Source organism: Magnolia sinica, chromosome 7 (genome assembly GCF_029962835.1).
Source record: "Magnolia sinica isolate HGM2019 chromosome 7, MsV1, whole genome shotgun sequence".
In the NCBI taxonomy this organism is placed as follows: Eukaryota; Viridiplantae; Streptophyta; class Magnoliopsida; order Magnoliales; family Magnoliaceae; genus Magnolia; species Magnolia sinica.
This window is the reverse complement of record NC_080579.1, coordinates 5,370,428-5,442,516: the sequence shown is the minus strand read 5'-3', so window position 1 is coordinate 5,442,516 and position 72,089 is coordinate 5,370,428. Positions and strand designations below refer to the sequence as shown.

The following is a 72,089-nucleotide window of genomic DNA, read 5'->3' as shown; positions in this document are numbered from 1 at the left end:
CTCGTTGTATGGTCGACTTGACTTTTGGTTTGGGCTGATTTTTTATCTGCATAGTAAACATGAGAAAGGCCCACCTGACCGACAGAGCCTAAGACACAAAAACTACCATGGGGCCATAGAGCTCAGGTGATTTACCCACAAGGTGCAATCAGGTGTTGTAGAGGATCTCGGTCCATATTTGCTTTTGTACCTTAGGCTATGTTTGGACGCTCAAGTTAATTTCAATAGTTGAATTGATGCGAAAGTCGCACTTGGGTACCACTGGTAATGGGTTTTAACACATTTTCCCTGGACACATATGAGGTTAAGATTGTGGACCGCACGGGTTTTCAATAGATTGAAATTTGAGAAGAATGAGTTTTGGTGATGTTGAGTTTGATGAGTAGTTTGGATTAGGAAACATATGGCACATGGCACACATCAACACCTTTATGAGAGACAGTGAATTCGCGCTTAGGCTAACCTTGTTTTCAAAACATGAGGTTAGCCAAGCAATCAATTTCCACAAATTTAATGAGAAATGAAAAAAAAAAAAAAAGTGATATGTAAACACAACTTATGGAAATTGCAATTAGGATCGTTGGGTATTTTGTATTTGGTATAAATTGGGATCCAAATCGCTATTACCATAGAATCAATGTGAATTAAATACTGTATTGTATTCAACAACCTATGATTGGAAAGCGCTAGGATACAAAGATTGTTTTAGATCCCTATAATTGGCATGCATTAGAATTCTATACTATATTAATGAGAACCTCATTTTGATTAAATAAATCAACTTTAAAATCCCAAATTTCCTAAGGTGACAGAGCATAATACTGGCATGTTCTCCTAAAATTCAAAATCCTTTTTATTTAAGATCCTCTTACAGAAATGGGGAGAGCGTTTGTATAGATATCTTGAATGTTCCTCCCTTGCGTCACCCTATGGAGAAAAAAGAGAGAAAATGTGTGCCTTTTTTTTCCATCTTCTCTGGTTCTCCTTCACATGTATAGAATGGAGGAAACTGCTGGCTTTCACATGCTTATTGATCAGACTGGTTTCAAATTAATTACTATTCAAAGCAGGGTACATTCCATACCATTCAAAGCAAGGTCCGTTCCAAACCAAATGCTATATGTAACGTGAATAGATCATTATTGAATATTATGGAGACCGACTTAGCGGCCATCGTTAGGCTTGTGTTATATCCACTCCATCTATCTGTTTTGTCACTCATTTTTAGACAGCCCAAGCATGAAAGAAATCCAAAACTCAAGTGGGCCACATCACAAGAAATAATGGGGATATAATGCCCACCCTCGAAACCATCTAGAGGTCACGGAGGTTTTTTAACCAGGTTGATATTTGTGTTTTCCTTTCATCCCGATGGGATTGGATGGCAATGGCATATAACTTGACCCTGAATCAGGAATGCTGGTATATTCCATCCCCAAATGTTTCATATGGAGTGTCCCCCTTTGCTTTTGGATCTTCATCATCAGCCTCATGTCCTAAAATAGATGATGGCTGGGTAGAGTGTATGTAACATAAAATTCACAATGGGACCCACTTGTACGCTAGGTGGACCCGAGATGATGGCTGGATAGAATGGATATATCATAAAATTCACAATGGGACCCACAGCTTTTGGGATCCACTTGCACACTAGGTGGACACCTAAGATGATGGCTTCTTCTTCTTTTTTTTACAACCATTCGGACGGGCCATGCCTATCATTCAGCATATGGACAGGCTGTACAAAGGAGGCAACAGACCTGAGATGATGGCTGGGTAGAGTGGATATAACATAAAATTCACTTGAAACTTTTCATGTATGCTAGGTGGACGATCCCTAGCGTACATGAAAGGCTCCGTTATATTGGCGCCCATCAAAAATGCCGGTAAAATAGCACGGCTGCCAGTAAAAGATGCAGTGATGCCTCTCTTTAGTGGCACGTGTACGACCGCTGGTAAAAGAAAAAGCGACGCCACTCTTTAGCTGCACGTGTACAACCACTGGCAAAAGCATTGCCAGCAGTTTTTTAGACTTTTAGGGGCATTTTTGGCCGCCAGTAAAGCTCCATTTTCTTATAGCGACTATGTACAATTGAAGGCTACATTCATGAGTGAAAGCAGAAAGGGGACATGCCTAAGTGGTTGGTGTACGAGATATTTAGGCCATTCATTAGGTCGGGCCTACCATGAGCATCCCTATACTGGAAACTATATTTATGCCCATACATCTAGAGTATTCTCACGGTCGACCCTCTAGGCCATGGTATGAATTTTAGACCCGTATTTATGTATGCAATGAGACCATCACCTCCGCAGGAGGGGTTGCATACAATGTCAGCTACTTCTAAAGATGATGAGTTTATGTTTCAAATATTTAAAAATGCAGGTTTTGATTGAATTATGTATATATATAAAAAATTTACTGGTATGCTAGCCTTTGAAATCCATACAAAGGGTTTTGCGGCGCTCGTATTAAATTTTAGCGGCGCTTATTGATGAATTTCCGGCGCTCAAAAAGCGCCGGTAAAATATACCTACCGCCGGAAGTAACTTTCCCTACAGACTAAGTTGCAGCGTTTATCTAGCGCCGCTAATAGAATCGCCGGCGCTTTTATGGGCTTTTACGCCTCACGGTTGTTGTAGTGATCCATCTCATTCATCATTACTTGATCCTCAATCGGCATTGATTTAACTATATTCTAAAATAGAAGATCAAACCTTTTCCACAATTTAGAACCTAAGGTTAGTATTTCACACCACTATCTTTCAAGATAGAAGAAGTGGGCCACCTTATATTCCCTGATCAAAGGGGTGTATCCGAGCCTATAGTAGTGGAAACTGTTCAAATCATGATATTGCCATTATTCATGTGGATACGACAGAGGAAGTGTTAACACTCGCTTGGTAACGGAATTGGATACATGAAAACATTTGGTTCGTTTTGTATCAAAACAAGCCCATGACAATCAAACCCAAAATGTAGGGGTCCACATTGCATGAAGTTGTGAGGGATTTTTTTTTTACTACCACTCAAAGCAGATTTCATGGACACGGATTTGCTACTGAAGCAATCTGGCTAGTGAAGTGATGTCACAGGTTTTTTGGGCCACAAAAGTTTTTGATCAAGCCAATATTTGTGTTTTCCCTTTGTCCATGTCTGTGTTGACTTCCTCTTCTTTTTTTTTTTAGCATTTTTTTTAACATGCGCACACACACCTACACACTCATGCAGTTGTGGGATTTCACCACCTATGGGTACTGGAACCCTTGACCAAGTGTTAAAACTCCGAAGAGTTACCACTGGAGCAAGAGTAAGGACCTTCTGTGTTGACTTATGGACAGGTTGAACCTCATATAAACATCATGGTGGGCCCAAGGAAAGAATCCGCAGTGGTCACTGTCTCCACCGTTTTCTGTGGTGGGTTTATGGTTTGGAAAAAGCTATCCACTAATAATAAGTCATTGCAGCCATACATATTTATAGTTTATCACCCCCATTTTTCATCCAATGAATGCATAGGATTGGGTATTTCTGTTGGAGATTTAGAAATAATTGTAATGACACTTAATGATTTCAGTGTGTATATGAAAATTGCACTTATTACACATTCCGATATACTACATCTGCGATCAATGAAGTATAAATATCCTACATGTGTATATGTATATGCATATGTTACCATTAATCTTTAAGAACTAAAAAATATGAGATACTCGTCAAATGTGTATGTGCACATGTTAAGTTCTCCAAACGATTCTAGCAAGGTTGAGCTGGTAGGAGTACATCTTAAGTACATATTTCATAATAATGATATGCATGACAGTCGCACCATTTTGTTAGGCATGGCGTGCTGAGGGACGTACACCTCGGCGTTGCGAGTCTCTCACATCATTGCTTTTATATAAATTTATATATATATATATATATATAGAGAGAGAGAGAGAGAGAGAGAGAGAGAGAGAGAGAGAGAGAGTGTCATGCTCCCCTGCGCACCTACGCACTTACGCACCTTTGCACACGTGTCATGGGTGTCTAATTTGAATGATCCATGTGATGCGGAATCCCATGAAACCTCATGTGAGAAATTTTTACCCTGATTTAAAATTCTGGTGGGCCATAGCAAAAAGAAATGCAAATCCAGGGAGGAAACTATTTTCATTTTTCATGGCCCATAAAAGTTTTATATCAAAGTAAAACTTAGTCCCGGGGGGTTTCACGAGGTGCTGCTTCACATGAACGGTTCAGATTTTGGATCCACATCACGTATGATGGGTTCTCAAAAAAGTTGTATGTAGTACGTACGAACTGGTTCGCAGGTGAGCGTTTCCATATTATATATATATATATATATATATAGCCGAATGCTCACCTGCTAACTAGTTCTCACGGACTACATACGAACTTTTTTGAGAACTCATCATATCTCATGAGTCTCGAAAATTTGAACGGTCCACATGAAGCAGAACCTCTTGAAACCCCTTCGTACCAATTTTTACTTTAAACCAAAACTTTGGTGGGCCACGAAAAATGGAAATAGTTTCTTCCCTTGATTTGAATTTCTCTTTGCTATGGTCCACAAGAATCTTAGATCAGGGTGAAAATTCACCCCTTAAGGTTTCATGGGATTCTGCATCTTATGGACCGTTCGGATTTGACACCCATGACACGTGTGCAAAGGTGTGCACATGCATAGGTGCTTAGGTGAGCATGCCTCTATATATATATATATAGAGAGAGAGAGAGAGAGAGAGAGAGAGATGCTCACACACAACTAGTTCGACAATGCGTTTTGGTCCAACTAGTTGGGCATTTAATGGAAAAATTTTTCTCTTAAATATAATATACACCCTTAGTTTTGATTAATTAATGCTAATTAATGTTGCAAGATTGGGCTTTTGCTTCACCTTAGCTTTTCAAGAAGTCTTTTGAGAATGATCCTTGGCTTGGGTGGACCCTGCTATGGTGTTAATGTAAAATCCACCTTGACCATCATGTGTGTCGACCCATGTTAGACCTAGGAATCGAAAATCAACTTCATCCACGGTTCAAATGGACCGTAAAATTAAAAATAGTGTAAAAAAAGACTTACCTTCCAAAATAATTCCTTTGATAAGGCACACTTAAATAAAGTATGGCCATGATTTTTTAGTTCTACATCTAACATTTTGTGTGCCATCTAATGGTTGGAGTTGATTTTATTTACTCATTATTGTGGGTTTTGTAAAAATCAAAGGTTGACATCTCTCCCTCTACTGTTCTATTGGTGTGGCCTACCTGAATCAAAAGTTAGTTTGATATTTTGTATCAAGACATAGAATGAGATGACACATATGATGGTCGGACTGGATCACACATGCACACCACGGCATTAAGATGGGCCCAATAAAAATAAAGTCTTGCGCTCTTCTTCCGCAGTTGAGCTTCTTTGGCTCCGTTGCAAGAAAAAAGTGCCTAATAGATTTATTTATTTTTTAATTTTTTAATTTTATTTTATTTTTTTAATAGGGTATTAAGTGCGGCCCCTTCCTAATGCAACCCAGTTTGTACCTAATCATGCCCCCCATGTTGATGTAGGTAGTGTATATCCACGCTGTCCATTGGTTTTTTCAGCTCATTTTAGAACATTAATCCAAAAATAAAGCACTTATAAATCTCAAGTGGTCCACACCATAGGAAACTGTGGATATTGAACTCTTACCATTGCAAATTTCCTAGGGCCGACCGTAATTTTTTACTTGCACCCAACTTATTGATAAGTTTACAAAGACCTTGATGAAGTAAATTAAAAATAAAAAACAAATTTCAGCTTGATTCAAAACTGATGGCCCACAAAAAGTTTTTAATGGCTAACCACCACAGTTTCTCTGGTGTGGTTCACCTTAGAATTTTATCTACTTCATTTTTCGAATCATGTCCTAGCATAAGCTGAAAATATGGATGTAGGGCATGGATATACAATAAGTATATCAAGGTAGGCTCAAGTGCTAGGGATGCACAGTACTGAGTGAGGCCAGGCTGCACCTAATCCACTCTCCCATTTTTTCGGAACACGCACCTTTTCTCTCGGCATCTGAAGAAGTTTAACAACAGTAGAAAATGTCGACCTTGATTTTTTATATGGCCCACCCCGTCATATATATAAGATCTACTCCGACCATCAGATGTGCAATATCATCATAGATCCAGAGGCGAAATATAAGGCAGACTTGTAATTCAAGTGAGCCACACCAATAGAACATTTGAGGTATAGACGTCCACTTTTGATTTTTGTAGGACCCAATCATGAATACGTGAAATCCACTCCAACCATTAGATGCGACAGAAAAGTCTAGTTGTGGGACTCAAAAATAAGATCCAAATGTGATTCAAGTGAGCCTCATCAAATGAATCATTTTGGAGGGTGAGAGTTTTCAGCACACTGTTTCCTATTGTGCGGTGCATCTGAACCACCAATGAGGTTGATTTTCGGTCCATAAATCTAACATCGGGTGACACATGTGATGGTCGGGTAGATTTTACATTAATAACACAATAGAGCCCACTGAAGCCAATAACTATTTTGAATGACCTGTTTGAAAGGTAACGCGAAACAAGGATGAGGATTAGCTACCGACAGGTTGAGTAGTGAGACTAGCTACTAAAGTTACATCACTAGGTTCTGTGGGACCTACCATGATGTATGTCTTGTATCCACATGGTCCATCCATTTGGAGATATCAATTTAGGGTATGGGCTAAAGAATGAGTCAGATCCAAAGCTCAAGTGGTCCCCACCATAGAAAACAGTTGAGAGAGTGACGCCCATCGTAAAATATTTTTAAGGGCCACAAAAGTTTTCGATCAAGCTGAAATTTGTGTTCTCCCTTCTTTCATGTCTGTATAAACTTATGAACACGTTGGATCATAGATAAACATTGTAGTGGACTTTAGAAAGGTTTCAACGGTGGGCGTCACTCTTTCCACTGTTTTCTATAGTGGGGTCCACTCAAGATTTGGATTTGACTCATTCTTTGTCTCATGCCCTAAAATGATCTCTCCGAATGGATGGACCCACTCTTCCCACTGTTTTTTGTAGTGGCGTCCACTCAAGATTTGGATCTGAGTCATTCTTTGTCTCATGCCCTAAAATGATCTCTCCGAATGGATGAACGGTGTGGATACAGCTCATACATCATAGTGGGTCCTGCAGATGACATCACTTTGGTAGCGAGTCTTGCTACTCGACCTATCACTATCTAATCTGCGTCCAACAAAGTCCTGTCCCTCTCTCTACATTAATTAGCATTGGTTAACCGAGCTACTTAGACGGTGCAACTAGTTGTGTGTGAGCATTGCTGATATATATGTATATAGAGAGAGAGAGAGAGGGGAATGCAAAAGCGAGTTTGAATGAAGGTGTGAATATATATAGTTGGACTACACACCGGTCCGCACATTATTTACTGTGAATCTTCCTATCAACGGTCGGATAAGGCTTACGTGTGACTTTTCACACGCTCGCAAGAAGTTTTTAACAGTGAACGTTCAATCCCCACCTTGTGGTCCACTTAAGTCTTGGACCTGCCTTCATTTTTTGGTTTATATATTAAAATGATCTAGAAAATTGTTGAACGGAGTGGATAAAACACTTACATCACGTGGGCCCCACATAGCCGTGCCCGGACGAATTACCTAGGACGCAATCCACCTTATGCGGTCGGGGATTCACTGCCAAAGCCTTTTGCAGGAAGTTCCTGCCCTGGGAACTTAGGTGGGGCCGAGGTGATGTTTTTGAGAAATCCAGTCCATTCATCTGTTTTTTGAGCTCCTTTTAGGAGACAAGGATAAAAATTATCCGCATCCAATACTCAAGTGAGCCAAAAATGTGAGTATTGAACGTCAATAGTTTAAATATTCGTGTGGCCAGGGAAGCCTTGAATCAGGATAATATTTGTGTTTTCATTTCATCCCAATATGAATGACGCTAAAAACGGTATAGATGGCATATAAACATCAATGTGACTCCAAGAACATTTCAATGGCAGGAATTTTCCTACACACATCTTTCTTTAGTGTTGCCCACTTGAGTCTTGGATCCTTCTCCATTTTAGTCACAAGTCCTAAAATTAGCTCACAAAACAGATGAACGGGGTGGATTTTTCACAAACATCACGGTAGGGCCAGCTAAGTTTCCATGGCAGGAACTTACTGCGAAAGCCTTTCGAGGAAATCCGCTTCGATGTACGCCAATTAGATAGGAAACGGATTGGCTACTCCCCTGCCACCAGCCAATGGCCGGTGGTCGGTGCTATGTGGGCCTAAACACGAAGTATGCGTTTCATCCATGCCATCCATCTATTTTTATAGATCATTTTATGTTATAAGAGAAAAAAATGAGGTATATCTAAATCTAGAGTGGACCACATTACAGGAAACAGTGTTGAATGAACGCTTACCATTAAAAACGTTTTGGGGAAGCTTTGGATCAAGCTGATATTTATTTTTTCCCTTCATCTGGTTCTTTATGACCCAATCAATAGATTGGATGTCAAATAAACAGTATAGTGGGCCTTAGGAAGATTTTAATGGTGGATATCCAATCATTATTGTTTTCCTGTGGTGTGGTCCACTGGAGATTTACATCCCTATTATTTTTGGTATTAATCCCTAAAATGATCCGTAAAAATAGATGAACGGAATGGATGAAACAAATACATCATGGTGGGCCCACATAGCACTGACCAGCAGCCATGGGGATGGTGTTGGGGGAGTAGCCAATCCGTCTCCGATTGGATACAGGTTGAGTGCAAGTCAGCTACCGAAGCTACGTCACCAAGTTCGGTGGGCTCCACTATGTTGATGTATTTGTTGTATCCACACCGTTCATCCATTTTGAGACATAATGTTAGGTCATGAGTGAAAGAATGAGGAAGATAAAAATCTGTAGTGGACCCCACTACAGAAAACAATGGGGAGAGTGATTCCCATCGTTGAAACTATCCCAAGGCTCACCATAATGTTTATTTGAAATCCAACTGGTTCAAAAGTTAAAAAAGACATGAAATGAACTAAGAGAAAACACAGATATCAGCTTGATCTAAAACTTTCGTGGGCCTGTATAAGTTTTTAATGGTGGGTGTCACTGTCCCCACTGTTTTCTGTGCTGGGGTCCACAGGAGCATTGGATTTAACTCATTCTTTGGATATTGCCCTAAAATGATCTCTCCAAATGGATGGAAGGTGTTGGATTTAACTCATTATTTGGATATTGCCCTAAAATGATCTCTTCAAATGAATGGAAGGTGTGGATACAAAATATACATCATGGTGGGGCCTACGGAACTTGGTAACATAACTTCAGTAGCGAGTCTCGCTACTCAACCTGTCATATCTAATTTGCAATTGGGTTCGAAGAGGATAGAAACAATATGTATTGAACTTCTATCTTTGATAAATTCTTTGGTTTTCAAGGTTGCACTATTTTTCATCACGGGCAACTGTAGTGTTTGTGAGAAATCCACTCCGTCCATCATCAATTTATGGAGATCATTTTAGGACACGAACAAAAATGAGCCGGATCCAAGACTCAAGTGGGCCGCACTAAACGAAAAGGTGAGTAGGGAAATTCTTACCGTTGAAACCTCCCTGGGTTGAAAGTGATATTTCAATTGCATCCATATCGCTTATAACAATATTCCCACTGAGATGAACTGAAAACAAAAATATTATCCTAATTTAAAACTTTTGTGGCCCCACAAATATTTCAACTGTGGACGTTCAATTCTCATGTTTTCGGCCCACTTGAGTCTTGGATCCGGTACATTTTTGGCCTCTTGTCTTAAAATGATATAAAAAATGGATGGACAAGGTGGATTTCTATAATTTATTTTTTTTAAAAGAAAAAAGAAAAAAAGAAGACTACGATATACTCCATGTAAGTTTCTAGCACAAGATTTTTGGCATAAAATAAGCGTGAGAGATATATAGGTGGAGGGGTATTTTAATAACCGGTTGCACCAGTTTTGTTTATCTAGTTTCCTTATAAAATTTTCTAGTTTATTTAAAATTTGCACCATACCATTCGACAAATAACGTGCTGCCAGCACTTGACCTTATGGAAAGTATAATACGGTCGAGCGTATAGTACCTTTTCTATATATATATATATATATATATATATATATATATATATATATATATATATATATATATATATATTAAAGTAAGATATCTCAAATTTGATTTTAAATATGGAGAGATAGGATTATCAATTTAGGTGCGATGATTGGAACGCTACTAGGAAGATGGACAGTTCAAATCATCAGTACAACTTGGCAAGTTGCAACATAGTCAAAATTAATTCACTTATATGAAGTATCTTATGTAGAATAGTACATTCATATAAATTTTTAAGTCAATCAGACCTATAAGGAGTGAGATATAGTCTAATCAAATTATAATATAAAGCCATTATCGAATTATGCATTTGTTGGCTAAACAAGCAATTAAATGTCCATGTCAAATAATGTCTAGTGTTAGACCATCATCTTATATGGCTAAGCATGTGACCGTACAATTAAAGAAAAATTCAACCACACTAGTCAAGATAAGATGAGGTTTGGGCATACTCATCGAAATAAGGACCCCAGATGATCACATGTGTTAGCTAGACATGTGGCACCGCCATTCACCGAGTGTGGGTTAGCCCCACATAACTTATGCATGGACGTCCAACTGGAATGGGGATTAAAGGAGCACAAAACATGTCAAAATCAAACAAAAGCACAAAATGTGAGACTCAAATCTCACCATGCAATGTATATGGAAGTTTCTTATCGGATCTCCATGATTGAGCCATCTTTTGAGCAAGCTGAGTTGATAGATATGTACGCGGATTGCGTCCCTCGCCTGTCTCTCTACAGACAGTTTTGTGGGCGGGCCCACCATGATTTATCTGTCTATTTATGTAACTCATCCATTTTCTCGGATAATTTTTAAGTATGAGCGCAAAAATGATACAATCAAAGATTGAAGTGGACCACAACTATGATGACTCTTGCATTTAATGCAACTTGCATATAATGCTTTGTGCATTTAATGCAACCCAAGTTGATATTTTGGTGTTGGACACTTGAGTGCTCATGGTTTAAAATGAAAATGGTATGAGAAAAGGAATGGCCGTGGTGTAAAAAAAGAAACATCACGGTGGGCCTGCCCACAGAACTACCCGTTGGTGCTAGAGACGGGCGGGGTAGGACGCAATCCATGTCCGGCAGGTATTCTCAATAGAGGTGTACACAAGTTGAACCGAGTCGAGCTTGGGCCACTAGTTGACCGTAGCTCGAACTCGGCTCAGCTCAATTCTCGAGCTTGACTGGCCAACTTGGCTCAATTCGGTCAATAGGTTGGGCTAATTTGAGCCGAGTCCGAGCCAAGATTGAGCCTCTATGACATTTTCTCAAACACATGTAGTGCACCTTCAATTTCTCACATAATGTAAAGCAACAACATCGATTTACAAGTATTTCATCAAACACTAAGTAAGCAACATAAAAATCAAGATACAATGGTATTTATTTCATATCCATACATTCCACGCCACCGGCCAACACTTCGCTTTTCTTTTTCTTTTTTGAAGAAAGGTGGGAGCACACCACCTAGGATTCATTGATCAAAAAGAGATTTACAAAGAAATGAGGGGGCACCACGAAATGATTGGGCCTCACCACAATATAAACCTCATTCAGGCAACAACCAATTACAAAAGCTGGCCCACCTATCATAACTATACCAAAAAAAAAAAAAAACTCCTAAACTTTCCTAAGAGAGTTTAAACCTGATTTATCCAAAAGGTAAGTACACTTAACTAACTTGGGGAGTTCAGAAACTTCCTTGTAGACCTGATTGGCTTGAGACAGACTTTCTTTCTTAGCCAAACCGTCAGTCGGACTGTTGACTTCTCTAGCAATAGGGGAGATTTGAAAAGTGCCCCTGAGATTGAGTCTCTGAAATCTGGATAGCCAGTATTTTTATGTCCATGAGCTAGAGAAATTAGCGATGATACAGCCCACCACCCATTTAAAATCAAATTCTATGATAACATTGTTTAAACACTTTGAAAAGTGCCCCTAAGATTGAGTCATTTCATCAAAAATTTGGCTGAGCATCATCAATACCAAAATAACCGAGTCACCGAACTGGTTCAATCCAAAAATTTTCGAGCTCAAAAAATCAGCTCAACTTGGCTCCAACTCAGTTTCGAACCGGGTCAAATCGAACTTTTTCGAGTCGAGCGAGCTAACCGAGCTAACTCGGTTCGCGTACAGCTCTAAATTTCTCATAGCATCGTTACAGGAATAGCCAATAGGGTACCGCGTCCGTACCCTGCACATTTCTCTCTCTCGATTCTTCCCTCCCACGGTGAGAGGCAAGTGACTCTAACGTGCGCACTCGGCTATTTTTCATACACAATCCGAAACTTATCCTTTCTTCAAATTCTAATTCCCCTGCCATCACTTCATCAATACCATAAATATGAGCAATTTTTTGGACTTTATCCTTTCTCTAACCTACCCAACTTGAACACGTTAGCAACGGTCCCGCCTTTATCCTTTCTCTAACCTACCCCACTTGAGCACGTTAGCAACGGTCCCTTATGGCGCCGCCAAGGAGGTTGCTGAAGCTCTTGTTTTCCCACCGCAGCTATAAAGCCGTTCCAGACAGAGATTTGATAAATGCATTGCAATCCGAACTCAAATATCAGGTAAAAAAGAAAAAAGAAAAAAGAAAATCAAACCCCAATTTCCGAAGGAAACAGTGCAAATTTTCCATTTATGGAAACCCTAGTATCAATACGATGAGCAATTTTTTCCATTTATGGAAAATCCAATATGCATTTTTACGAAGTTTGAAGCCCTAGTCTCAAGAAACCCTAGTTATTGATTATTTATTTATTTTAAGGCATGGTCCGATGCTTCTGACGGAAAATGCCAACCATGCATTGTGTACATGACATATTTTCACTGCACTCCAGACTGTCCAAATCACTGACCCTGTCATGGATGGCGCATTTCTCAAAAATCTCATCAATGAGCAGATGATGGCTACCATCTGAATTTCGCTTAGTCGTTTGGATGCCTGTAAACTTTTAAGTTGTAAAGACTTTATACTTAGAAAAGAGTTTCTGGGGTAAATTGTTTCCATGCTATTTTGTTTGGTTTTTAAGTGATTATCTGTTTACAGGTAAACAGATTATGTGTTTGGCTTTGTTAAGTATTAACAATGTATAAAGTATTCACACAAATAGACCTATCACCTATGTATAGAGAGAGGAATGCTCAGCTGCTCACCTGTTCTCGTGAGAACTTTTTGAGAACTCATTTTGGGTGATATGAGCCCAAAATCTGAACTGTCCACCTGATGCAGCACCCCATGAAACCCTCATGGCCAACTTTTACCCTGATCCAAAACTCCGGTGGGCCATGGCAAAAGGAAATAATTTCCTCCCTTGATTTGCCTCTCTTTCATCATGGCCCACCAAAGTTTTGGATCAGGTAAAGTTGGGCCCTAGGGGTTTCATGGGGTGCTGCATTAGGTGGATGGTTTAGATTTTGGGCTCATATCACCGGAAATGAGTTTATGAAATGGTACTAAGCAATCAAACTCGGCTTCCCATGAGATTGAGCTGTGTGGGCCCCACCGTGATGTGTATCGGACATCCACACCGTGCATTTGATGGTTCCCCTCTAGGTTAAGGGATATCCAAAAATCAGCCACATCTGGAACTCAAGTGGGTCATACCATCTGAAACAGTGTAAAATTATGCCTATAACATCTAAAAGCACTTGTTGGGGAACTTGTGACCCCTCATTCAAGTGGGACACACACAATGGATGGGCTGGGTTTTTAAACCATATCTCAGTGAGTCATATAAATGATCATGAGGATTTCAATGGGTGGATATCCACTATCAACTGTTGTCTATGGTGTGGCCACCTAAGTCATGGATTGACCTGATTTTTAGACTCTTGGGGTGCATCTGACCAATGGGGAAGATGTCAGTCACACATCATGGTGAGGCCTACAAAGCTCGACCTCATAGTACCTTTTCCTGTGTGTGTTCTTTTTCAGATTTTTTCTGATGCCCTTGTGGATTCTCTTAAAACCCAATGAATTTGAACCAACCATGAATTTGTTAACAGAAACATCAAGGTGGCTCTTTGGGGGATTCTGTGTTGGATTCAGATGTCCCACAGTCACAAGATGTGGTTTTAAGGAGGAAATATGGCACAGGAGAAGAGATAGTGGTTTCTGCTTTGTTGGGTCCTAAAGCTTTTGAGGAAGTGGAGGGAGTCTTACCAAGAAAGGTTTTCATGAAAGTATTCATGAGGAAGCCCGGTTTAAGCTCCGTTCTGCAGTTCGATTGTGATCTCGTCAGTCAAGGTTCTGATGGATCTGATTTCTATATCAAAAATGCTTATTATCTCCAGCCAGTGGGTTTAGGAGCTTCGGACTATAAAGGTCCCTTGTTCAGGTCAGATTTGTCAGTTGCATTTACAACTACCTCCTTTCTGCTTTTAGAATTACATGTAGTGTGGCTTTTTGTTATGTTTATGTAATTCGATATGTGCTACATAGCATTGTGACAAATACCACTGTGATTTTGAAAATATTATGATATTATTGCGGAATTCTAATTAAACTGTATTATCGTGATAATATTGCAAGATTTTCAAAGTCCTGGTAGTTTTTAAATTTTGTGTTTTTTTCATGAAATTATTGTTGGGGTTGATAGATGGCCTGCAACCAACCCGATAGTCTAGGAAATTCTTCTTCTAATGCTTTATCCCCACACCAAATATCCTTCGAAAATCTTTCCTCTAATGCTTTATCCCCACACCAAATATCCTTTGAAAATCTAATGAGAGAGAGAGAGAGAGAGCTCTTTCCTCTAATGCTTTATCCCCACACCAAATATCCTTCGAAAATCTAACCAGAGAGAGAGAGAGAGAGAGAGAGAGATGACTCATCTCCCGTCCTAAAGACCATACTTGCCGCAATTCCCTTAAGCCCGCCCTGCCCTGATGAACCAGCTTGCAAACCTCGTCCCAGTACATGAGATGGAATTTGTGATTATCTACGGACCCCATCCATAGAAAATCCCTCATCAACTTCTCTAACCTATCCAACACTTATTGTTGGCACTTGAACATAGACATGAAATATAGCGGCATATTGGAGAAAGTAGTTTTGATTAGAGTTGGACGGCCTCCCAAAGAAAGGTAACGGCTTTTCCATTTTTATAGTTTCCTCTCTATTCTCTTAATCACTTTGTTCTAAAGGTGCTTAAGAGGCTTTCCAATGTACAACTGAAGCCCTAAATATGTGGAGGAAGAAACCTAGCCTTGCAACCAAACACCAAGGCAAAACTTGCAACCTCTTCTTTTTTCAGATGAATACCCAACAACTTGCTGATGCTAACCTTCAACCCCAAGATCGCCTCGAAACACCTAACAACTTTGCACGAGCTGTCCACCTTAATTGGATCGGTGTCACAAAAATTGATAGTATCATTTGCAAACTAGAGAAGGGAGAACCGATCTCCCGCTTTCGCCCCCTTGAAATTATTAATGAGATTTACCTCTTGGCCCTTGGCTAATATATGGCTGAAGGCTTCCACAATGATCAAGAAAAGACAAGGGGATAGTGGGTCCCCCTGCCTGAGTCTCCTTGACATCTTGAAATAGCCTTTTGGAGAAAGCTACCGAACTTATGCACTCCTGCATCTATTTCCTCCATTTATTCCCACAGCCCATCTTGTCCAGCAGGTAATCAAGGAAGTCCCAATCGACGTGGTTGTGGGCCTTCCCTATATCCAGCTTGCAAACAACTTCTGCCTTTTCTTCCCTGAATTTGGAATCAATGCACTCGTAGGGACGAGAGTGTTATCCGTAATGTGTTTTCCTGCCACGAAGGCCCCTTGGCTTTCTGATCTTCTGCTTCCTATAACTGATCAGAACCTTGAAGCAAGGATCTTTGCTAGAATCTTGTAAGGGCTTCCGATGAGGTTTATGGGTCTGAAATATTTTAAGCACTCTATCCCTTCTGTTTTAAGAACAATTGAAAAGAAAGATGTCCCAAACTCAACAGATATTAACCCCTCTCAAAGAACTCCTTGACAAAGTCCATCATGTCATCTTTTAACATGATCCATAACTATTGCAAAAAGGCAAATGGGAAACCATCCGGCCGGGGGCTTTGCCTCTACCCAAGCTTTCCACAGCCTCTTTGATCTCTGTTTCTGAAATCTGCTTTTCCGGAAGGCCTGCTTTTTCATTCAACAACCGGTTGAAGCGAAGAATGTCTTGTCGGGGACGATTCTAATGCTCCTTAGCAAGCAGCTCCTTGTAGAATTGCACAACTGCCTCACTGACCTAGGGAGCTAATTTTGTTGCTTCTAGCTCTTGTAGAAGCTATACTGTTATATAAATAAATAAATAAATAAAAGCGTGTTCTTATCTCATTTTGTCAGCCATGTTGCCCTTGAACACTGCCTCCATTTGAGTTCTTCCTCCTTGAGATGTTGTGAGTATACCACGACAAGCTTTGCGCGCCTCCTTTTTTCTTCTTCTGACAACTTGCCCCCCTTGTTGACATCCAGGGCATGAAGATCGTCAAGGATTGAAGACAACTCTACCTCCCTGGTCCTGTAAACCCCATTCTTCCAAGCTTATGCAGCCTAAAACCTGCCAAATCTTCAATCTGGAACGATTTCCACCAGTCTTTCACTAGCCCCACAAACCCTTCAATATCCATCCACAAAAGCTCAAATCTGAATAGTTTGGGACCGTAACTCTCCTTTTTTATCTCTAGCACAATTGGATAATGATTTGAGATTGGCCTTGGGAGACCCTTTAACTGAACCAATGGAAATCTCTCCAGCTACTCTGGCGAAGCTAAAAACTTACCTAGGCGCAACATTACCGCCTCGCTCAGCCTATTTGACCATGTGAACTTGGCCCCAATCATAGGGATGTCTACCAGGTCATACCTTTGGATCCGGTTGGCGAAGTCTTTCATACGTTTAGTTAATTGTGAGCAGTTTGACTCCTCCTAGCTGATTCTGATGACGTTGAAGTTCCCACCAATACAGAAAGGGAGTGACCATTTTTCTGGAATGACACAACTCCAAGAAACTTGCCCTCTAATTAGACTTACATGGACCATAAATCTCAGATGACAACCACCTGAAACTTGTTAATTTTTCTGTTAAGACCACTGATACCTAAAAGGCCCCACACCAACGATCCTCTCTTCCCCCAAACATCAGAGTTCCCGGCCACCACGATGCCACTGGATGATCCCACCGCATCCAAAGAAACCCATTCTTTGGAGTTCACTTCATCGTTGTCTTGATCCCCGAGTTTTGGCAATGGTTACTCCTTTGTTCAATAATGAAATAAATCTATTGCATCCTTGTCAAGAGCTAAAAAAGAAAGGCCTAGCAACCTCCCAACTCGATCGATGACATCCTTTGTCCATTCCAGCTCTTCTTTCGCCAGGGTGGTATCATTTAGTAATTACCTTTCAAAAAAATTTATTTAGTAATTTACAATAAATATTTTTAAATATTTTATTCTGAGAGAGATTTTCCTGATAATATCACGTGAAAAACGTCAAAATCTGAAAAATCTCCCGAGAAATTCCTGGGCATGGAAATCGCTTAGAACAAGATTTGTTACATGCTACATAGATGCCTTGCACACATGCATAAATATTGCTGCAAACAGTGAGTTTTTTTTTTTTTTGGCTTATCTTTGGGTTTATTCTTCTAGCGAGAGGCAGAGTGTGTTCACACAATAGCACTTTGAAAGTCTGCTAGCTTTCTAAGTGCACTTGCTGCCGCATGTGCTGATATGTGAAATCCAAGCTGCTCATAGAGTGCGTTCTGTGTAGATTTCCCCCGGCACAAAAATAAGGCTGGTCTTATCAATTGGAGTGACTAACCAGACAAGCACATTGAATGTTGACCATTTGTCATTCTTTTTTAGCTGTCCATTTCTTTACACATGTGAGTCATTGGATTGAGTGGATCAACCTTCAGAATGTGTAGGAAAAATTCCTTGATTCTGCAACTTCGATAAAATAGTAAGAATTGGTATACACTCAATTTGAAAGAAACCCAACCGGCTTCAAATATTTCCTATCTATGCCTGTCCAAAGGTATTTGTCTCTCAAGGCATCTACACGCGAATGCAGCCTGGGTCCCACACATTGGAGCATGTGGCAATGATACAACCCATGGTCATGGGTTCAAGCCCATGTTACCTTTCAAAAAGAAAAATAAATGATACAGCCCATCTTTCCTTGTTATTGTTATTTTCCATGTCTACTGACTGAATTTTATTAGAGGAAACAGAGACAATAAAACAGTAGGCCCTGAGCCCCCCAAGAGACACTATGGAGCTGCGCTTCCGTCATTCTAGATTATGATCAACAATCATGATGGAGTTCCTGTTGACCCCTTCTTGGATAGGGTGTTGGCTTTCTCATTTGCTTCCCAATGCACATGGGAGAGAGAGATTGAGATTGGCCCAAATATCTTTTACTTCATTGATGAGGTTGATCCTTAATGGACATATCAATCAGTACCATTTACCACATATTTCATGGGCTTACCAAGAAAAAGACACGCGGTTAGATTACATGATCCATATGTAAGTTGACCCTATCTTTAATAGACATTCATTTTTCAAGCCATGGACATGATGTTTAGGATGGTCTGGTAGAAATGATCCTTTGGAAACGTAAGCAATCCATAATAAGCCCCAACAAGTAGAGAGTTCAGGTGATTGATTGGACCTATTTTATTTTATTTTTATAAGTGATCTTGACTGTCCATTTTATAGGTGATTGATCGAATTCTTAGACTAGTCTGAGTGCTATGATTTTTACGTAGTAGCCTATGAAATGTATGCTGCGCCTCATGGATTCAGATCGAGAGTTTGGTTTGTTCGACTGACCCGATACAACTAGGAGCACTATAGCTTGATAGTGGTACAAGAGGACTGGATCATTTCTCTGTTACATAACGCCATTATTTAAATATTTGTGACCACCATCTGACATTGACAAACATCTGCTTGGCGAGGGCCATTATTGTACAAACAACTCATTGTGGTTTCAGGTTTTCACTGGAGATTTGCTGCAGTTGCATCCATTGGACGAAAGGCTTGAGTATCATTGGCTACTTATTTTATAGAACTGCAGTTGTTTGAGAACTTCTTTGTGACATAATTCGCATGTCAGTACTTGAAGAATTAAGCACTGAAATCTGGAGCAGCAATGTTACTTCAACTCTTCAATTAGGCTTCAATGTTCAAAGTATCTGCGTGCAAAAGCTGCATGCATGTTATACATGAGTAATGTGGTTTGGCAGCATGGGTCTTATTACACCATGAAAATTCTCATGCTCCATTGCGATTTCTGTTCCTTTATATCCACTAATTGAAGGGTGGGATTTTCTTATTTGGGATTTTCTTATCTCATGCATGGGTCATCTAAAACGAGGCCCATCATGTCTAGGGGCTAGATTCCTGAACTCGAGGCCCCCACTTGTACAAACTGAAAACACAAGCAAACTGTACATAATGTTTAGTCGAGCACTGCATACAACCTCATACCTCTACTATGTATTTTCTACTGCCTTTTGATTCCTTTTCTCTTCTTAAACCACCTCTTCTTCATCTGTGCAGGTCTTTGGATCCCAAGTTGCAGAAAGCATTCAAAGAGTATCTGGTAGTGAGGGGAATTACCGAAGAACTCACGGACTTCCTCCTACTGCACTTGCATAAGAATCAGCAGTTGCAATACTTAAACTGGCTGCATAGAGTAGAGACCATGTTTGCGAAGGATACATGACGTGATCTCAGCTGATGGCAGTTTTACTCACAGGTGCGCACATCTCTTTCTTTCTTTCTTTCTTTCTTTCTTCTTCTTCTTCTTCTTCTTCTTCTTCTTCTTCTTCTTTTTATTTTTATTTTTATTTTTATATAATGAAAATGAATGAAGGTTATCCTCTTCTTTCCATCTCACATTGTAGCAAAAAAAAAAAAATGCAGGCTATTGGGTCTGATTTGAGATCCATTTTTGAGTTACTTGATTTATCATCACTGATGCAAAAGATGTTTTGGTCCATGTTTTATGTCACAAGGAATGCTGATATGCAGCTGTTATCATGGAAGTTCTATAAGCTCCCTTGTCACGGTACATGCGGCAAACGGTTGTGATCAGGGCTGTTGATTTGGTGGCCACCGTATAAATGGGCCATTAGCACTAATATAAGTCATAATTTTCTTGTTGAATGTGGATTGTTTCTTTTGCAGCCCAATATAGGATAGCTACCATAGATCAATCCCCTTTCTTGTTGGGATATGGGCTTACCCATGTCATGCCCATCAGATCAATATTCCCAATCACAACATGCAGCTACATAGAACTTCTATGGCAAGAGCTGCATGTTATCATTCCTAGATATGCTATATGGTTGGGCAGGTTTGCTAGAACATTGCACGAGCAATCTAAACTCGGTGTGAGTCATTTCTTCTCAATAAGACATCATGTCTTTTGGGGTGAAGCTCAGTCACTCAGCCAAACCAGCTCAGTTTCACCCAAGGATTCAATAATGGTAACGGCTAGTGCAATGGCTGACTGTTCAACCGTTATTAGTAATGACCATTACAGACCCAAAATGGTCTCTCTCTTTCTTGTTTCCTTGGAGAAGAAATATGAAAAAACATTGAAATTTTTGTTTTTTATTTTTATTTTTATTTTTTAAAAGTGGATTCCAAATATGTATTCCTTTTGGATTACATTATTGTAAAAACTCAATTACCTAAAATATGTTGATTGTAAATTAGAAATTGAATCGATTACCATGAAATATTTAAGCCTGTAGAGGACATCTAACGAATATGGATGAATCACCTCCTCCACAGATTACCCAATGTAGATGGTTGTGATATTGTGATTTCCAAAGCAGTAGAGTAGGAAGATACAAGGGTTTCTTCGAACTTGGGTTACTTCATAGAAGGACAGGTCTCTGACAACATCCAAGGATTGGTCCCCCTCCAACTCACTTTGCTCCCTCCACTGCACTGACAATCCATTTTGGATTTTCCTCAATTTTGAACTCAAATCCTAGCATGAGCTGGTGAAACTAATCAACAGAGGGGATGTCATATGAACATCATGGTGAGGCCCACAGAGCTTTAGCTTCCCTTTGACACTTCGAATCTTTTCACTTTCATACAATCCATTTTGGATTTTCCTCAATTTTGAACTCAAATCCTAGCGTGAGCTGGTGAAACTAATCAACAGAGGGGATGTCATATGAACATCATGGTGAGGCCCAGAGAGCTTTAGCTTCCCTTTGACACTTCGAATCTTTTCACTTTCATGGTATCAACACTGCTGAATATGACCCTATTAGATCCAAGACATAGGAAGGTTTGGTATTGAGCCAGTGAAGATTTGGTGCATGCTAAGGCCATATAAATGAACACCAACAGTAGAACAGTAGACATGTAGGGGTAGAAATGGGCCAGGTTTGGGCTGGGCTAGACATGGCCTGGCCCGACACTTCAAGCCAAGGCCCAAGCCTAAAATTTTTAGTTGACCCACACCCCCAACACATTCTGACCCGTCCGGCCCAAAAGTTGATAAAATCCTTATATCCCACTTGAATCTTTCTAACCTATACATTGATCAAGTGGACCACACATGCACAGGCATTTTGTAGGAATGAAACCAAACAGTCTACATACAAAAGATGTGAATGTAGGATGTGGACATAAATTCAGGTTGGTCAGGCTGGCTTGGGCTAAAGTGAACTGAGCCCAAGCTTGACCAGAAAATTGACCGCCCTACCCAAAGCCGGGTCAGGTGGGCTAGGGCAATTTTGCCACCCTCTTATGACCCTTGCTGCACAAGGCAGAATTGAAGAGTACATCCATGAGTGAATATGAAAAGGCAACATCGGGCCATTCATTAGGTGCGGTGTACCATGAGCATCCCAAGTCAAAGTCAAACACCGTCTAATAAACTAATGCACAGACCACCACATGCAGACAGGTAAAATATCCAAGCCATCCAATATGTTATTAGATATTAGAAATAAATTAACATGTTAGAAATTTTGAATAATTTTTTCATAATTATATGTTTTCATATAATTGTAGCCCAATAGGAAATATAGATAGTGGTGCCTTTCTGATGGATGTCTTCGATATAAATAATGGCAGCTTTCTGATGGATGGCTTGGGTATTACACCTGTGCAAAGCTAACATTTGTGGCAGCATGTGCATTACCTGACTTGTATAAGCATCAGGGCACATATTGATAGCTAAACTTTTAAATTTAAAATTTTAAAAAATAATAATAATAAATAAATAAATAAATAAAAATAAAAACAAAAAAGAAGAAGAAGAAGAAGAAGAGGATCACCAGGTCTTTTAATCATGCTCATGCAACTCATTATTATTATAGCAAACTATTTCAATGGTATGGATTGAAAAGATCATGTTAATGGAGAACTATAATATTTTGATACTAACGTAAACCAATGTTTTAAATATCGTTATCCCGTAATGTATTGCACCCTTGGGATATGGATACATATCGGTTATCGCATGGGATATATCGGTTGTATCACGTAATGTATCGCTGTTGTTGGGAAACATAGGAACATTGGGAAATTAGTCGAATTTTTCAAGGAAACTTCCAAGTATTTTTGAAAAAACATCAATACACACTTAGAAATCAAAACATTACAAAAATAAAAAATAAAAAAGTGCACATAATATGAGTTTCCTTTGTATGGGGTCCTAACTCCTAATACATGCACTGTCCGACTGAACTGATGCAAGTATATTTAAAGTCTATTCATATAATTTATAAATGTAAGAAAACATGTATGGAGACACAAGCAATATATTCAAAAGCAAAAGAAGAATTACTAGATCAGGTTACATGTTTGATTTTGTGTTTAGATACAAAGATTGCAACTGATTTGCGAGAAATTAAAAAATTTCGATTTTTCCCATTTTTCCGCAACTTGCCCCATCTCCCCCAAATCTCGAAATCAAAGCTCTAAATCTATGATTTTTCATGGAAAACATGAATAATCATAGATTTGTAACCATTTGACACTGATTTAAAGTGAGTTATAAGGGAAAAAAAAAAAAGATCGAAAATAAAAAATGCTCACCGGCTCGAATAGTTGGGATATAACGGCACTACCTATGCATTTCATATCGCACGGATGGCAATATATCGGCCAATATCGCCGATATTTAAAACATTGATGTAAACTATCAAAATGAAATTCATACTTGCAATTGTAAATACCTAATACTTTTTTCATGAACGAAACTGCCCCTTTTGGAGTATAAACTCATCCTACAAAGCTTTGTAGTGGATCTAGACTCATTCATGATTATATGTATGTCCATACAATATATAGAGTATCACTATAATTACCAACTCTACTCTTCCTCCTTGCTCTAGAGTTTGATCTGCTACCAATATTACCATCAGAATCATAATCTTCACTTTTGATTTTCCAAGAAGCAAGGCTGTCCAAGTTAGCCATTGTAGACCAATATCGACTGTATATTGGAGATATTTTGACCTCACTCATCTTTTGGAGTTTCAAGTTGTAAGTGCATAATGCCGGCTCCATGTAGGTAAGCTCCTTGGAGGGGACCTCCATGGTGGGCAGCTCCATGGTGTGGCTTTCTAAAACTTTTAGTTAAGCCTTCTGAGTATCACCTCCTCATTTCTTAAAGAAGCAAGAAGAGTGAAACCTTCAACTTTCACCTCAATTTTCAAACAAGCAGGAAGAGTACGATCACACATTTCTGCACATCTCCCTTTAATACTCTGCAATTTTGTCCACTCGACCGTATAAGCATTGATGGAACGAGGTTGGGCTCGATCAAGATGGGAATGAATGAAACAATAATCAGAGATAATGTATTCCACAGAGGCCTTAGTTCATGAAGAGATGTTGAAGATGATTTTTTTTTTTGAAAGTTCTTCCATTTTTTATATTCTTAAGAGTTTCAAGAATGTTAATTGTTTTTTATGGCTATATATGGTTTCCCATTAACTCCGTTGACCAGTGGATCTACTTCATATGAAATCTACTCTGTTCATCCTGTGACCGACTTGATGTTAGGCCATGGGGTGAGAAATCAGTTAGATTTCGCGACTCATGTTAGCAACAATACAGGGAACAATTGAGATGGAACACTAACCATAGGTTTGTTGTGGGCTACTATGGGGGTGTATCTTTCATCAAACCCGTTCATCAGTTTTGGGTCACCAGGATGAAGAGAAGATACGAAAATCAGTATGACCCAAAACTCAGGTGGGCCACAGTGCGTGAATGTGAAATCAAGGGCTGTAGGCGCAATTTTTCATTGTTCCCAATGAGATGGCCCATTTAAGTTCTTTCCATCGGATAGTTTTTTATATTTATAGTGAACACAAGGATCATCAACTGATGAACGGACTGGATTTCACATAATCACATGAAAAACATGGTGTGCCTAAAAAGCTTCGGAGTCCCCGTGTTGTCATCGCAGCGTGTAAAACACCCACACTTTTAGGTGACCACCGTATTTTACATGATAAATCCACTCCGTCCATCAGGTGCACTCCTCAATTCTGAAGCTTGGGGGCTAAAAATCATCCAGATTCATGACTCAGGTGGGCCACGACAGAGGAAATGGTTGTCCTTCTCAGTAGAAAAGGAGGATTACTAAATACGTTCCTAATTATTGCTGTAGGAATAATTTAAAGCTGGGCATCGAGTCGACTGAGTTAGGGCTGACCCGGTTTTGAAATAGATGTGACTGGAACTCACCCGACTTGGTACCGAGTCCAGCATGCCTGACCTGATCCGAGTCCGGCTCTAGCCTGGACTAACTCAGACTGAGTCCAACCTGGTCATAGATACCAAGTCGGGTTGAATCAGCCCCAAGTCAGGTCGGGTGCTGCAGGTATCTGCAGGCTGAAATCACAGGGACGCGGATTGCGTCCTACCCCCACCCGGACGGCAATCCATCTAGGCAGGGCTCTGTGGGCCCCACCGTGATGTAAGTGCTTTATCCACGCCGTTCAACGCTTTTTTTCAGATAATTTTATTATGTGAACCAAAAAATGAGCCAGGTCCAAGGCTTAAGTGGACAAACCGAGCTAGCTTGGTTAGCTCGCTAGACTCGACTCGAAAAAGCTCGATTCGACTCGGTTCGAGGCGGCCCCACCTCGACTCGACTCGGATGGAACCCAACTTGAATCAAACTCGGATCGAACCAACGTTCGGTGACTCGGTTACTTCAATATCTATGGATGCTCACGTGTTTGATGAAATGCTCAACATTTTCTTGATTTTCATGTTGCTTAGAAGGTGTTTGATAAAATACTTGTAAAACCATTGCTCCTGTCTCAAATTTGAAGGTGCAGTCTAGGTGTTTGCGAAAATGCTGCAATGGCGAACTTGGCTCGTGGTCCACTTCGGCCTTCAATATACCGCATTTTTGTGCTCAAGGCCTAAAATTACCTAAAATTATCTGAAAAAGTCGTTGAACGGCCAGCTCGACTCGGTTCGACTTGATGTGCACCCTTGGTTGTGGGTCACCAAGATGAGGAGAAGGTTGACCCAATGGTCACACTGGGATGCGGATTGCGTCCTACCTCTCCTGGGCAATAATCTGTCCGGGCAGGGCTCTGTGGTGCCCACAGTGATGTAAGTGTTTTATCCATGCCGATCATCATTTTTCTCAGATCATTTTAAGGCATGAGCCAAAAATGAGGGAGGCACAGGAAGCAGTGTGGGATTGAACGTCCACCATTAAAAACTTCTTTGGAAAAGTTTTGGATAAGTTGTGTTTTCACTTCATCCACGCCTACATGACCTTATTAATAGGTTGGATGGTTAATAAGGGCCCTAGAAAGGTTTCAAGGGTGAGTGTCATTATCACTGCAGCTTCCTTTGAGTGGTCCACTGGAGGTGTGGACCTGCTTCATGTTTGGATCGACTAACCCATTCAGTTCGGGCCGAGAGTCGAGTATGAACAAATCATCCTGTGCACTGTTTCCCGATGGGCCCTACTAATGAAACTCTCCTGTTGCAATACTATAGATAGACCTTGAATGTATTCTCGTGGACCATTGATTTAAAAGTACAGGAATCTCCGTCCTTGAGGATTTCTGAGGCAGCCCCTTCGTCCTTGTAATTTCTGTAATTTCGTCAGATCAACAGCTTGTACCGGATCCAACGGCTATAGTATCTCTCTGTGTAACACTGATTGGGTGAGGCCGGCTTCTTGGACCGATCATCTGTTTTTTCAAAAATAAAAATTGGATTGTCTAACTTGTCTAAAATTAAAGATGAATGGGGTAATTGGTTCGATATTGAAGAAAACGGTCCACTAGGCAGATATTGGATATCAACGGTATGATAGTATGATGTCAAAGAAGAATGGTTTGATTTGAACAAAATCAGAGATAAATGGTGTGATTGGAGCCAGGCGATGGATGCTTTCATGGTCAATACTCTATGAAGATCGGCACTTTTATCTCTTCTTAGCAACAACAAAATGAAGTAGATTCAAATCTTAGGTGGACCCCACAGGAGGGAACATAAGTTATTGAATGCTTTTAAGCCACGAAAGTTTTGGATCAAGGTGATTTTTTTACCATTTTTCATTGTTTAGCGCTATTTTAATATAACAAAACTTATAAACTATTAAGATTGAAAGAAAACTTTGTCATTTAAGAAATCATGACTGTCTATTTATAGCAAGTTTACTATTTTGAAAAAGTGAACTATGACTTTAAGGCATATCTCATTCAATGATATCAATCTTATTCTTGTTTTTAGAGAATTTCCGCATGGACCCAAAGATTTCAACTAGAAGAAGGAGGTGATATTCTTCCTTTTACCATTGCAGCTGGTATGTAATTTGATACTAGAGGTTACACGAACCGAGCTAGAAGCTCACTCGATCGACGCGAAAAAGCTCAACTCGGCTTGACTTTAAGTTGAGTTCAAGCCGAGTTGAGTTGATTTTTTGATCGAAGATGAGTTTGATCAGATGCACTATGCTCCAGTGTTTGGTGAGCCATGTGGTTGCCTAAAATCAGATTTTGACAATCCGAACTCGGCTCGATCTTGGCTTAGGTGGGCCGCATGTACACCCCATCGAGCAAGGTCTTTCCTCATCTCAATAGCTTTCAAGCCAACAACAGCTGAGGAGAGTGGCCAAGCTGAGGACTAAGGCCAACTCGGTTCAACTCTACACCCATATGCAAGGTATTTCCTCATCTCAATAGCTTTCAATAGCCAATAGGGCAACAACAATTCTATTGATGAAGATCTAAGGAATCAAGTATTGCCGCAGTGCTGCCTTTAAGCAAGAATTCTAACATTCCATGCCGACAAGCAAGACGTAGTCAGTTTCTAGTCGGTAACCATAAAAACCCTATAGGTGAGGCGAACGCATGGAAAAATTGAAAATCAGATATTAAAGAAGTGGGAGATAAAAATCTAATGAATATTGCCTCTCCACCATCAATTGCTCAAATTTTCGGATGAACTAACATGAGGCATCACCGGGATCCACCATTGGATTGCTTGATGACATTAAAGAAGTTATAGAAAAAATCTCTACAATGAAATCTCTAAGATCTAGGAGTGCCTCTTGAAGAATTCACAGTCAGATTGCTTGATAGATCCATAGCTGGATTAACTGCCCAAACGTGAATAAACATGTGGGCATCACGCAAACAAGAGTCCACCATCGAATTGTTTGATGGATCAACTGATAGACTGATTGGACTAGAAAAAGTTCCAATTGAATGTTACGACTGTTTAATTGAATTAGGACGTCAGTTGACAAATGACTAGATGGAAGACATTGATCGATCAGAAAACGAAGAGAGAGAGAGAGAGAGAGAGAGAGAGAGTAAAAAAAAAAGAAACTGATTGGAGCCAGGCGATGGATGCTTTCATGGTCAATACTCTATGAAGATCGGCACTTTTATCTCTTCTTAGCAACAACCCAAGTGCACAAATCAAAGCCAACAATGAAGCCACGTTCAACTTTCTGTTAATAATACAGTTGCAAAGGATTGCAAAGAAATGGAAGGTAACATTTTTGTTGAAGTTTTCATCCGAGCCCAGATGCAATAGCAGATAATCGCATTGAGTTACTATCTCCTAGACTCAAGGAAGAATTTAATTCTTTTTCAATGGGTCTTATGTAAGACAGACAATTTCATAGATGGCTAGGAAAGAAAGAAATCGGATCCCAAAGTTCAATCCTAGTCTAAAGAATACTTGGCTTGTGCCTAGCTTGGCAACTAGCTATCCATTTCACATGGATAATACATTATTCAAAAGATAACAACAAGCTTTACATCTTGGCCAATGTCAAAGGTCATTAGCCACGGAACAGTTTCACAAAATTCTTCAATCATTTTAAAAGTCAAATTTAGATTTTAAGCAAAATTACTATTCTTAATAAATATAAGGAATTCAGAATTTGAAAAGTCCCATAACCATTTAAAGTATTTGTTTTGAGTCTCTGCAAGATTGGGTCAGTTTAGACATTTTTTTCAATTTTTATTAGCTTATTATTTTAGAAAGGTCTATTATATCAGGAAAGCTATGAACCTCGGGTTCATACAAATCATATCAAATGCATTGTAAATATCCATTCACTCTCATTCAATACATTTTTATTTTCATTTTTATAGACAATTTTTCCTTCTTTGTGGATTCAAGGATCATCAACTATGGGAAGACGGTGACCTTCCTTTTCCACCATGCACCCACTATCTTAATCTGACTCTAGAAGAGGGATGATGCTATTCTTTCAATGGTTGGAATATTTTCAACAGCAGCTCCACTAGAGACTGCAAACCAAAGTAACTTTCATGATTTCTTGAAATATTGCCAGGATCAAGTTTCCATGGTATGGTCCGTGTTCACTGTATACGCTGACGGCAATTATGCATTGCACATGGGACACACCTTGTATTGGCCATAGCTCCACACACCCATTGGCTAACCAAGGTGTTTGGTACCACATACACTGATGGCAAGGATGCATTGCATGTGAAACCCACCACCTAGAGCTCATGGCTCTACATTCCCTTTTGGCTAACCAAGGTGTTTGGTAGGAAAGCCCTACAAGGGAAACGCCAAAGGGAGTGACACCTGGTATCCAGGCCACTCGTTAGGCTGTAGCCACTGAAAATCAAGCAGGTCCACTCATCCGATAGGTCATGTGTACCATGAATACAGATCATCACTCATCTGCACACCGGCCTGATTCATGGTTTAGCGCATGTTCATGGTGCACCCCACCATGACATGAGATGCCCATGTTCCATGCAGTGTCATGTATGCTGCGAATACCTCTACAAAATCTCCTGGTGGGAATGAACTTTTAGCAATAAGTGATTCTCCAGCAAATGGGCAATCCAGTGCACAGGAACTCAACAATAATTGGGGCCCACACATCCAATAAAAGAGTGGCAATGCCCTGATGTAAATCGCTCACATGGCGGATGCCGAACAAGTCAGACCCATGACTGCACAAACAGGAAATGGACAGAATACAAACTTGGCAGCACCAGGCGTAGATCCACAGCAATGGGCGTTCATACCTCCCTAGCCCATCGCTATATTTACAAATCATTGCCACATTCCCCACACGAACAAAATCAAGTGGTCACCCAACAACTTCTAGATAAGATATGATTAACTTAAAATTTCCATGGCTGTTATGGGATGAATGATCCTAGTTTCGCTATTGAACACTCATCACTAACCAAAAGTTAATAGGAAACAAAAAAAAGGACACGAATCAAACAGGAAGACTATTAAACTACTGCAAAACTAAGTCACATCCGAAAAATGACAAGCACACAGCAGCAGAATAGTGAGAGGAAAAATGAAAGCTTACTAGCAAATGTATCAGTTCTAGATTTTGTTGAACGCAACAATGTCGCAGCTCTGTATGTATTCATTAGCAGGCTCGACCGTGAGTTGCTCCTCGATGAGGGTGTCGACGGAGACTAGGTCATCTACAATGGTCATCATGATCTGCAACTTCTTTATGCCGTAGCCAACAGCAACAAGTTTTGCTGCATCAACAAAGTGATTATTGAAAGTATGTTAGTGTTGATAGGAGTTGAGAAAACGAAAATGCGAGTATATATGAATGAAATCAACTATACATGCTCCCCATAGAAGGCCCGGCATCTCGATGCTACGCACAATCTCTTCCAACTTCTTCATGTCCGTCTCATCATCCCAAGGTTTCACCTCCAGAAGAACAGATGATTTCCCACCTGAATCGAAATCAAAATGATGACTAAAACCATTAGGAATGATGGAAAGGAAATATTAGGAGTTAAAGAATGGTGGTGTGAAAAAGACAAAATAAAATATGAGGCTCTAGCTTGTCATGATGCATCATGCATCAGTACAGGTTCATTACCACTCACCACCATACATGCAACAGAAGTTGGTTAATCCAGAAATTCTGGCAGGTGGGCCTTACAATGGATGGCCGCTTGGTGAAAAGCCAGAAAAAGGGGGACAATCCTTAGCTTTACAACTAATGGACATTTCCCATTTATGCAGGCCGATAATCATATCTTCACAGGCAGTTAAAAGGCCAATTATCATATCTTCAAAGGCAGTTAAAAGGCCACAGACCAGACATATAGGATTGATCGATTGATGTGATTTCCTACCAAAGAAGTTGGACAATCATGGCTACAGGAACAATGGACATTTCCCCTTTACACGCAGACCATTTACCACCTCTTGATTGTCAGTTTCAAGGCCACAAAACAGACATGGTTTTTCTTTTTATTAGTGGTAGACCACACATGGTTTAAAATTTCATCCAGTACGACTAGGTTTTGTCCAAGTTATACCAATTTTGGTCTGGAACAGAATGACTCACCAGACTGAAACGTGAACTATGAAAACAACATTTAAATTCGTGGACCAGATTGCTAGGATGACCGATTCAGTGCAATTTTCCTACTGGATGGGCCATCCCTGAAGAACCCAAAAGAGGGACAATCTGGATTCACAAACTGTAAACATGTATACAATAAGTGGCAATGTACAAAAAGCAATTCTTGGCAAGATCATCCCAAGTCCACCATTAACGTAACTGGTTTGGTAGAGCCAGAAGGCCCAGAACAGTCGCATCAACTTTTTTTATATTTAGTTTCCTTTTGATAGCAAAAAAATTGTATCAATAGGGTAGCAAAATGATTAATACAGCCAATTTTATGATTGATAGAGCTTACTCTCTTTCTTCTTGGAAGATGCTTTAACAGCGGCCTCCCGCGCCTCTGCTGCCTTCTTTTCCTCCTCTGTCTCATCACCAAAGAGATCCAAATCATCATCATCATCTCCTGCTGGAGTGTCCTGAAAAATAGAGAAGGATTTCATTGGAGCAAATGTACATGGATCTATCACAAAATCTGGAAGAAAATGATGTATCTTAGGGACAGCAACCCCCACACTTAAGAGACCAAAAAAATGCAGACCTTTTCCTCAGCTGTAGCAGAAGCAGCGGCAGCTTGGCCAGCGAATTTCACGCCAACAGCTTTACCCGGGAAACTGAAGAAAAATATTAAGAATTCAGAACTTGAGAAACAAAATAAGACAAGAAGCTTTACTAGAAAGAATAATCCAACAACTTATAGCAACAATAAGGAGCCTTAACAATCATGGGATAAAATGAGAAGGATCCAAAACAAGTATGTCAGGCATGTTTTTCATCATGTTCAAAATGCAAAATCAAAACCAACAATGGTGCAAAGCAACTCCTGCCATATCCAAATAAGATAAAGACGAACTGAATGTATAAGGTTCTCCAAGTTGCCAAGCTAACAGGCCTAAGCGACATATCCAAGTAAAAACAAAAGGTAATATAGCAGTGAATTTAGTCAAAGACAAATGATGGCAAGGGTAATATGATTATGAACCATGGGAATCCTTGTATATGCTTCAGAAGATTATGTCAACTGTATCACGACAAAGATCAGAGAAAGGGGAATTAGTTTCTGAGTTGATGAAAGACCTGCCTCTGTTGGCAGGCTGCCAATCTACACTAATCAAATCAAATTTCCACGAGAATAAGAGAAGTGTAACATTACAAGAACTTAAAATAATAATCGAAACTTAAAACCTTCATGGTGTAAGAACACAAGTCATTTTGCTTCAGCTACTGATGTGTCAAGTAGCTGTTTTCGGTTTCTACTGATTCAGCGCATTAGCATGTTTTCTCTCTCAATCTCTCTCCCCTCTACAAGCTGTTCCATAAATGGTAATGGTGGCTGTAACAGCCACTGCCATCAACGTTACAATACGGGCCGTCACAGCCTCTTTTTTTTTTTTTTGGAAAAACCTGTTTTGATTCTGTTATGGAGCCATTAGAGGCAGTTTTTTTCTATAATGACCGTTTCGGCCCCGTAATGCATAATGGTTATGGCCATTACCATTATGTTACAGCCTGGTAGAAGGGGGTGTAGCTCATATGGTAGAGAAAGAGGGGGGTGGGGGGGGTTGGTATAGAGGGACACACCTAAATCCCAACAGCAGCAGAGGTCTTCCCTTTGGCAAAAGTAATAAATAAATAAATAAAAAAGCAACATATTTTTTTGCACAAGTGTACAATCCATATTAAGGCATTCAACAACTCTTAAATGGTATTTTACCAAACTACTTTTGTCACATAAGCTATTGATTTGTTGTTGACAACCAATTAAGTAGCTTATCAACATGTATCCAAACTCGGCCTTAACATTTCTCAATGCCAAACACTGTTGTGTTGCGGTGGGAAAATGATATGGCCCGAGATACAGATTCTAAAAACATTTAATGGAGTTTTGAAGCAAAAGAATTCTATGCAACGAAAACAAGAGATTCCACAATAACACAATCATTTTACCGGTAAAAATAATTATTAGCTACGAGCGTCAAAAAACAGGAAGGCCTAGAGAACCTATAAGGTACCATAGACCCATGCATCCACATGACCAAGGTATTCCATAAGGGTAACGGTGGTCGTAACAGCCACCACCGCTACCGTTATGATATAGACCATAATGGCAATTTCTTCTTCTTCTTTGAAGAAAACTTGTAGCCCTATAACAGACTGTTACAAGGCTGTTATGAAAGTCATACCGGCCGTTATAGGGCATTTATGGGTCATTTTTTCCATAACGGCTTTACAGCCGTTACAACCCCATAATGCATTAGGGTTGCCACAATTACAGTCAACATGATAATTAAGGATATCCATCCAATAAGTAATTTAGTATTGAATTGTTGATACAAATACTAGGGTTCTCATTGACCGTCCTTCTATTGTTGCAGATAATTAGGCCTGGCAATGGGTGGGCCCATGTCCAGATTTTGAATTAGTCAGGCCAGGCCTATACAAAAAAATTATTTTGTTGGGCCCAAGCCCAGCCCATTGCCAACCTTACGGTTAATAAGAGATCTAAATACTCCTTTAAGTAGAACATTTCCTCCAAATAATCCATAAATCTATAAAAATAAAGAAAAAGGATTGTTGTTTAATTAATTGATGTTGTTTGCAGAGTCGCCATCCACTATCGAGAGGCCAAAGAGTAATTGTTTATAAGGAATTATTATGATAAAAGCATTATCTAACAAACTAAACTAAGTTTCATCTAGTGAGAGTAAGGTTGATGATAAGGGAAGGACTAACATCCCCCAACAAAGAATGCAAAATTTGCATGAAATGTTAGGGGGGACTAGATAATTAATTAAGAAAACAGCACAAGTAAGAAATATTAATGACAATAATAACAACATAACACGACAAGATTCACAGAGAGACTATAACAATCCTTACAATCATGAATTCAATTATTTCACATATTTTTTGGAAAGAAACTTTCAAAGATGAAATAGAAAGGCGAACAGAGAAACAGAACAAAGCTGGAGACCTTGAGACCACCTTCAGCTGCAAATTGTGATTGGTTTTCCTTGCAGCACCACATCCAACACGTGCAAGCTCCACACGTGTGTGCAATAAGAGGTCCAATTTCCCTTCTTTTAACTTGTTTCTAATTTTCTTTCTTTCATATTTCTATGTTAGGAAAATATCTCTATGCTAGGAAGTACCATTAGATTTTTTTTTATGTTCAAGGGTTCTCTTATTTTAAAGTCTTAGCTAGCAAGGAATTCTATTTTTAGACTCCCTATATTGTGCTAGAGATTTTCTCAAGGGGATAAAAAAAAACTTTTGGCAGGTTCTCATGCTTCTCTATGGTAGTGTGTTGCGGGGGAGTGGTGATCTCTAGTATAAGACTAAAGGACTGTTGAAATTGCTCGCGGTAATTGCACGATTTGAACATTCAATCCAGTACGCTGAACTTTATTGCAATTAGTTTCTTCCTCAATCTAGTTGCATTAGTAAACTTTAATCAATATTCCAATAGGCTTTGAGCTTCTGGAAATTCAATCCAGAACTGTGAGCAAGCATCAAACAATGCCTCGAAGTATTTCACCTTCGCGTGACTAATGGCTGACAATACCCATCCAGTGTTGACTACAATTACCATGAAGCAAAACACAGCTAAAAAATACAGAAATAATATCAGATTCCGATTCAAGAATTTTTAGCAAGAAATGAACCCAAATTGCCCAAAAGCACCTACAGGTATTTCACATCATAATATCTTACCATTTAAGAAGTAATGGTGTAAACACCACAACAATCAATCATCAAAAGCAAATCAGTGAAGTGTGAGAGCCATACATACCAAACAAATGATAAAAAGAAAACAGAAATTTCTTTTAAAAAATCCACAAACCTTGCAGCAAGAAGCGATGAAACGCACTCATACCAACTATCCACATTAGGAAATCCTGCTCCGGGTTTTCCTAAAACCGCAGCGAATACCTTGATATCATCTCTAGTGAGTTTATCACTGTACCATCACAAAATAAACAAAAGACCCGTTGTTAAGCTTAAAAATAAGAGACCTTAGACACACTTAAAAGTACCATACAAACCTAAGAACAGATCACTGCAAGTTTTCAAATTAGAAAGTATATGATTTTAAGCTCTAGAAACCGCATAAAAAATCTACGAATAGATCCAGTGACCAATCAAGCTTTTAAAAAAATGCATTAGCTTAAAACCTTAAATCCACACAAAAGAACACAGTTCAAATCTAACAACAGATCTCTACAAGTTGCCAATCAAAAAATCTACCACATTTAGTTAAAAGAAGAAGAAGAAAACACTAATTTAAACAAACTCAATAACTAATAAAACAATATTAAGAGAAGTTCTTCTAGCGTAAATATACAAGCAGTAGACTCCAACAGTCACCACCATTTTGAAAATAGTGATGACTCTTCAACCATACACATGGCACAGTTGTACAGCAATCCAACCTGAACAAATCGCTGAACCAACAGTGAATGGATCATAATACAAGAATTACACTGGGAAGATGATGGCACAGTTCGTGTGCTGAACCATCCGATTTTTCCTTTGAAGTTTGGACCACTCACTATTTTACTTTTAAAATTCATTTGATAGCTATCAGGCAAATGGTTAGGATTGCCTGATCAGTGTGATTTCAGAGGCAGACTCTATCCACAGTCCCACCAATTTCAAGGGTCGGTCATAGAAGTCTAGCCCAGCATACAATGCTTGACCAAAGTAAATGTTGCCATGACCAGACAGTCAAGATCACATGATTGGAGGAGATTCATGCAGCATAGCCCACTCATAATCAACTGTAAACAATTAACAGTCTGCACAACTAGAAGGTGAGTGCACCTGTACAGTTCGTGTGCTGAACCAGGAAAAAAAAGTTGAAAGAAATAACTACTTTCAGTTGGCCCAGCAACCATTAAAGTTAGGATGGACGCAAGTTATTGAAATTTCATCCAGTGGGCTCCCACTGCAGATGAACCATACCCCAAAACTCTGCTCCATCAAACATATCTTAACCATCAGTTTGATTCGACAAGAAAAAATCCATCAAGTGTATGGTTACGATTCTCTGATGAGGAAGATTTGAGAGCCCTAACTTATTCATGACGGGAATCCGTACATTAGCAAGCTAAACTATCGACAACATCTAATTCAGTCAAAGCATTCTATATTTTCAAAAAACTTAAAAAGTCCACAGAAGAAAGTGGCATTAATGCTTGCACTTCATCACGGGCACTTTCATCAAACACGAACATTCAAACATGTGGAGCCCACATTTCACTGATCCCTGCCGTTCATCCAGTGGGCCCATTGTGGAGGATGGGCCATGGACCAGAATTAGCTCCATCGAACAATCATATCAATCAAAACTCTAGATTGCTTCAGACTGCATAAGGATTGTTCCCTGTATTCTCATTCTAGCCCTTCACCGCCAGACCAACCATCCAATTGTTAAGAGTATCAAACAGGTAGTTCCGTCCAGCATCATGGATCCACAACATCACCCACCATATGGACAGCAGTCTGTATCACTGGAAGGTGGACCCCAACTCTACTACAGACTGCTCAACCCGAAAATGCTACAATCGAACTAACCCAATAACATCTAAACTAGAATAAGAAAAAATACACAAACTTGTAGCTAAAAATCCTCAAATCTACACCAAATCAAAGAACAGATCTCTGATTAAAGACTCCCAAATCTTACAAAAATGAATTTTTTTTGCTTAAAAAACCATAAATCCAATAACATTAAGAGCCCCAAAATAACTCGTAATTGAAAAAATAAATAGAAAACGAAAATCAAAGATGGGATTTTAGAAATACCCAGAAATGTATTTCTTTCCAGAGAGAAATGCATCGAGGGATTTAAGTCCAGCTTCTGTGTGTAAATCAGAGAAGGAAATAGCCATTGTTTTACGGAGAGAGGAAAACCTGCAAAGCAGCTAGATACTAAGAGAGACCAAAACCCTAGAAAACTGAGAGAGAGGAGTCTGAGATAATAGAATTGCTCTATTTATAGTAGTGGCCGTTCACTAATTACACGCACGTGTAGAGGCTTACATACGTGTTCCGGATCTGAGCTTTCCTATGTGAATTTAAAGATGATGATTGGATCTTGTCCCTTACAGATCAGGCGGTTCCACTCTAAGGTGGGCTACAATGTGAGAAATAAACCACAAGTCTTTCTAGCCGTCCATTTGTTTTCCTATCTATCTCCTTGTTTTGGATGTTGTGGCCCCTTCGGCCTGTTATTTGCTACAGAAGATCTAAACATGTAACATAATGTCACGTGTTATTGCAAGGATGGATGGGATTTCCACACACGTGGGGAATATGCACAGCTACGTTATATGCAATGCTCGTGCACAGAGTACGCTCGTGTATAGTATATAGATACGAATCATATGATTCCAGATCCTTTGTTTGTCCATGGATTTTCTGTTTGCCTTCATTGCAAACGGAAAATTTCTATTAATGGCAAATTGAGGATCGAATTCATCCTACGCAGGTGGTAGGGCTGAAAGTCGGGCGGGTTCAATCCGGTCGACCGGACTTTGGGTTGGGCTCGAGCAGGATGTACCGGTTTTAGTCTTGGGCTTGGGCTATAGAAACACTAACCTGATAAAACTTGAGTTAGCCTTAGGTTGCCTAACCCAATTTGAACCCGACCAATATATAAATGAGTGTGGATTGTCTGTGTTGAAGGCATGGGAAATTTCCGTCGGGTCTCATCGGTCCATGTTATTTCCAATGACTCGAGTTAACAACATACACCAGATTTCTCTCTCCCAAATAGATTGCGTGCTACACAACACTACTTTTAAAGGAGTGGTTGTGATATATTTTAACTTATTTATTTAGGAAAAATGAAGTTCTTTAGATAAACAATTACATAATTAATAAAATCATATGTATAAAAAATAAAATGTGTATTGAAATATAATAAACTAATGTAATAACGAAAATATTAGCATTTATCCACCTAATCAACCCGACTGAGTTTGCTTGGGTTTACTTAGGATTGAGGTATCAGAACCTTGGGTTGGGCTAGGGTTGAGCATCAACCCGACCCGACCCAACCCAATCCAACCCGCCCGACTTTCAACCCTAATAGGTAGAGTTGTGAATAGGCGGGTTGACCAGCCTCAGGTGGGCTTGAGCTATGTATCAATTGTAGATTAACATTCTAGCCTATTTTATTATTAAGTTGGACTTGGCATATTCGACTCGTTTAGACCCAGACTTGACCCGAACCGAGTTGAGTTCGGGTCACCTAGTAACTCGACTTGACCTAAAATCCAACTTGATACTAACTCGACTGGATCCGAAACTCGACTCATACATATAGAAAAAAGAAACCCATATTTGACGTTTCAGATTTGAGATATCAACCAAAAGAGAGGCTGCAATTCCGACAGTTGCAACTAGTTTCTGAGTTGTGATTTCAGCTCGCGGATATCCGCCACATCTGAGCCGACTCAGTGCTTACTCTACCCAACTCGGTGCCTATGATCAGGTCAGACTCGATCCAGATTAGTCTAAGCTAGACACAAATTCGGATTCGGATCGGGTCAAGCATGCTAGACTTGGTATTGAGTCGTGTTGAGTTCAGATCAGATTTATTTCAAAACCGGGTCAAGTCGGATCAGCCCTAACTTGGTTTGACTCGACCCAATGCCCAACTCTAGTTGTATGCCATCCCAACTTTCTACCATGGTACCCCCGACGAAAATAGGATGTCCAAAAATCAGGTCAATCAAACCATTAGATGCGACCATATGAGCATGGAGTTTTTTTTCTTTTTTTTCCTTATGGTTGTTTATTGTTACATATGATGTGAACCACTTGATAGTTAGATTGACCTGATTCTTGGTGCATCCATTTTCATGGAAGAACTACCTTGCTAGACGGGACGGGTTGAATGTTGTACAAAAGCCATGGTGGCCCTCCTCACACACAACTAACTGGAGGTACAACTCAGCTGATGCACTTCTGATGCCATTTAAAGCTTTCTATTGGATTCGGGCTCGGTGTGCAATGCTCACGCCAAGGCTGCATCTTGTACGATTTTGGCTTCCAATTTCTACAAGTGTGGCCCATGCTTCAGCCATCCACGCCGCTAATGTGATGGGACTCACTCCAGTTGCCTTTTTGCACCGGAAATAACCCAGTTGAAAGATCCTTGGCAGCTTTTCTTATCTTATGCCTGGAATTGAAAGGTGAAGACCATCCATTCTATGAGGAGATATTTGAGTGATAGTCCATTTATGGTGTGCACCACATATCAATGGTCCTGATCACAGAACCAAAGGCCCCACTCATCGGAACCGAAAATCAACATAGGCCATGTAGAAATTCTTTCCATGTTGACCTTATACAGCGCAAGCTTCTAGATGAACGGTCCTGATCACCACCTAGTGGGGCAGGAGGTTCAACCAAACCTACAAAATTGATATTACGGATAAGGAATTTATATGATTCAGGATTTCTCAGTTCCGACTAGTGGGGCCATGGTTTTTGTAATCCAAACCATTGGTCTGTTGCGTCCCACTGTCAGTGGAGCATAGACCTAGAAATCCCAAATGTGGGAGATCCAAGCTACCAATATTAGGACATTATCGCCTCAGAATTTGGACCTCAGGCCATTTTCTGAGTATCCATTTGGGGGCCACCAATAGGATGGTCAGGATCATGCAAACTGACGTGATTTTCGTCTAATAATGTCCACGACGGGAAATGCAATTTGGCATTATGGACTGAAATGCACGTACCCCAGTTAAGAGAAAATGAGAAAATGATGGAGAGCATATTGAGATGGTTCAGTCCTGTGCAATGAAAGATCAGCTCTGGTAAGGAGGGAAACATTGTTAAGGGTCTAAGGGCTGGAAAGAGAATGAAGGGAAGATATAGAAGGGGTATGATGAATGAGATTGGCAAAACAGGATTCAAGAAGGTTGATCCCAAATAGCTAGGACAAGTTTATGATGATGATGATGATGATGATGATGATGATATAATCTGGGTAACATATTGAATATTTTGCTTCACCTATTGAGATTTTGAACAATGGAACCGTTCTTTCCAAACAGGAGACTTGAGGCCACAGCTTTGAATGACAGAATTCAACCATCAGGTGCTTTAGGCATGTTTGGATATCACTAATTCCATGGAAATAAATGGAAATAGAAAATGTTTTCCATCGATATGACATGTTAAGACGTTTGGATAGTAAAGAAAACAGAGGAATCCATGAAACAATCATTACAGTTTTCCACACTGGGTTCTTTGGCACAAGAAACTATATAACTATTATCTCACAAATATGAAATTCTCACTTGTTATCCGAATCAGAGTCGTAAAATCAAATCCGTGTTTTACTAGTGCTAATGGAAATAGTCATTGCCTATTCATTACCCTTCGTTTACTATTCCCCTAGAACACATTTACTCAAACATGGCCATGGTGTGAATTTGCATAAATGCTTTTGAGGAGGCAAGATAATTGACAATATATTTAGGAATGGGTGCCTAGAAACCCAACGGTAAAAACAAGAATATTTTGGCAACACAATTTTTTTAATAAGTAAGCCATCCCAAATTGGTAAAACTAGTAAATCCAGCCCCAAAATTACAAATAGCTAGGACAAGGCTATCATGATGATGACGATAATAAAAGTTTAGCTGGTAGGGAGAATACCCATCCTAGCTATAATAATAGTGATGATGACAAACAAAGCGATGGGACAGAGCCTGGACTGCCAGATTTTAAAATCTCTTTCCTGCAAAAATCTATCTTTCCAACTCTAGCATGCATGGTAAGTTACAATGCGATAGGTTGTACGGGAAAATTCCTTGGATGTAGATATGCAGTATGAATTCAGCGGCGACGATTTGCCAAAAGAGTAAGCGAGGCATAGTCTCACCAAGTACTTGCACTGTCCAACCACTTGATGTATAGATATTATAGAATTAAAGAAATAGATGCAAGAGGGTGTGGACTGTGGAGAGGCCTCAGCGCCTGCTTGTGGAAATACTTTTCACACCATAATCATACTCATAGATAGGTATTCGCTCCAGATTCTTGGAGAACTCGTTCTTGGCAAATTTTCATTAAAAAAAATTACTATACATGTTAACTGAAATCACATGAGTGTTTTGATTTCTTGATCTAAAGATGTATACATTCATGAATCAATACACGGAAATACACATGATGATTTACATCTAGCTGAGAGGTAGAACCGAAGAAGGATTAGCTTGCATTAACGGGACTTAATACCTAATTCCATGATGCGGGATTTAATAAAAGAGCCTATCTGACTCCAAACTGAGAAATTGTCTCCAAATAATCGTACTCGCACTGATTTTCTTGATCCGTCCTTGACAAATTCCAAGTTCTTGGAAGTGCCATATTGAACAGATTCCGGATTGTCCAGGAGAGGCAATGAAACAGAACCTTGGGACTCTAGGCTTGTGATCCACCCACGTAGTAAATAGTTCAGTACCTGTGGAACAAAGGAATCAAACAGTCTGTAACTTCCAAGAACTGATAAAAGGAAAAGAGGAAATACTTTTAGAGAAATGCTTACATAGGTACAAGTATCATACCATTTGCAAAATAGATTGAAAAGGGAATTCAAACTCGTGAAAAGATGAATGCTGTTAAGAGGAGTGAAACCCAAGCAAAGATAAAATGCTATTTTGAATTGCGGTGTGTTTTTTGTTTCTTTTTTTTCTTTTTTTCTAATCATTCCTTGAATGACAAACTTTATTAAGAAAAAAAACAAGGATGCGATGCTATGGAAGAGGCAAAAACATTGCCAATGATAATTTACCCTCTTGTCACCCAGTTCTTAGCTAATCCATCAGCAACCTCATTGGTCTCTCCAAACATGATTGAAAGTTACACTAAAAGGGAAATAAATGTTTTGAATCTTCTACATAATAAAGTGCGAAGAAAGAAAGAATCAATAGGTGAATTCCAAGACCAAAGCTCTAGAGCTTCAGCTTCATTGGTACCAAATGGACCAATCATCTAGGTCTACTTTCCCTCATCTTATTAGCTATCAGTGCTGCTCCTAGATTCCCTTGAATGCATTCATTTCTCCATCCTTCCTTGTTTTGCTACTCATCCATCTCAACATCCTCATTTCAGCTACACTCATCCTATGAACATGATGTTCCTTAACCGCCCAACATTCTGTCGCATAAAGTATGGCTAGCCACCCTATAAAATTTTCATTTCAGTTTGAGTGGTACACGACGATCACATAAAACTCCAGAGGCACATCTCCAGTTCTTCCACCTCCCTTGAAATCTAAGGGAAACATCCTTCTCAATCTCTCCACTCTCATGACCTATCGACCCATGACATCAAAAGTGATCATTTTGGGAAACTTCTTGGTCAACAATCCTAGTTAATTCCTCATTCCCACTCCCATTGTTACCAAAATTGCACTCCACGTACTCTATTTTAGTCCGACTAATTTTAAATCCTCTAAATTCCAAAGCACACGCATGCGCGCCACACACACACACACACACACACACACACACACACACACAGAGTTGCTAAGGTCCCCACCTTCATGGTTGATGTTAGCAATGTCCCCAAGCTTTTAATTTACATGTGGGATGCCCAATCATCAATCCGGACCGTTCACTCAATAGTACCATTGGGACTAAGCCATCATGCAAGAATCACACTGATCAGATGATCGTAACCTAATGAATGAGGCCAATTTGTTCTAACTGTTGGTTTTTTTACGAGCTATAGATCACATGGTCAGAATCATTAAACCAAAATGCTACTTTTGAATCATAAGCAACATAAAGTGGGATCTATCAAATAGATGGTTCAAGATGATGATTGGACCTATTTTGTTTCTCCACTAATTCTTGATTAGCCATTTTCCATGCTATTGATTGGATGCTTAGGATCATCTGATTGGGATGATTTTTGCAACATGGCCTCTCCTTAATTTTATGAAAGAATGGACGGTCCAGATTGATGATTGGGCATCACACTTATCACTACTTAAAAGCTTTGAGGATGTTTGAAGTTAGCAAAACGCCCATATATAGCCAAACTACCAACTTTAGCACAGGGAATCTTAACATGAGAACTTTTGGGCATGGTTGGGGTAACCCATGCCATGATGTGTGCAAATTGTAGAGCAGGGGAGGTTAATATGAGAATTTTGGGCATGGTTGGGGTGGCCTGCACCATGATCTGTATGTGAATCCGCTCCGACCATCAATTGCATCTCCCCATTTAGGATTAGGGTCCAGAAAATAGGCCAATCAGAGATTTAGGTGGGCCTCACCATAGGGGAACACCTAGCAAGGTGTACCGTAACGGTAACAGTGGTCGTAACAACCACCACAGTTATCATTACAATACAGGTAGTGTCCATTCCTTTCTTCTTCTTCTTTTTTGGAAAAAATAAAAATTTGTATTGGCCCCGTAATGGAACGTTAAGAGGCTGCTATGACCATTGCCGTTACAAGTCATTTTTTCCATAACGGCGTTATAGGCCTACAGCACACCATGACACCCACCCTTCCAACTGTTTACCTTAGTGTGGCCCACCTGAATTCACATATGGACCTGGTTATTGAGCCCAGGGGCGGATGTCCAATACACATCACAATGGGACCCACAGAGCTCAACTTCATGAGAAGTTCCCATGAGGTCGACTTCATAGTGTCACACAAACATACATGTATAGTGGATTGAGCATAACCTTAAAACCACACTATTCCAAAAATCATAACCATCTGATCCTGCCCTCTGAATTTGGAGCACAGACCATTTATTTTTAACTGTCTACTTAACAGTCACTAATTGGAAGATCAGCATCGTCTGGTCGATGTTAACTTCTGGGCTAGGCTCTCCACAATTTGGATTCTTTGGATTGCTGCACATGTATGTGAACGTATGTTGCCACAAGTTATTAATGGTTACAACTGCATACCATGGTCAGCCTCCAATAGCTGGAAGGACTAGTTACTGTAGCAAGTTATCATCAAAGACTCAAAGGACATATTGGTGAGAGTTGAAAACTCAGCTTGTGTCCATCTTTAATCTTCCGAACTAAATTTCCAAATTTCATGGAAAAGAGGTTTTTACATGTCAACTGCCCTCCAGAGGACAAGTATATCGTGTTTAACAGATTTTGAGTGCAAGAATGATTACTCCCACCATGGTACACGGCTGAACCAAAGTAAACAACAGGGACTGAAAAACAGCACTAGCATCCTTATTAAGGATTGAATGCGTACCTCAGGAACCTCGTCATGGGGGCAATGACCAGCAGGGCTGATTTCATAGTATGGAGCTTCAGGCACCTGCTGTTTGACCTTGAGGCCCCAAATAGGCCTTACCCATGGATCTTCTCTCCCATACATGAGACAGATTGGAATATTGTTCATTTGGCACCTACATGTCACCAGTTTTAGGAAAGATGATTAGAAAGAAGTAAGATTCATTGATTCAATAACCTTTTTATCTACACAATTAACATAAAAGGAGGCCATGGTTCATTAATAAAAGAGCCAGACACATTGAAAGTGCGAAGCAATCTGGGTTCTTGTAATACCTAGACAAAGACTCCTGGAAGGATAGCTGCCCCTTAGGAGCAAACATAATCGAGGCAAATGATGCTGCTGCTGCTGGGTGTTGTGTGGTTTCTAATATCCGAGAAAATACTTTGTCAACTTTTGTTGAATGATCAGCATAAACTTGCTTAAGTATCTCCCGAATACTTATAGGATCGCTGATCTTTTGCCATCTATTTACCACACAAAACCAATGTCAGTTCCCACTAAAATGATTACTCAAAAGCTTATGGCCGTGGAAAAATAATAATAATATTCTAAGGCCTTGTTTGGTAGACGCCTAAAAATGAGTTCCTCCCATTTTAATGGAATAATATAATAGAGGTCTTGAGCTCTAATACACAGTTACTGTTAACATGAAGTCATTATGTATTAGAGGCCGAGATTTCTAATACATGATTACGGTTAACTAAAATGAGATGAGCCCATTTTTAGGCATCTACCAAACAGGGCATAAACTCTTCTCTGTGTGTGTGTGTGTGTGTGCTTTTTTTTTTTTTTGAAAGATCAAAAAATTCTAACACATGATCTTCCTTGGAAATTCATGATTAAAAAGGAACATCAGAGAGCAAAATCCTCCAGAGTACATTTCCCCTGGCAAATAAGGGAAGGGCTATCTTTTCCATCTCTACAAGATAGATTGCTCACAGTAGGATGTGTGAGAATTGTTTTTAACACTCTTTGTTATATTACCAACCTACCTTTGTGAGGGAGGAAATAGCATGCCATTAAGTAAAGCTTTTGTTATTTTGCATTCTATGATGAACTATCATGAAAAAAGCGATAGATTTGCTAGCATATTGCTCATGCTTGTTATTTGCAATCTCTGCCTCGCAAGTGGTGATCCAGATCATTTGTAGATCTCGCCGTGGATGGCCACATGGCAAAAATCCCATTGATCAAGGTCTTCACTGTCCATACAAAGGAAAATTAAAAGCAACGGTCAACAATTCAATGCCTTTATATAGTGGAATCTCTGATCAGTGGGATTCTTCACGTGGTGGTGGCTGCTAGATGAATGGTTTGAATCGCCATGTGGCAGGCCACAAGGAGCAAACAACAATGGGAGATCAAGCAAGCTAGCCCAACCCAAAGGAAAAGAAAAAAGAAAAGAAAAGAGGCATTCAAGCAATAAAACTAAAAGCCTACACAATTTCTGTGAGCTTCCTCACGCTAGCAGGCAGAGGAAATGTTCCAGCCCATGGGAACATTTTAGCCAATCTTGGTGAACTTATTGGATTAGGGAGAAATCCCCAAAACGGTGTCGCATTCAGCAGTGTAACACCCTTCACCAGATGAGGGTTGCATGCTGCGAAGTACAGTGCCACAAATCCTCCTAGTGAGTTCCCCACAATATAAACTGGTTCGCCGATAACCTATATCAGAAGACATCCAACTTAGCTTTCTTGTTCTAATACAGAGTACATAAACTGAATTTCTTTGGAAATTAGAAAGACGGCATGGTGATAGGTCCACAATCCCAAAATAATAATTAGAATGCCTAAAGACATGTCACCATAACAGAGGCTAGGTACATTTTCTGCTTTTGTTAAGTGTCACATTGTTGAGGGTCAAATATTGCATATCAGACCCCGATTACTGCCTGATTTTACGTACACGATAATGCCTAATATTATAATTTAATCGTGTTTTTGTTGCAGTCTGTAATAAGGAGCTTTGATTGAAAAAGAGTATTAAAAGCATGGATTTAACGCTTCGAAGTCACCAGAGCAAGGAATGGACTCCAGGGGACCGAGATCGATGGATATACACGCCAGAGATCCGAGAAAATTGAGAAACTGAAGCTCAAGTGGCCTGAAAGTTAGTCAGAATGCAAGATCACAGGGTTTCCACCATCCACTCAGCTCGAAACTTCATACATGGCCTGAGGACCATAAATTAACCGTACACGTCAAATTTCAGCCATTAGATCCTCGTGGAAGTGGCCCAACAGAGAGATCAGAGGGTGCTAGCCGTTAAAGAGCATCTTGGAAATCCAGAAGCGATTAAGGCTCAAACTTAGGCGTTAGAAAGAGCACGAAAAATAACAAATCCTAGTGAAATTTTGTGTCATTTGCATGGTGCAATCAGGAGATACTGACGGCAGAAGATATAACAAAAGAGAAGGGCAAATCTGTAAATAGATGTGCCATGCATGGCTTACGTGAAGCAAATTGTATTTTAAGGGTTAATGTTGTCCATACATCGGTTAAGCGTGTGGCCCACCCTGAAGTCGGATCTACTTTAAACTAGAGGCCATGGGCTAACACTATGTACAGGAGCTGATGGAGGGAGTGGATTTCTAGGACAGGCATCACAGTGGACCCCACCTATTTTTTGCGCAGAATATCCAAATTGAGCAGTTTCGGACGTCCAGTGACGTACGTGTTCCACTTGGGTTTTTACAGTGAGCTCCATCCATCATCCTTTTTCATGATCTGGACCGTCCAATGTATCCTAGAGGGGTGGCTTGACCCTCTCCTAGGTGGAGGAATTATAGAGGATAGCATGAAGCGGATTTCAACCATTCAAACGGAGGACAGACGACTAGAAGATCTGGTACCATGGGCCGCATCAAACTCGAGACCAATCAGCCTGTCCCGAACGGTTTTTCGAGCAGAATCTAATGGACGGCGTGGATCTTTCACCTGACACCAAGAAGTGGGGCCCACCAACATCCAGCGTAAGCCCTATTACGCACGCACGTCTTCTGCTGTGCGTAAAGGCTCCGCACACAGGATGCCGTTGCCTATAAGAAGAAAGAGAGTAGAGGGATGGGGGGATCCAAGTTGGCGTGGGCAGCCGTGGAGGCCAAGAGAGAGGGAGAGAGGTGGCACGTGAGCGTGGTCTGCTGCTGGAGTCTCGGTTTGGAGCATGGAGGCTGAAGACAGAGATGGAACGTGAGAGGAAGAGAAGAGAAGTTTGAAGAGAAGTTTTTTTTTTCTTTCTTTTTCTTTCTTTAAAATTCTTGCTGTTCTTTGCTTCCTTTTCTTTTGTTTAGTTATTTATTTTAGCCCATTCATGTGTGGCTAAACCCCTTAGCTAGGGCTAAGGGGTGAAGCTTGTGGCGTGATGGGAGATTCTACCTTGTGCCTTTAAATTTCATAAACTGAATTTGATATAGTGATTATTATAAGGAATATTTTTCTTAGTCTTTAATGGTCTGTTGTGACTGAAATTACAATGGGTTTGCAATGACTCTGAATATTTCTTTCCCTTTTTTTATGTTTATGAAGTCAAGAAGCCCTGTTGTTCATCATTGCTCCATGGGCATGGTAGGATGACAGTATCCTTCCTGATCCTCATACATTATTGATTGGTTGGTAATTAGTTTAATCCTGTTGTTTGCTTTGTCTCCTGGGCATGGTTAGATGATGGAATCCATTCTAATTCATATACCATTCACCTCTGAAAAACTATATCAAAGGAAGTCTAGTTAAATTTCATAATTTCTGAAGCAGGCATAATTCCTCCCTGATCTCTACAAGTGGATCCTCTGAATCCCTAGTTTTCTTCCTTGGATTGTTTACAGTTTTAGATAATTATTCCACAATTATTTCTGAAATTCTATTTGATTTAGATTGCATCTTAGGCTAGTTCTATTTCTATCTAGTTTCAGGAAACGTACAGGTTTCAGTCCCTGTGGATTCGACCTCGGTCTTACCGAGTTTATTACTACATCACAACCCTGCACTTGGGGTGTGAACAAGTTTTTGGCGCCGTTGCCGGGGACTGACGGTTACGTTTTTCTGAAATTAATTAGTTTTAGAATTAGGTTGGGATTAGGATTTTACTAACTTTAGGTTAAAGGTTTTTATTTTATTTTATTTTTAGAAACTAACCTGTTTTCCTGTTTTGTAGGTTCCTGAAATAACTTCTAAACTGGTAATCCCTTTCTAATTCCTCTACTTTTTCTATTTTTAGAATTAGGGTTTGAATTTTAGAAATTTTCTAATTCTGGAACTTTCCTTTTTAGGAACTAACTTTCTATTTTTATTAACTTTCTAATTCTAACTCTTTTAGAATCTAACTTTGTTTCCTAATTTATTTTTAGAAATTTCTACTTGTAGACTTTTTGTTTAAAAACTAACATTACTTTAGAATTTTTAAATTTAGAAACTAATTTCTGTTGTTTTCTTTTGCAGGATCTTAATATAAGAATCTCTAGTCTGGTAACATCTTTCTAACTTCTCCTCTTACTTTATGTATTGTTGTAGGATTTTTCTTTTTTCTAGGATTAGACTCAGAGTTAGGGTTCTACCATGGAAGCGTGGGTACGTGCATATGCCGAGATGGATAAGAGATATTGGGGAATGCCTGAGGGTTGTGGAATTCAACGTATACCTCAAGATTCTTCTCCATCAAGAACAGACATTGAGAACCGACTAAAACGTTATGTTCCATCTGTTAATAGGGCCGTATATGATCGTAATTATGGAAACGAGGATTATTATCAACCATCATATTCTCCCATGTATGATCAGTATGACTATTACCAGGGGAAACATCAAAATTTGGAAGATGAACCAACTATATGCTATAATGATTACCCTCTTGGATACCCTACCATTGATATCCAACCAGAAACAATCCAAGAGGATTTAGCTCAGCGTAGCCTGGCCTATCTCACGGAAATGAGAAAATCGTTGGAAGCGCTTAATTCGCGCCTTGATAAGATAGAGGAGGCTCGGTTATCTCAACCACAATTCATTCCAGAAATACAATGCGAGAAAAGTGATCCTAACTCGCTTTGGAAGAACTCTGGAATTACAAATGAGGAGTTGGATTCTATCAATGAGCATATGGTTCAATTTCCCGATGAGTTGATCTCAATGACTGTTCAAAGGAATGGTCAAGATGCGTGGGTATCTTTCAAATACAGTGATGATGACACACTTTCCTCACATGACACACAGGATCTCAATGATGACGTAGAGGTTAGTTTTTTCAAACCTCAACCGAACTTAGGTGTAGAATGTGAGGAGAGCAACCCCATCCCAAGTGTGTACTGCACGGAATTAGACAATGATGCTTATTGGGATGATGATCATGAATATACAGCCCAAAGTCCCCTAGAATCAATCTCAAGTTTGGTCCAGGTCAATGATCAAGACGTACATGAAGTGGTCGGTCATAATAAGCCACTCCCCTCACCTGACATGTCTGAGTTTAAGGTGGAGGATGAGCCCCTTACAATAGACCCTTCTAACTCTTGTGAAACATGTTTGGACCACTCCTCTGAATTAAATGATGATGTGATTCGGGAGAAGGACGAGTTGCTTGCTACGACCTTAGAAATTGAAACCACTAAGTTGAGGCCACCATCTGAGCTGTACACGTTTGACAATTCAACACCTCGATTGAGTAGTTTCAATGAACAAAGTGATCACATCGATGCTTCCCCTATTGATTTTCAATCTATCTGTGTAGGGCTGGAGCAAGAGAGCACACCTCCGTTTACCTTTAAAGACAATGGATTCCTTGGGCAGATCATCACAAGTTTTAATGTGGAAAATGAGTCACCCTCAGCTGAATGTCCCAACTCTTTTGATGATTGTTTGGCACACTTTGCAGATTCAAATGATCCCATGATAAGAGACATAGTGAATGCCTTGCAAGACAACATCTCGGTAGTCATCACTGACCGAGAGAACCCTTACTTTGAAGCCCCTTCTTCCATAGATCCTGAATGTTTACCATTAAGGGAGGAGGAGCTGAAAATTGAGCCGAAGTTTGGAACTTCTGAATGTGTTGAGACTACATCACTTCTTAAGAAGTTTTCTAAACTTTATTTACGTGTAGTCTCTGATTCACCATGGAGTACTAACGTTGAAACTTCTTCTGTCACAGGTGAATCGTATATATGTTGGATACCTCAAGCTATTCAATGGAAAATTTCTTATGAGGTACATAAGTCTCTCTGGAAAGTCATGCTCTAAGGCGCCCAAGCCTATTACAAAAAGGGCTTTTGGATGATCTTGCTAAGGAACTTACTGAGAGACTTATCACGATATTGGCCGGAAGAGGAACCTTGCAGCATGATCGAGTAGTTTTTTTTTCCTTCTTTCATAGGACTAGGGTAGTTTATTTTATGCTGTTTTAGGATAGATGGTAAACTTAGCGCTCCTGGCAGGCAACTTAGCTTTTCATTGCATTTTATTTTCTTAGTTCAATGTTTGTGGGTAACATTGCTGCAAACCCTCACGAGACTACAACTCGTCCACTAGGGGCAACCTAGGGGTTTAAAGGCTTGTTGCATACGCTAAATGCAATCGAGAGTACCTGCGAAAGTGGTGTAGGTAGGATTTCATTTTTGTTATTTTTATTTTACTTCTGTTGGTTTCTCTCTTGTGCTGACCCGATCTTACGTAGATATCTTTGGAAAGCCTTTTGATTCTTTCGTCCAAGTACTATCTTTCCATCACTCCTCTTATATTTTTGTTGTCCCATGTGCATTGCATGCTTATTTCTTTTACATTGAGGACAATGTAGATTTTAGGTTGGGGGTGGGAGATTAGGTTTCCTAATCAGTGTTTTCTTGGTCTTGAGCAAAAAAAAATTGTGAAATTTTTCAAAAAATTTTCTGACATTTTTGAGAATCCGAAGTGATTTTGACAACCATCTTGGATTTAGAATTACAAGATGAGTGATGTTGGTAATTTATGACTCTTAGATTCAGTTATTTATTATATTAGATTTCACAGTTAAGTTTGAAGTGTTAATCTCTGATTAGAAGTTGTAAACATTGATTGAGTTATGATCTCACATGTCACATCTCGCTTTCACATTAAGGTTTCAGTTTGATATTGAAGGATTTACTTGGTACTCACTAAGCTTGAAGGGAACCAACCTGAGAAATTGAAAGGATTGGGCGAATGGTCGACGCCATAGGTTTGCTCCCTATAGGTGTAGATTTAATTCCCTATGAATGATATGTGAAAATTTTAGGTGTACAGTTTTCATCATAGGTTTGCTCCCTGTAGGTGAGGATTTGATTCCCCTTCTTGGTGTTACTTTTAATAGAAAAATCAAAAGCTGAAGGAATGAAAAGATGATCTGTGAGGCAAGTTTTGGTTATCATGAATCTTCTTATTGGTTACTAATGATATCCTGAAATAGAGAAGTGAATTTTAATGATGATAAGCTGAGATTACACTGTACGCTCATAGATCTCAATGATTAGAATTTTTCTAATTAATGGAATAATACTTTGAACTTGATTATGAAGTTTACCGTGCGCTTGAGTCTAGGAGAAAGTAATATCCAACATTCATGAATCTGGGAATTCTCATATCTGGATTATTCTACAAAAAAATCACTCGAGTTTATAGAAATTGTTTTGTAATTCTCAACTTACTTTTCGCATACTTTGCTCGGGACTAGCAAAATGCTGGTTGGGGGTTGTGTTGAGGGTCAAATATTGCATATCAGACCCCGATTACTGCCTGATTTTACGTACACGATAATGCCTAATATTATAATTTAATCGTGTTTTTGTTGCAGGATGTAATAAGGAGCTTTGATTGAAAAAGAGTATTAAAAGCATGGATTTAACGCTCCGAAGTCACCAGAGCAAGGAATGGACTCCAGGGGACCGAGATCGATGGATATACACGCCAGAGATCCGAGAAAATTGAGAAACTGAAGCTCAAGTGGCCTGAAAGTTAGTCAGAATGCAAGATCACAGGGTTTCCACCATCCACTCGGCTCGAAACTTCATACATGGCCTGAGGACCATAAATTAACCGTACACGTCAAATTTCAGCCATTAGATCCTCGTGGAAGTGGCCCAACAGAGAGATCAGAGGGTGCTAGCCGTTAAAGAGCATCTTGGAAATCCAGAAGCGATTAAGGCTCAAACTTAGGCGTTAGAAAGAGCACGAAAAATAACAAATCCTAGTGAAATTTTGTGTCATTTGCATGGTGCAATCAGAAGATACTGACGGAAGAAGATATAACAAAAGAGAAGGGCAAATCTGTAAATATATGTGCCATGCATGGCTTACGTGAAGCAAATTGTATTTTTAAGGGTTAATGTTGTCCATACATCGGTTAAGCGTGTGGCCCACCCTGAAGTCGGATCTACTTTAAACTAGAGGCCATGGGCTAACACTATGTACAGGAGCTGATGGAGGGAGTGGATTTCTAGGACAGGCATCACAGTGGACCCCACCTATTTTTTGCGCAGAATATCCAAATTGAGCAGTTTCGGACGTCCAGTGACGTACGTGTTCCACTTGGGTTTTTACAGTGAGCTCCATCCATCATCCTTTTTCATGATCTGGACCGTCCAATGTATCCTAGAGGGGTGGCTTGACCCTCTCCTAGGTGGAGGAATTATAGAGGATAGCATGAAGCGGATTTCAACCATTCAAACGGAGGACAGACGACTAGAAGATCTGGTACCATGGGCCGCATCAAACTCGAGACCAATCAGCCTGTCCCGAACGGTTTTTCGAGCAGAATCTAATGGACGGCGTGGATCTTTCACCTGACACCAAGAAGTGGGGCCCACCAACATCCAGCGTAAGCCCTATTACGCACGCACGTCTTCTGCTGTGCGTAAAGGCTCCGCACACAGGATGCCGTTGCCTATAAGAAGAAAGAGAGTAGAGGGATGGGGGGATCCAAGTTGGCGTGGGCAGCCGTGGAGGCCAAGAGAGAGGGAGAGAGGTGGCACGTGAGCGTGGTCTGCTGCTGGAGTCTCGGTTTGGAGCATGGAGGCTGAAGACAGAGATGGAACGTGAGAGGAAGAGAAGAGAAGTTTGAAGAGAAGTTTTTTTTTTCTTTCTTTTTCTTTCTTTAAAATTCTTGCTGTTCTTTGCTTCCTTTTCTTTTGTTTAGTTATTTATTTTAGCCCATTCATGTGTGGCTAAACCCCTTAGCTAGGGCTAAGGGGTGAAGCTTGTGGCGTGATGGGAGATTCTACCTTGTGCCTTTAAATTTCATAAACTGAATTTGATATAGTGATTATTATAAGGAATATTTTTCTTAGTCTTTAATGGTCTGTTGTGACTGAAATTACAATGGGTTTGCAATGGCTCTGAATATTTCTTTCCCTTTTTATATGTTTATGAAGTCAGGAAGCCCTGTTGTTCATCATTGCTCCATGGGCATGGTAGGATGACAGTATCCTTCCTGATCCTCATACATTATTGATTGGTTGGTAATTAGTTTAATCCTGTTGTTTGCTTTGTCTCCTGGGCATGGTTAGATGATGGAATCCATTCTAATTCATATACCATTCACCTCTGGAAAACTATATCAAAGGAAGTCTAGTTAAATTTCATAATTTCTGAAGCAGGCATAATTCCTCCCTGATCTCTACAAGTGGATCCTCTGAATCCCTAGTTTTCTTCCTTGGATTGTTTACAGTTTTAGATAATTATTCCACAATTATTTCTGAAATTCTATTTGATTGCATCTTAGGCTAGTTCTATTTCTATCTAGTTTCAGGAAACGTACAGGTTTCAGTCCCTGTGGATTCGACCTCGGTCTTACCGAGTTTATTACTACATCACAACCCTGCACTTGGGGTGTGAACAAGTTTTTGGCGCCGTTGACGGTTACGTTTTTCTGAAATTAATTAGTTTTAGAATTAGGTTGGGATTAGGATTTTACTAACTTTAGGTTAAAGGTTTTTATTTTATTTTATTTTTAGAAACTAACCTGTTTTCCTGTTTTGTAGGTTCCTGAAATAACTTCTAAACTGGTAATCCCTTTCTAATTCCTCTACTTTTTCTATTTTTAGAATTAGGGTTTGAATTTTAGAAATTTTCTAATTCTGGAACTTTCCTTTTTAGGAACTAACTTTCTATTTTTATTAACTTTCTAATTCTAACTCTTTTAGAATCTAACTTTGTTTCCTAATTTATTTTTAGAAATTTCTACTTGTAGACTTTTTGTTTAAAAACTAACATTACTTTAGAATTTTTAAATTTAGAAACTAATTTTTGTTGTTTTCTTTTGCAGGATCTTAATATAAGAATTTCTAGTCTGGTAACATCTTTCTAACTTCTCCTCTTACTTTATGTATTGTTGTAGGATTTTTCTTTTTTTCTAGGATTAGACTCAGAGTTAGGGTTCTACCATGGAAGCGTGGGTACGTGCATATGCCGAGATGGATAAGAGATATTGGGGAATGCCTGAGGGTTGTGGAATTCAACGTATACCTCAAGATTCTTCTCCATCAAGAACAGACATTGAGAACCGACTAAAACGTTATGTTCCATCTGTTAATAGGGCCGTATATGATCGTAATTATGGAAACGAGGATTATTATCAACCATCATATTCTCCCATGTATGATCAGTATGACTATTACCAGGGGAAACATCAAAATTTGGAAGATGAACCAACTATATGCTATAATGATTACCCTCTTGGATACCCTACCATTGATATCCAACCAGAAACAATCCAAGAGGATTTAGCTCAGCGTAGCCTATCTCACGGAAATGAGAAAATCGTTGGAAGCGCTTAATTCGCGCCTTGATAAGATAGAGGAGGCTCGGTTATCTCAACCACAATTCATTCCAGAAATACAATGCGAGAAAAGTGATCCTAACTCGCTTTGGAAGAACTCTGGAATTACAAATGAGGAGTTGGATTCTATCAATGAGCATATGGTTCAATTTCCCGATGAGTTGATCTCAATGACTGTTCAAAGGAATGGTCAAGATGCGTGGGTATCTTTCAAATACAGTGATGATGACACACTTTCCTCACATGACACACAGGATCTCAATGATGACGTAGAGGTTAGTTTTTTCAAACCTCAACCGAACTTAGGTGTAGAATGTGAGGAGAGCAACCCCATCCCAAGTGTGTACTGCACGGAATTAGACAATGATGCTTATTGGGATGATGATCATGAATATACAGCCCAAAGTCCCCTAGAATCAATCTCAAGTTTGGTCCAGGTCAATGATCAAGACGTACATGAAGTGGTCGGTCATAATAAGCCACTCCCCTCACCTGACATGTCTGAGTTTAAGGTGGAGGATGAGCCCCTTACAATAGACCCTTCTAACTCTTGTGAAACATGTTTGGACCACTCCTCTGAATTAAATGATGATGTGATTCGGGAGAAGGACGAGTTGCTCGCTACGACCTTGGAAATTGAAACCACTAAGTTGAGGCCACCATCTGAGCTGTACACGTTTGACAATTCAACACCTCGATTGAGTAGTTTCAATGAACAAAGTGATCACATCGATGCTTCCCCTATTGATTTTCAATCTATCTGTGCAGGGCTGGAGCAAGAGAGCACACCTCCGTTTACCTTTAAAGACAATGGATTCCTTGGGCAGATCATCACAAGTTTTAATGTGGAAAATGAGTCACCCTCAGCTGAATGTCCCAACTCTTTTGATGATTGTTTGGCACACTTTGCAGATTCAAATGATCCCATGATAAGAGACATAGTGAATGCCTTGCAAGACAACATCTCGGTAGTCATCACTGACCGAGAGAACCCTTACTTTGAAGCCCCTTCTTCCATAGATCCTGAATGTTTACCATTAAGGGAGGAGGAGCTGAAAATTGAGCCGAAGTTTGGAACTTCTGAATGTGTTGAGACTACATCACTTTTTAAGAAGTTTTCTAAACTTTATTTACGTGTAGTCTCTGATTCACCATGGAGTACTAACGTTGAAACTTCTTCTGTCACAGGTGAATCGTATATATGTTGGATACCTCAAGCTATTCAATGGAAAATTTCTTATGAGGTACATAAGTCTCTCTGGAAAGTCATGCTCCAGGGCGCCCAAGCCTATTGCAAAAAGGGCTTTTGGATGATCTTGCTGAGGAACTTACTGAGAGACTTATCACGATATTGGCCGGAAGAGGACCCTTGCAGCATGATCGAGTAGTTTTTTCCTGCTTTCATAGGACTAGGGTAGTTTATTTTATGTTGTTTTAGGATAGATGGTAAACTTAGCGCTCCTGGCAGGCAACTTAGCTTTTCGTTGCATTTTATTTTCTTAGTTCAATGTTTGTGGGTAACATTGCTGCAAACCCTCACGAGACTACAACTCGTCCACTAGGGGCAACCTAGGGGTTTAAAGGCTTGTTGCATACGCTAAATGCAATCGAGAGTACCTGCGAAAGTGGTGTAGGTAGGATTTCGTTTTTGTTATTTTTATTTTACTTCTGTTGGTTTCTCTCTTGTGCTGACCCGATCTTACGTAGATATCTTTAGAAAGCCTTTTGATTCTTTCGTCCAGGTACTATCTTTCCATCACTCCTCTTATATTTTTGTTGTCCCATGTGCATTGCATGCTTATTTCTTTTACATTGAGGACAATGTAGATTTTAGGTTGGGGGTGGGAGATTAGGTTTCCTAATCAATATTGGGAGATTAGGTTTCCTAATCAGTATTTTTTCAAAAATCTTTTTCTGACATTTTTATGAATCCGAAGTGATTTTGACAACCATCTTGGATTTAGAATTACAAGATGAGTGATGTTGGTAATTTATGACTCTTAGATTCAGTTATTTATTATATTAGATTTCACAGTTAAGTTTGAAGTGTTAATCTCTGATTAGAAGTTGTAAACATTGATTGAGTTATGATCTCACATGTCACATCTCGCTTTCACATTAAGGTTTCAGTTTGATATTGAAGGATTTACTTGGTACTCACTAAGCTTGAAGGGAACCAACCTGAGAAATTGAAAGGATTGGGCGAATGGTCGACGCCATAGGTTTGCTCCCTATAGGTGTAGATTTAATTCCCTATGAATGATATGTGAAAATTTTAGGTGTACAGTTTTCATCATAGGTTTGCTCCCTGTAGGTGAGGATTTGATTCCCCTTCTTGGTGTTACTTTTAATAGAAAAATCAAAAGCTGAAGGAATGAAAAGATGATCTGTGAGGCAAGTTTTGGTTATCATGAATCTTCTTATTGGTTACTAATGATATCCTGAAATAGAGAAGTGAATTTTAATGATGATAAGCTGAGATTACACTGTACGCTCATAGATCTCAATGATTAGAATTTTTCTAATTAATGGAATAATACTTTGAACTTGATTATGAAGTTTACCGTGCACTTGAGTCTAGGAGAAAGTAATATCCAACATTCATGAATCTGGGAATTCTCATATCTGGATTATTCTATAAAAATCACTCGAGTTTATAGAAATTGTTTTGTAATTCTCAACTTACTTTTCGCTTACTTTGCTGGGACTAGCAAAATGTTTGGTTGGGGGTTGTGTTGAGGGTCAAATATTGCATATCGGACCCAATTATTGCATTTTACGTATACGATAATGCCTAATATTATAATTTAATTGTGTTTTTGTTGCAGTCTGTAATAAGGAGCTTTGATTGAAAAAGAGTATTAAAAGCATGGATTTAACGCTCCGAAGTCACCAGAGCAAGGAATGGACTCCAGGGGACCGAGATCGATGGATATACACGCCAGATCCGAGAAAATTGAGAAATTGAAGCTCAAGTGGACCACAGTTAGTCGAATGCAAGATCACAGGTTTCCACCATCCACTCAGCTCGAAACTTCATACATGGCCTGAGGACCATAAATTAACCGTACACGTCAAATTTCAGCCATTAGATCCTCGTGGAAGTGGCCCAACAGAGAGATCAGAGGGTGCTAGCCGTTAAAGAGCATCTTGGAAATCCAGAAGCGATTAAGGCTCAAACTTAGGCGTTAGAAAGAGCACGAAAAATAACAAATCCTAGTGAAATTTTGTGTCATTTGCATGGTGCAATCAGGAGATACTGACGGCAGAAGATATAACAAAAGAGAAGGGCAAATCTGTAAATAGATGTGCCATGCATGGCTTACGTGAAGCAAATTGTATTTTAAGGGTTAATGTTGTCCATACATCGGTTAAGCGTGTGGCCCACCCTGAAGTCGGATCTACTTTAAACTAGAGGCCATGGGCTAACACTATGTACAGGAGCTGATGGAGGGAGTGGATTTCTAGGACTGGCATCACAGTGGACCCCACCTATTTTTTGCGCAGAATATCCAAATTGAGCAGTTTCGGACGTCCAGTGACGTACGTGTTCCACTTGGGTTTTTACAGTGAGCTCCATCCATCATCCTTTTTCATGATCTGGACCGTCCAATGTATCCTAGAGGGGTGGCTTGACCCTCTCCTAGGTGGAGGAATTATAGAGGATAGCATGAAGCGGATTTCAACCATTCAAACGGAGGACAGACGACTAGAAGATCTGGTACCATGGGCCGCATCAAACTCGAGACCAATCAGCCTGTCCCGAACGGTTTTTCGAGCAGAATCTAATGGACGGCGTGGATCTTTCACCTGACACCAAGAAGTGGGGCCCACCAACATCCAGCGTAAGCCCTATTACGCACGCACGTCTTCTGCTGTGCGTAAAGGCTCCGCACACAGGATGCCGTTGCCTATAAGAAGAAAGAGAGTAGAGGGATGGGGGGATCCAAGTTGGCGTGGGCAGCCGTGGAGGCCAAGAGAGAGGGAGAGAGGTGGCACGTGAGCGTGGTCTGCTGCTGGAGTCTCGGTTTGGAGCATGGAGGCTGAAGACAGAGATGGAACGTGAGAGGAAGAGAAGAGAAGTTTGAAGAGAAGTTTTTTTTTTCTTTCTTTTTCTTTCTTTAAAATTCTTGCTGTTCTTTGCTTCCTTTTCTTTTGTTTAGTTATTTATTTTAGCCCATTCATGTGTGGCTAAACCCCTTAGCTAGGGCTAAGGGGTGAAGCTTGTGGCGTGATGGGAGATTCTACCTTGTGCCTTTAAATTTCATAAACTGAATTTGATATAGTGATTATTATAAGGAATATTTTTCTTAGTCTTTAATGGTCTGTTGTGACTGAAATTACAATGGGTTTGCAATGACTCTGAATATTTCTTTCCCTTTTTTTATGTTTATGAAGTCAAGAAGCCCTGTTGTTCATCATTGCTCCATGGGCATGGTAGGATGACAGTATCCTTCCTGATCCTCATACATTATTGATTGGTTGGTAATTAGTTTAATCCTGTTGTTTGCTTTGTCTCCTGGGCATGGTTAGATGATGGAATCCATTCTAATTCATATACCATTCACCTCTGAAAAACTATATCAAAGGAAGTCTAGTTAAATTTCATAATTTCTGAAGCAGGCATAATTCCTCCCTGATCTCTACAAGTGGATCCTCTGAATCCCTAGTTTTCTTCCTTGGATTGTTTACAGTTTTAGATAATTATTCCACAATTATTTCTGAAATTCTATTTGATTTAGATTGCATCTTAGGCTAGTTCTATTTCTATCTAGTTTCAGGAAACGTACAGGTTTCAGTCCCTGTGGATTCGACCTCGGTCTTACCGAGTTTATTACTACATCACAACCCTGCACTTGGGGTGTGAACACACATTTCTGTCGATTGAACAGGCATGAAACAGCTTAGCAGATCTCACTGTGAGTTGCATTTCATCACCATCGAGCATAGGTGATGGTCCACATCCCACATTAATCGATGATGACCAATGAATCCACATACTGCAAAATTAGCTTCGTTATGCTGAACTCTTATAGTGATGTACTTACAACAATGTTTTAAGAAAAACAATCTTTTGAAGACCAGGACAAGTACCAAAAATCAAGGTCACTGGTTTGGAATAACCAATCCAAACTTCAATTGCAAAAGGCATGAGCATGACAGGAGTAGGCTTAGATGAAAAAGCAGTTGATGCGGGGGCATCTTGGTGTGATTCTAAGGATGCACCGTATCTCCACTATGGTAGGGTGACCCACGAGGTGGGGTCTGTGAGATGCAGAATGGCCACGAGGTGGGACCCACTGTGGGACCATGCAATTCGGGGACTTGTGCGAAGCGGGGGCTGCCTATGAGGACGTCTCGCCTAGGTTTTTCCTGAGAGGGCCTGCATTTAGGGATAAACCGATCCTTCCCCATCAGCTCTAGAGCTTTTGGTGTGTTGGTCAGTTGTCCGCTATCAGCAGTGTAGCAGCAGTCTAAAAAATATCAGGAAGTGTGAATGCCTGGGATGAGTGACAAGGAAGAGGGTGGAATTGACCAGGATTTCAACATGGGAGGAGCATGAGAACCTTAGGCAGACATTTACCACAACTAAGGCCTGAACTGAACTGAAGCAGTTGAGAAAAAAAAATAAAAAAATCAATGGACCAGAAAATTATTGAAAGTAATTAAAAGTCGAAAGGTAAAAACACGATAATTATTGATGTAAACTTGAAATATTTATAATATGAACGACAAATGTTTTCAACTCTAATCATTGTAGATTAAATAATCAAAAGGAGAATTCACAATTGAAATATGTTTGTGTGTGTGTGGAATATTAATGTCCCACCTTCAAGGGGACATTAGCAACCATCCCCCAAAGTTTTTAAATGACACGTGAGATGCCTAATCATCAATCCGAAGTGTCTATTCACTTCATACCACTATTACCCAGAGCGAGAGAGAGAGAGACAGAGGGGGAGGGGGATGGGGATTAACCCCAAAAACAGTACATAAAAGAAAACCCTATTAACACTAAAATATATAGAAATTTAGACTCAAAGAAGACAGTTTCCTAAATAAAATAGATACTCTTGATTGCGCTGTTCTCCCCAGTTGGGAAAACTTGATTCCAACAAGTTCTCATATAACGAAATATGCTCTAACAACAGACCAGGTAATTTGAAGCTTTTTCTTATTCTCATTTGCAAATCACCTTTAGTCTCAGCTTCATAGCAATTGGCTTGAGGTTCTTCCAACTCCAGCCATATGATTGTGTTTCCTTCGGCTCAAACTTGACATTGCCATTCCTCTTTCAACAAACATGAGTATGATCTTAACAATTTTCCAATGAGAGGAGACTACGTAACTTGTGCACTAGTTGTTTTATGCATCAGATATGGATATGGGATGTGGGAAATAGTAGATCTTAAAAGCTGCATTCACCAACACATCTGTAGAAATATTTTAAACATAAATATTAATATTTAATAGAATATTTTTATTATTTATATGCACGAAAAATCTCAAAAATAAAAATTATTTTAATAAACCTAAAAAATTATTATCTACATGTAAAAAGATATCCAAAAATAAACGATAATTATATTAAACATAAAACTTATTTTATGAACCATGTCCAGGAGTGTTGGACATGAGGATATGGGCACATGTCAGCATGGCTGAATAAAGATGCATTGTGTCCTTGTTACATAAGTGGTAGGCATTCTTTTAGCCAGCATGAGTTGCATTTTTATTTTTTTTGAAAGATAACGATTGATATTAAGAGAAAAAGAAATACAAAGAGGAGGGGGAGTCTGCTGAGAAAGCAGACTCGCCTAGACTCCCAAAAAAAGAAGATCAGAATCCTACAAAAAAGGAACATTGACAGCCCATTCATAGATCAGACCCTTAGCCTTGGAGGAAGCGGAATCCGCTGAACTGGAGATGTTCCTGAAGCATCTATTATTTCTCTCTGCCCATACAGACCACCAGATAGCAAGGATTGCCATTCTCCAAATGCGCTTGCTTTTCTTATCTATGCTGACCCCATGCCAAGCTGGAAGGAGAGAGACAATAGAGCCTGGGAAGCACCAACTAATGTTAAAACGAAGACAGAAATCTGACCAGATTTTAACAGTGAAGGGGCAGCATGAGTTGCATTATGCTCAAATTCCCATGATCTTCATGGTAAGATTTTGCATGTGTTCACAAGGGTATGTAACACCGAACAAATCATCATAAATCGTAAAATGAAGTGAGACATTACACTAGGCGTGTTTGATCAACATTTCTCTCACTTATATGGATGAGGAAATTTTTATAACCCTTCTTCAAGTAATTCACCATCTCCTTCTATACTATATCCTTGAAACTACAGCTATCAATCATCATGTTCATGCCTTACCAGAGGAGGTACAACAATACAAAACATAGTGGTCCTCCACTTCTTTCATTTGAGTGATAAGGATTTATAAATCAATAGACGCTCAACCCAGTCCACAGGAACATCTGTTTCTTCATAACAGGGTCTACTATTATCTCACGAAGTTCCTCTTTTTGCTTATCTTTTCACCAAACCTATCTCCTATATCCTCAACTATATGAACCCGAGCATCTAGGTTTTTTGTGGGATTCATAGGCTCTAGGTCCCCTTTCGCCACATAAAACAGGTTGATTGCTTGACCAGTCATTTGTCTTATCCTTGTTTGCCTCATTCAATACCAGTGTTTTCAGTAGCGCCCGTAGCGTAGCGGTAGCGTACGCTACGTAGCGTTACAAATAGCGTTTTTCCCCTGTAGCGCGTCGTAGCGTACGCTATGGATACATAGCGTGTAGCGCAGGTAGCATGCGCTACCTGATTGGTATTTTTTTTTTTTTTTTTTTTCAGTGCAGGAAACAGTGGTGAACTCACACCACAAGCCAAACTAAAGTTAAAAAAGCAAAAACCTAATTCGAAAGGGCTTCCACCCCCAACCGAAGCAGCCGACATAGTTGTTGTCCCCACCCTTCCATTTGGAGACTAAAAATCCTCTCACAGGGCCAATCCGACGCTGCCGATGCTGCTCCTCTCCCCACCCTTCAATGTTGAGGTCGAAAACCTGCTGTCAGGCGCAAACCGACGCTGCTGACATTGCTCCTCTCCCCACTTTTCAATCTTGAGTTTGAAAAACTGCTTCCAGAGGCCAACATTTGCAGTTTTCACTGATTCAATCTCATCTTGAGACAAAAATAGGTACGCTCCTTCCTTTTTCTTTTTTTCTTTTTTCTTCTTCTCCTCTTCCTTCTTCTCCTTCTTCTTCTTCCTCTTCTTCTTCTTCTCGAACTGCTGCGGTTGCGGCCGCAGCTGCGGATTCTTCTTCTTCTTCTTCTTCTTCTCTCTCTCTCTCTCTCTCTCTCTCTCTCTCTCTCTCTCTCTCTCTCTCTCTCTCTTCTTTCCCTCTTTTCTTTCGGTTTCCCCCTCTCTTCTTTTTCATTTCCGGAATAGACTGCGGCCACGCACTTATTATTATTATTATTCTGTGTTCTGCGGTGCACGTTGAACAATGCACTTGCACTATTTTGTTACACGGTCCGCTGTAATGTTTATTTTCCATCTAACCTGTTAATTGGGTCACACTGACATGGATGAAGGGAAAACGCACATGTCAACTTGATCTAAAACTTTTGTAGCCCCCAATAAATTTTTAATGGTGGACGTTTAATTATTATTGTTTCTTATGGTGCGGTCCACCCGAGATTTGGATTTGCCTCATTTTTGGGCTCATGCCCTAAAATTATTTGGACGGTGTGGATATAACACATTCATCATGGTGGGGCCCAAAAAACTTTGACACTTGTGTGCTACACTTCACAATCCGAGTCCCGCCTAATTCAGGCCCTTAAAAAATTGTACACGAGACATGTATTAACTTAAAAATAATAAAACCCTATCCATCAACTTCTTACTATTTAATATTTATCATATATATATATATATATATATATATATATATAAAATTTAAAAATAGAAGTATTGTGTAGCTTACGCTACACGCTACGCTATTTCGCTACACACTACGGAGGGTTGAACGCTACGCAACACGCTACCGCTATTTAAAACACTGTTCAATACAGACTTATTATTTTCATTCGACAATTCCCAATTTCCACTGCCAGGAAGACGACTGTCCTTACAGGCATGAACTGGCAGGTGCTTTGTTCCTGCAACTTACATTCTGCTTTATTAAGTGATTGTGATGAATCAGTCCGCCAAAAATTTATCCTCTGAGATCGTCTCTCCAACGGTGAGTCTCAAGATATTTGAATATTGTGATATATTTGGTCATTCATCTCGCTTGCCCTCTTGTTGGCAGTAAGCCACAATTGATATTTACTGCATCACAGTTTCTATACTGAGCTTCTCCAGTCCAGACATATGCTCAACCACCACCTAACCTGTTCGCTATTATCTTATAACAAACCATTCAAAACTTGACTTTCTATTTTCCTCTGCTCAAGAAACCACCAACCCTCTAACCTACGTTATCTTATTTCCAAATTAAAATCAACTAGTCCTAGGATAGATGAAAAAGCCTTCAAAATGCCAGGATGAAGCCTGGCTCCAATATCATGGAAGTTGCATGAAGGCCACAATTAGGGAGGAGAACACGCATTCATTCTCATTGTCCCACTGGAATTCAGTTTATCATCATCACCATCTTAATTCATAACCTTTCTCCCAACAATTTGGGGTCATCTAGGGATTCAATTTTTAGTAAATGAAATAATACATGCAACTAAGATTCACTTCGCAAATGACACAGAAAACAAATAAAGCACAAGTTTAACCAAAATGACTAATCTACCATTAATGTTGTTAGCATGAACCTAACCTAAAAACTGGCCCATGGCTTGAAATGGAGATCCACTCCAAGAGAGCCTTCATATGTAATGAACTTAATGGGTCTAAGTGAAGACAATCGGCATCTGAAGTCAATTCAAAACTAGAATGGAATTTTTCAATACAGAGATAGAACAGCAAATTAGTTTTAATGTTTAATCCAATCTAGCAATACAAATTGGGGTGCAATTTCAAGATCAAAGCACGAACCAAAACCATGGCTGCATGCAAAAGGCTGTTGATAAACAAAAAACATGCAGTCAGTTGAATGTTCTGGTTACATAGGTTAATCATATAAGAGCATCTACTTTAGTGTAAAGAAAGCTGACCAATAAAACAGTTAAAGGATCATGTTAAGTAGAAACATATACATAATTTTCATGAATTCCCCAAAAAAAAAAAAAAATGATGATTTTTCTCAAAATAAACAATGAAATGAAAGCGCAGAGAAGATTCAAGCTCAAGAATTTTTAAACACGCTCTATTGGTAATAAATGACCACAGCCAACAAAAAAGCAAAGACCAACTATTGCAAACAAAACCAGAAATCAATTAAAGAGAAAGCTCAGCAAAATACCTCTTCAATGAAATGGCGAACCTGATCTTGCCATAGATCCATTGAATAAACCAGCTCATTTGCCCATGGTGCAGGTTCTTCTCCAAAACCCCATACCGGATCATTTTCTTCTGAAACATCTTCTTCCTTAGCTGAAGGAGCAGGGTCTTCAGATGGCAACGACATCCCTTGCCCCAGAAAATCCAAAGCCCACACTCTAAATTCACGACCCAAATCCTTCAACTGCTTCTCGTAGTGGAAGGATCCTACTCCAAAACCAGGAAGAAATAGCAATGGTGGGGATTTAACATTTTCAGCACCCGATTTTTCATAATGCACACTAAATTTTGGCTTCCATTCCCAGAAACAACTAGTGATTGGGGAACTACTATTGCCATCGGATTCATCAGGCAGACCTGGAATTAAAATATTGGAATGCTTCCTCTCTGAAATAGTTCTCAGGTCTTCACTTCCATCAACTACATAACTGTTACAGTTTTCATTTAAGATGCCAGAATTTATACCATTTGGAAATCCTTCAAGAGATGCAAATAACCTCGACTCATCCCGACGATCAAGATTGTCAATCTTAAAACGATTCAAGTGTCCTTTCTCAAGACCTCCCAGAGATTTCCATTTGGATTTTCTTGTGGTGCGTACAACTCGAGCTCTTCTAAGTAGAAAAACCTTCGATCGGCTTGAATTCAAGGTTTTCCCAGCGAATTTCCGGTTTAAACTACTGACACGAAAGGACGGAGAAGAACTGCAAAAGGCTAGCAGTTCCATCTCTCGGTAATGCTCTCCTGTGGTAATAGACTGCAAATCATTCAACAAAAAGTCTGATTTAGACAGAAGCAACTGAGAATACCTGCTTTACTAGTAAATGATTAAAACAATCAAATCAAATAAAGACAAAAAACAAACAAATAAAAAAAAAATTGTTTTGTATGGCACATGTATTTTTAAGTGAAATCAACAAAGGCACTTCTCCACCACAAATTACAAGCGGCCCACTCGTACAAAATGGTAAGCTAGAAGGACAGAAATGATGAAATCATGGTTTTGAGCAGAAAGCACTTGTTCCAATCAAGTGACCGAACAGGACGGAATTTCTCAGGAAGAAAGACCTGAATCAATCAGGTTTAACTAAACTAACATATATCTAGTTTCATGACATATCAAATGGCTCTTGAAATGAACCGTGTCAGTATAAACTGGACAATACACAACTTCTATAATGAATTTTCCATGAATCAGTGCAATCCTTGAATACACACGAACCCGAATGGCCAGATTGCGTTTATTCATAATGAAAATTCAATGCGTATTGGACAATATGCATCATCCACAATGAAATTTTAGATCATGGATGTGTACAGCTTGCCTGGGCCCTTAGTTTGTGCAAGCGGAATCCATGGTTCAGTGATCTAGACTGTTGGTCTGATGGACCCCACTTTGGACGTAGCACGGCCCTATATCTCCCAGATTTTTTATATCTATCCTAGCAGTTCTTTTTACAATCAAACCATGGACTGCTGTTATCATTTTTTAATCATCTATTCGTGGGTGCATGCTTCAACCACCATGGGGCCCCCCACATCAGCGGTCTGGATCACCAAACCATGGGCCCCGGTTGTATAAAGTAACGACCTGAAGGAACTATAGATATCAGCTGGTATCTATTATTATATAAATCCACACATATAGATCAGTTTCTTCCCTACCCTAACTTAAAGATGATCCAAAAAACTTCAACAGAGCTTTAGCTTACTTAACATGTAAAAAACCTAATCTGCAGTAAGCTCAGGAATCCTTCTGCCGGAATCAGACAAAATCCTAATAGAATACAAAACGATATCATTCAAACCCGAATTCAGTGAAAATTCAATATCCAAAACTGAGTTATCCAACGGATCGAGTTATTCTCGACAGATATATAATTTCATTTAAAAACAGAGATTCAAGATCAGTTTTAGAAAGAAAGGTAAAAAAGATAGGTTCTTAGCTGTTTCTAAACCGATTCCGATAGGAGAAAATCGAGATTTGGACGAAGAAGCGCCGGATTGCCTATTTTTTCAGACAATAGAAATCAAAGATATCGAATATTTAGAAATTTTGAGAATCCGTACCTCGGAGTTTCAGATCGATCTATCATTCAAGGAGATATTTCTGGAAATTTCGTGCGTTTTTTTTTTATTGACAGCAGTGAGAGAGATAGAGACTGTTGCCTAGAACGATTTCAGTTTTTCAGTTCCTGTCTTTTATTAAAAGCGAAGAAAATAGAATGGCCGTATTTAAAGGCAGAAAATAATCTTTTGCCAAAAAAGAAAACGGAAAAATAAAAATTAGAAAAACTTTGATACTCTGGCAGAGTGTTGTGGATTATACACAGGAACTTATAAATTTGTTAGAAGTTGCATACAAACCGTCCAAACTATGTTTAGAAGTTTAAATTTGTCATAAACAGAAAATCATTCTTATTTAATTGTTTGTCTTTTCGATTGGTGACCACTTATTGGACGACTAAAGCTGAAAAAGACCGATGGTCTTACTTCAACATACAAGCGTCCATCAATCAAAGGTTAGGAATAGTTCGACCAATCTTATTTTTGAAATGTAACTTGAGGATGTTTCAACCTATCTTATGAGAAAAACTGTGATACTTTGGCAGACTGCGGTGCTTGATGCACAGGTAGGGGTGTACATTGAGTTGAATCGAGTCGAGCTTGCCTCCGCTCAACTTGGCTCAGCCACTAGCTGACCTCAAGTTGAACTCGGTTTGGCTTGGTCCTGGAGCTTGACTAACCAGCTCGGGCTAGTTCAAGCTGAGTTCGAGCTGAGTTCACCATTGTAGTATTTCCACAAATACTTGAATTGCACTTTCAAAATCCATCTGTGTGTGAAACAAAAGCAATGATTTCACAAATATTTATTACATGTACATACCTGTCTCACCACCAGCCACACTTCATAGAGTTATTTTATCAAACACTTGGTGAGCAATATCAATGGCAAAGCAACTAGGTCACCGAACTGGTTCAAGCCGAGTTCAATTCAAGCTAGATTCGATCCGAGTCAAGTGGAGTTGGCCTACTCAAACTCATTTTCAAGCTCAAAAAATCAGTTGGACTTGGCTCCAACTTAGCTTCGATCTAAGCTGAGCTTTTTCGAGCCAAGTCAAATGAGCTAACCGAGCTAGCTCGGTTTGTGTACACCCCTGTACACAGGCACTAAGAAATTGCATGAGTGCGATACAAGTAAACTTAGACGGTCCAAGTTATTTTCCCATTTAGATGCATCATGAACACAAACTTACCCTTACTTTATAACCGGACTATAAGATTTTTGGACATTATCCGGACGGTCAAAATGAAAAATAAAAATAAAAACTCATATGGTCCTATTTTGACAAGTACGCTTGCACGAATCAAAGGCTAGGATCGTTCAAACAATCCAATTTGGGTTAATTCACGCCCCGTGTAAAATTTCTGGGCCGTTAGGAGCATTTAACTTCCCTTGATCCATTAGTCAGTGAGATCACAGAAAAGGTAGTCATCGGCACAGTTGGTGGGATAAACCTTGATTATCATAACGGTTTATCTGGTGGGCCCCATCTTGTAGGGACCATGATGAAAATTTAAACTGATCGTTAACGATGTATCTAAAGTACTGCCATTCAAAAGAAAAAATGTATCTAAAGTACTGTGCTCGAAATATCCAAACCGTTGAGAAGACCAATCATTGTGTTATTTCATCATGGTTCATTTCTTGTTCGTTCCTTATGCATCCTTCACGATGAACGGTTCTGATCAGTAGCATGGCTCATGTACATTGGATTTGAAGCCTGAATTGTATAATCTCACAGTGAACCGGCGGACTTTCAAATGCATTTCCGGAGGAGGGAAAAGATGGACGCGTGCGGGCTTTCACAAGTTCCTGCGCTGGGATGCTAGGTGGAGCCCAACATGCTGTTTGGGAGAAATCCACACCGTCCATCATTTTTGTGAGACAATTTTAGGATATACAACTAAAAATGAGGTGGATCTAAAACTCAGATGAGCCATACGAGAGGATAAATTAGGGAAAGAGTTTCCTACTATTGAAGCATTTATGATGTTTATATGCCATCCAAACCCTTTATTAGAGGTGTACAGGAACCAAGCTAGCTCAGTTAGCTCACTCGACTCGACTCGAAAAAGATCGATTCAACTCGATTCGAAGCTAAGTTAAAACCGAGTTGAGCTGATTTTTTGAGCTCGAAAATGACTTCGAGTCGAGTTCGAGCTAGCCCTAGCTTAACTCAACTCGGATCGAACCCAGCTTGAATCAAACTCAGATCGAACCAGTTCGGTGACTCGGTTACTTTGATATTAATGTTACTTACCAAGTGTTTGATAAAATGACTCAAAGAAGTGTGGCAGGTGGCAAGGAAGGTATGTATATGAAACCAACATACTTTTTTTTCTTAATTTTTATGTTGCTTAGAAGGTGTTTGATAAAATACCTGTAAAACCATTACTGATGTCTCAAATATAGTGAGATTTTGAAGGTGCGGACCAGGTGTTTGTGAAAATGCTGCACTAGTGAACTCGGCTCGAACTTGACTCAAACTAGCCCAAGCTGCTGACCGAACCAAGCCGAGCTGAGTTTGAGCTGAGGTTAGCTATTGGCCGAGCTGAGTCAAGCTAAGGCCAACTCGACTCGGTTCGACTCAATGTACACCCCTACCCTTTATAAGGTTATTCCCACTTAGATTAAATGAAATCACGGAAAGCTTGGTCTAATATGAAGCTTTTGTTGCCACATGAATGTTTCGACGGTGGTCACTAAATCTCCACTTTTTCCTCTAGCGTAGCACACTCTAGTTTTGGATCCACGCTATTTGTATTCGCATGTCCTAAAATGATCTCGCAAAACGGATGGATGGGTGGATTTTGCCCAAACATCACGGTGGCCCCCATGATTTTGGGCGAGGCTAGTGGATGGTTGAGAACCCAAGTTCTGCCAGGCTATGTATGTAAATCTACTCCATTCATCATCTGAGAACCCTTATTTCCACTGTACATAAGGAAGATCATCCTGATAAAATAATCCCCAATACTACACGAATGGGAACAACATAATATTGCTGCTGATATCCCCAAGTTCACGTGGTATGGCCTAACCAGAGTTTTGGACCATATTAAAATTTGTATCTTCCCTTCCTCTTGGTGAGTCACATATGACCAGTAGATTTATGAAAAATACACACTGTGATGGCCCACCAGATAAGCCTATGATTGATGTGCCATCCACATTATTCTTGTGATGTGGACCACTTGAGTTTTGGATGGGTTGGTTTTTTGTTCCAAAGTTTAGAATCTAAGGATAAAACTTGATTGATAGAGTGGATTTCATATATTGAATATGTTGCGCCCTACATAGCTTGGGAGTTTTATGCAGGGCCACGAAGCCTGGGTGTTTGAACTTCTAAGGGCCCTCAAGAGTAGCTGATCTCATGTACTCTACAGTGATTTACATGATTTAAATCACTTGATTTTAGTTACATTCATGTTGTAAGGAAAGTGGCTGATCTCATGTACTCTACAGTGATTTACATGATTTAAATCACTTGATTTTAGTTACATTCATGTTGTAAGGAACTTTTGAATGCATGCGTTGGAACCGTTACACTACACGTGAGTAAGTATCAATAGCTCTATATAATTTAGGGTTGGGTTCAGGCCAACCCCAACTTGACTAACCCAAACTGACTGCTGGTCAGGTTGGCTCAAGATTATCAAAGTCCTCAGGTTGGGCGCGGTTGAAAAACCCTGAACCGGCTCATGCAGGTCGAGCAAATTCAGGTGGGGTTCATTTAGTCCGGAAATGATCACATGTATATGGCTTGGGTTCAATCATGTAGAGTCGGGTTGTGTTGGGTGAGTCCTCTTGAAGTGGGATTAGAGTTCAATGCCAGTTGATAGGAAGTGAATTGGATAGTGCCACAACCTCAGTGGTGTGTTGATGTCGTCAAGTTATGTGGGCGCACTATGATGTATGTGTTATATCCACACCTTCTATTCATATTGCAAGATCATTTTAAGGTATGGACTAAAAAATGAAGCAGATCCGAAACTCAAGTGATACTTATTATTGATGCAGAAACTTGGTTTACTCTAACGAAACCTTTGAGTACCTACAACATAAAAAATAACAAAGGAAATCTTGGCTATGGTAGAAGGACCATCTAATGCCTACGTTAGAAATCTTAAGGGATTTGGGTCTAATAGGTTTTAGGGATAATTGGGACGTACCTTTCACTGCAGATTGGTCCTCTATTTATAAGTCAAGAGTCGATTACGTGAATAAAAATGCTCCTTAAATCATAGGTGTACGTTTAGCAGTCTTTACCCAACCATTTGGTGAGATCCTTGGTAACGATAAGATCAAATGGTCGAGATCTGAAAACATACGAAGTTAAGTCGACCTCAGGATTCAAGGTTAGAGATTGTCC

At 39.7% G+C, this 72,089-nt stretch overlaps 3 protein-coding genes across 5 annotated transcripts; 1 reads left to right on the top strand and 2 right to left on the bottom strand.

The window, feature by feature from the left end:
* The first annotated feature begins 12,336 nt into the window (after positions 1 to 12,336).
* LOC131250929 (mitochondrial acidic protein mam33-like) lies at positions 12,337 to 20,793 on the top strand. 3 transcript variants are annotated; one of them, XM_058251327.1, is made up of 5 exons: positions 12,337 to 12,742; positions 14,003 to 14,052; positions 14,181 to 14,512; positions 19,734 to 19,932; positions 20,364 to 20,793. In XM_058251327.1, the coding sequence occupies exons 2-4, from the start codon at positions 14,050 to 14,052 to the stop codon at positions 19,897 to 19,899; spliced, it is 501 nt and encodes a 166-aa protein (XP_058107310.1). In that variant the 5' UTR covers positions 12,337 to 12,742; positions 14,003 to 14,049; the 3' UTR covers positions 19,900 to 19,932; positions 20,364 to 20,793. The 3 variants fall into 3 exon arrangements, with proteins under 3 accessions (XP_058107310.1, XP_058107308.1, XP_058107309.1); XM_058251325.1 differs by lacking the exon at positions 14,003 to 14,052 and having other exon boundaries at positions 20,364 to 20,776; XM_058251326.1 differs by lacking the exon at positions 14,003 to 14,052 and having other exon boundaries at positions 20,533 to 20,765.
* An 8,988-nt stretch (positions 20,794 to 29,781) lies between these two features.
* Positions 29,782 to 37,062, bottom strand: LOC131250928 (elongation factor 1-beta 2). The gene is made up of 6 exons (XM_058251323.1): positions 36,895 to 37,062; positions 34,931 to 35,047; positions 31,628 to 31,700; positions 31,385 to 31,505; positions 30,293 to 30,406; positions 29,782 to 30,199 (listed from the first exon to the last, which is right to left on the bottom strand). The coding sequence occupies exons 1-6, from the start codon at positions 36,978 to 36,980 to the stop codon at positions 30,036 to 30,038; spliced, it is 675 nt and encodes a 224-aa protein (XP_058107306.1). The 5' UTR covers positions 36,981 to 37,062; the 3' UTR covers positions 29,782 to 30,035.
* A 4,140-nt stretch (positions 37,063 to 41,202) lies between these two features.
* LOC131250927 (pheophytinase, chloroplastic) lies at positions 41,203 to 67,878 on the bottom strand. Its single transcript, XM_058251322.1, has 6 exons — positions 67,723 to 67,878; positions 65,615 to 66,409; positions 45,840 to 46,066; positions 44,672 to 44,863; positions 44,355 to 44,511; positions 41,203 to 41,575 (listed from the first exon to the last, which is right to left on the bottom strand). Exons 2-6 carry the CDS (start codon positions 66,377 to 66,379, stop codon positions 41,333 to 41,335), a joined length of 1,584 nt encoding a protein of 527 aa, XP_058107305.1. The 5' UTR covers positions 66,380 to 66,409; positions 67,723 to 67,878; the 3' UTR covers positions 41,203 to 41,332.
* Between the last annotated feature and the right edge of the window lie 4,211 nt (positions 67,879 to 72,089).

Bases quoted from the DNA above. Each gene is read 5' to 3' on its own strand.
- LOC131250929 (XM_058251325.1), top strand. From the start codon at position 12,635: ATGGCGCCGCCAAGGAGGTTGCTGAAGCTCTTGTTTTCCCACCGCAGC. The intron at 12,743-14,180 runs GTAAAAAAGAAA...ATTTGTTAACAG, and splicing joins AATCCGAACTCAAATATCAG to AAACATCAAGGTGGCTCTTT. The intron at 14,513-19,733 runs GTCAGATTTGTC...TCATCTGTGCAG, and splicing joins TATAAAGGTCCCTTGTTCAG to GTCTTTGGATCCCAAGTTGC.
- LOC131250927 (XM_058251322.1), bottom strand. From the start codon at position 66,379: ATGGAACTGCTAGCCTTTTGCAGTTCTTCTCCGTCCTTTCGTGTCAGT. The intron at 46,067-65,614 runs GTATTTTGCTGA...CTTCTGATATAG, and splicing joins TTCGCCATTTCATTGAAGAG to GTTATCGGCGAACCAGTTTA. The intron at 44,864-45,839 runs GTAGGCTTTTAG...TGTGGTAAATAG, and splicing joins AGGAAGCTCACAGAAATTGT to ATGGCAAAAGATCAGCGATC.
- LOC131250928 (XM_058251323.1), bottom strand. From the start codon at position 36,980: ATGGCTATTTCCTTCTCTGATTTACACACAGAAGCTGGACTTAAATCC. The intron at 31,701-34,930 runs GTTTGTGGATTT...ATTTTTCTTCAG, and splicing joins TCATCGCTTCTTGCTGCAAG to TTTCCCGGGTAAAGCTGTTG. The intron at 31,506-31,627 runs GTCTGCATTTTT...TCTATTTTTCAG, and splicing joins CTGCTACAGCTGAGGAAAAG to GACACTCCAGCAGGAGATGA.